The sequence below is a fragment of the Momordica charantia genome (assembly GCF_013281855.1).
Source record: "Momordica charantia cultivar OHB3-1 chromosome 11 unlocalized genomic scaffold, Mcharantia_2.0 BLBB01000011.1, whole genome shotgun sequence".
NCBI classification, from domain to species: Eukaryota; Viridiplantae; Streptophyta; class Magnoliopsida; order Cucurbitales; family Cucurbitaceae; genus Momordica; species Momordica charantia.
This window is the reverse complement of record NW_028275159.1, coordinates 12,367,072-12,432,931: the sequence shown is the minus strand read 5'-3', so window position 1 is coordinate 12,432,931 and position 65,860 is coordinate 12,367,072. Positions and strand designations below refer to the sequence as shown.

Below are 65,860 nucleotides of genomic sequence, written 5' to 3'. Positions count from 1 at the left end.
CTTCACAAAGTGGGCCGAGGCCGAGGCGCTCTCCTACATAACGGAATCCAGAGTCACGTCCTTTGTATGGACAAATATCATATGTCGCTTTGGTATACCGCAGGCCATGGTGACAGACAATGGGAAGCAGTTTGACAACGCCAAGTTCAAAGACTTTTGCAGCAAGCTTGGCATAAGTCACCTTAGCTCGTCCCCCGCACATCCGCAAGCAAATGGGCAGGTGGAGGCAGTCAACAAGATCATCAAGCGAGGCATCAAACTTAGACTGGACTCCAAGAAAGGCAGGTGGGCCGAGGAGCTACCAGAGGTTCTATGGTCGTACCGGACCACCCAAAGAGAATCGACGAGTGAGACCCCGTTCTCCCTGGCCTTCGGCTCCGAAGCTGTAGTCCCGGTTGAGATCGGCATGCCATCTGACAGAGTACAGCATTACGAGCCTACGGCAAATGAGGAAGAGCTGCTCCTTAACCTCGACTTGTTGGAAGCAAGAAGAGCAATGGCCCAGCTACGCCTGGCGGAATATCAGGGCAGAATGGCCAGACATTACAACGCCCGCGTTCGACCTCGGACCTTTCAGGTCGGACATCTGGTCTTAAGGAGGGTCCAAACCCATGTGGGTGCCCTTGATCCGACCTGGGAGGGCCCGTTTGAGGTCAAGGGCATAGTCCGACCTGGGACGTACGTATTGGCCGATCTGAAAGGAGACGTCCTCGCGCACCCGTGGAACGCGGAGCACCTGAAGCGTTATTATCCTTGAAATGCCAAAAGGGTTTTCAATGGATCTGTAAAAACTGTTTCAAAAGAATTATGATCGGAATAAATGTGATGATTTAATTTCCTGATTCCGAGTTTGACCAGAAATTAAATGGGGGTCACGGACTCCCACGCGATCACATTCCAGCAGTCGGTTAAAATTCAATCCTCCAAAACCTAAGGGTACGAGGTGCGATGCCAAAACCACTGATGAACTTACAATTCAAACCTTCAAGGTAAAGGGACGATGTGAAAAGTTCAAAATGATCAAGCCTCTGAACCTGAGGGTACGATGTACGATAGCATGGGCAGCTCGGAGCTGGACCTTGCGTCTGTCTTCTTCCTTCTTCAGCAGCTCGGCCTTGGTCTCCACCTCGGCCTTCAAAATTTCCACCTCAGAGTGAGCCTTCAGCAGCTCATCCTTCATGGTGGAGGAAGCAGCCTCCAAGGCAGCAGAGAACTCCTCTTTCTCCCTCGCTGCCAGAACTTCCCTCCCATCAGCTCGGCCTTCACGGCCAGAGCCGATTGAATGGAAGCAACGAACGCCTGAGAAAAGGTACAAATAAGAAGTTAGACCGAGCTACCTGTTAGGTAAATTGAGCAAAAACACCAATCTTACCTCAGCGGCGTAGTCGATGGTCCTCTGCAGAATGGACCCTGGGTCACTTACAAATTTGGATGCCCTCCTTAGGCAGCGGTCCAAACTTGCAGCCGAGATGCGGGACACCTGGTCCCTCACCCCAGAACTTGACGGCTCAACTTTTAACCGTGCCGTCACATCGGCCGTCCCGCCCATCCTGGCCTCAGGATCGTCCACCCGATCTGCGAAGCTCGCAGGCAAGACCCCACGAGCTCCGACCTCCAAGGGGGAGGTGGTCTTTTTCTTCTTCCTCCTTCGCTTCAGAGGGACTTCCTCCCTCACCTCCTCGCCCAAGGGCGAGTCATCCACCGCCTCGGTCTGATCCCTGGGGCGCTTCTCCCTCGAAGGACCCCCAGAAGACTCCAGCTCGATCACTGGGGCTGGATCTTCCGAGGCTGGCCCTACCACAGCAGGGGTGGCAGGTTTCGAACTCTGGGCGGCCTCAAGAGCATGGGCTCGGCCCTTGGACTTGCGCTTCACGTTGCTTGCAAATCCGCAAACCATGGCTGCAAAATAAAAACAGGGGTCAACACAAGGTTAGAGGAAAAAGGGGGGAAGCAAGCTCGGCATACCAAGCTCGGAGTTCGACCTTGAGGATTTAATGGGACGAACTGCGGGGTTGTAATCTAGCAGCCCGGACTCAAGCAGCAGCTTGTCGGTCACCAAGGTTCCGACCTTCCTACCCCTCGGAAAACGCTCCTTGTAATATTTCAGCGTGTCGAAGGAGGCTTGCGTAAGCTCGGGGACTGGTCGGATTGAAACTGCACAAATACAAAATTTGAGTCAGACCTGAATAACAAGAAAGAAAGTTATCACAAGAAGTAAGAACTACTCCGTACCTAGGTTCCCAAACCTAGTGGGAACGTCAAAGAAGGAATGACGTGACTCGTCCTTTGCAAGCCATTCCCCGGAAGCGTAGAACCACTTCCTCACCCATCCCTTGATGGAGGTCGGCCCCTTAACAATACCGCCTACGCCTTTCCTTGCGCACATATAGAACCGACCAGGCTTCTTAGCTATCCTTTTCGCTTCGAAGCACGCGAGGAGCTGGTCTACGTCTAACAGCTCGGCCTCTTCACTATCCCGAGCTCGTAGCCAAAAAAGGATGGCCAAAGCGAAAATGACACCCCACCCATTGGGGGCCACTTGAGCCGGAGCCAGCCCAGTTCGGAAAAGAAACTCTTGGACGAAAGGGTGAAGGGGAAGTCTGAGGCCGTACTCAAACATTTTGAAGTAGAGAGTGACCCATCCCTCTGGAGGATTGTCAGCTCTCTCCCCCTCCTCCGGAATCCTAAGGAGGATGTTCTCAGGGATAGCGAACCCCCTACGAAGGGATCCGAGGTAGTGCTCAGGTATCCTAGAAGGGTATTCCAAACCCTGACCCGAGGTGGAGGCATCACTATCCTCCCCGTCATCGAAGAACCTAAAGTTTTCTATCTCCTCGAGCTCGGACTCTAACCTACGAGCTAAATCCTCATCGGATCCTAAGTTGCTGCTAAAAGAGGACGACATGGCAACTACGTTCGAAAGAGAAAGTGAGGGAAGAGACCGACCTACCAAGGGTTCGAGCTACCTTCAGATCGAACTCCAAGAATTCAGGGAACGTAAGGTATGACCTGAAGGATTGGGGGTATTTATAGCTCGTCGGAAAAATTTCCCCACCGTACACGTGTAATCAACGAGCGGCTAGGATCCTCCCTAAGATTCGAAGCGTCGGAATATTTGAATATTCCGACGATAAATCTACCGCAACGGTTATATTTTCCCACGAATAGGAAGTCGCCACGCGTCTAAAGCAAGTTGAATGAACTTCTCTGCCAGGTCGAGATCGGACCAGACAGAGAGGGGGCCAATGTTTGGGGAAGAGAATACCCTGGACACGTGGAGGACCCCTATTGGTGCTCCAAGATGACTCATGAGTCATGCCCAGCTCGGACCGCCGAGATCACCACCACTAGCGTTGACAGATGCTAAGTATGAGGGCCGAGGTGAACCTGGCCGAGGTCCGACCTACCGGGAAGCTCGGTAGGGGCCGATGTGAGCTACTGTCAGCGGCGTGATTATCGGGTATAACCGTCGGTCCCGAGATTACCGGGTGTAACCGACGGTCCCGAGATTACCGGGTGTAACCGACGGTCCCGAGATTACCGGGTGTAACCATCGCGAGATTAGCGGGACTACCACCCATAAGTAGAGGACTTCACTCCACGATCAGGTACGATGATTTCTGACCTCGAACTAAACTGGGAATCCGACCTATACTGACTTGATCGTCGGAGTGCTCACCTTTTTGTGCAGGTCCGCCCAAGTATTCAGATCGGTCCGGAGGCCGAGTTCGAGCTGCAATCTGAAATACACTGTTGTGCATATCCTTGCATAAATATAGACAAATATACCTTTTTAACCAATGAGTACATATGCATAATTTTAGGGATTTAGAATTTTTAACAAATACCAAAAATCACGGGTCTTTAATGTTAGGAAATCAAATATATCTAATCAAACAATAAATGAAATTTAAATAATTTACTTAAATCTAATTTAAAATTGATAACGAGATTTTGAAAGTAGATTTTAGAAAAAATTCTGTTAAGGTAGATTTTGAAATTTATTTATCTAAAATTTAAATTTCAAAATAAGTGGGTAAATATGTTTATTGCTAGGTAAATAATAAAATTTAGTCTCACGTTTGAAAAGTTAAACATTTGATATATCTTATATTTAGTATATCAATTACAAATATATTTAGTATATCATAAATTAGAGGTACATTAGATGCATACTAGATATATAATACGTACATCTGATGTATATCAGTAAACATCATATGTAGGTTGGAAGTATATTAGATCTAGATTGGGAGTGTATCAGATGTCATAAGAGTAAAATTGAAATAATAAAAATTTCAAAAAATTAAAATTCAAATATTTTGCCATATTAGCAAAAAACAACAAGAGGTTGACATTTTTGTAAATATGTACAAAAATTTTGCTACCCAATACAATTTTCAAATATATATATATATTAATCATTAAAATATCATGTGGGTGGTTTCCCGAAATTTTTTTAATATTACTAAAAATTAAAAAGTAATTTTTTAAATATTTTAAACTCCAAACTTATTTTAAAATAATACTTTTTGAATCTGCGTCACGTCTTTCAAAGAGAGGCGCTATTTGTTGGGATAAACACACCAATTATCCCCTCTTGTGTGAACCTAATAGGAAATAACAAGTAAAAATAATAATTCAAACAAGTACGGGACACAAGCAATTTCAACGTGAAAAAACCCTCTCAATGTGAAGAGTAAAAAACCACGGACCGAAATCAAAATCTCCACTATAATCAATAATGGGCTACGCCAGGTTCTCCCTAGCAACAACTAGAGGCATACAATAATAATATCTCGAGACAATAAATCATGGCAAACAAATGGAACAAACTGGAGAAGAAAATTAGAAAGATCTCACTCGAAAGTGGCACCAACTACCCACTGTATCTGACTGTAGGCAACTCCAAAAGAAAGCTCCACCATTCAAATTGAAGACCCTCATGTTGTGAACATGTTGTCAAAATTTCACCTCGATCGGACCACGGATCGACCTTCGATCGTGCAAAAAACGCTACTGTACGGAATCCTTTTCTTTTCTAATTATTTTTTGATTTTCTCTCCTCGATTTCTGCGCTGCTCCTTTTTCCTTGTCTCTCTTGTGTAGTTGGCGGCTGCATCTCCCCTTTTAAACAAAACATTAAAAAAAACATAAAACCTAAAACATAAAGATTAATGGCCCATGTTGGGCTTCCACACAATGTAAAAAATACCCAACACTATTGACATGCATTGTATTTTTTATCGTGACGAGAGTTTTGACAGATGCCTCATCTAGGTCCTAGGCCCGAACAATGAACTCTATGGAGAAGTCGGTGAAGATTCTATTGGTGCCGGTCAAGAACATGTTGGTGAACTCGTCGGATTTGTGAACCTTGGAATATCGCCTAAGAACAGAACTACCAGATTGGTGGCCCTTTTTGTGGTACCACCACGTGACCACGCCGAATGGAAATGCGATCGCATCTCCTTCCTTGATTGCAATCACCTTCTATTCTGATTGGTATAAATTGATAAATTCACCATTAATTGTATGATCAAATAAACTAAAAATATCATGCGCAAGGCATGCGTTAAAGACTAGTCAATTAAAAATGTATTAACTAATAGTATACTAATATAATTTTGAATTAAAAAGAAACAATTCTCTTCAGTTTGGTTTCGGAAAGTTAATCCCGATAATAATTTTTAACAATATTTAACTAAAAATTTCCTGTGTTTTGATAGTAATTTTTAACAATTTATTGGATATTAACAAAAATGATAACTCATTAAAATAAAATTACGTTAACTAAAAAAATTGATATATATATATATATATATTGGTTATAAAACCTATTATTCATCAATAGAATAGTATTAAATGTTATGCAAAATTACACTCACGATAAGAAAAAGCATCTTTTGAAACATCTATTTAGCGATAATATGTGATTTTTGTCGCTAAAATTACTCTTCAGCGACACCAAAGTAATAGATTGTCGCTAAAATTATTTTTCAGCGACACGTGTGTCACTGGAAATATATTCAGCGAAGTGAAAATTTGTCGCTAATAATTATTATTTGTGACGCATATAGCTCGTCGCTGAAAATAATATTAGCGACAAGATCGATGAGCCGCTCATAATTCTTAGTGACGCGACACTAATTTTTGTCGCAAAAAGTAAAAACGACGCGGTTTTAACGACGAAAGCGCTCCCGTCGCTGATACTTTTAGTGACGAAATTGGATCTTCAGCGACAATTTTTCTGTGTCTTAAAAGCCTATTTTCTTGTAGTGACTCTTAGTCCTAAGATTTGAGTGTGATTTCGTCCCTAAAGTTTTAAAAACAATATTTTAGTTATTTTAACTTTGCAAAATTATTCTAAATAGAAGTTAAAGTTCGCAATTATGACTAATAAAAATTGACAAGTCGTATTTCTTCTTCTTTCTACAATTTGGACTTTGTTGATGATGTTTTCTAACCGAGCTCGCACGTCAGTAACGAGCTGATGTGGATGATTGGCCAAGGTGCTCACGAATGAAACATGCACAAGGAACAAACACTCCGACGCCCAAGTCAATGCGAGAGAATTGCTTACCTGGTGAATGGGAGGAGTGTTCTTTTTATTGGCAGGCGAGGGGAGACAAGACCATTAGGTTGTTACGACATGCGGTTATGGCTGTCAGGCCCCTCAGGTCGGTGGTCGGACCTGAGGTTGGACTCCTCAGGTCGGCGGCAGTGTTTCGGTCATCTCAACTCGGTGTGGAGAAATTCGTTGAGTTCCGATGGTTTATTTACTATGATTGAGTTGACTCGAGCTGAGAATATGCTTACACGTGTCAATTGTTGACTTTTGACCACCAACATTGGCCCCCTCTCTGGCATAACCGAGCTACGGGTTTGGCAGTGAAGAGAAGAGAAGAGTTGAATAAACTAAAATGAAATAAGTTTTTCCAAAATGACCTGACGCGGTGCGAGTTGAGTTGATTTTCCTAGTTATTCTAACATAATACGAAATGCTGCTCTGACAGTTCACGAGTGCATGAACTTTCTGTGCTTCGAGGCTAGATCTAGGCCACTTGTTGATGCATACATGGATGGCTGAGATCATTTCTTTGTTCCTATATATAGGACACCTTTTGAGATCTTCATTTCTCACGCCTTTCAGAAATTTTGCTCTCGTGCCGAGCTGAGCTGTAGACCACTTCTCGTCTTAGAGGTTAGTGTTCTTCCTTGGTTTTCATTTGTAGTCGTTAGGCATGTCTAGAGTAGATAGCGATAAGCATAGCTTGGGGAGTGGTAGGCATAGTAGCTCATCGTCGAGCTATTCTAGCTTAGACTCGGCAATTATTCCGGAAGGTGAGGAGAAAATTATTAGGAACACTGGTTGTCCATCTAAGCTCGATAGGGGCTGGCAGGACTACATTAAGGTGCAATATGAGATCCCATATTGTATAGGACTTAGGTACCCTAAGTGAAGTGAGACCTTAGAGGAGCCATCTGTTGGGCACGTCGGGTTTCTCCTGAGGATGTTCGAGTTTGGTGTTCGCTTTCCTTTGCCTGCCTTTGCTCAGGAGTTTTTAAATGAAGTAAACTTGGCGTCAGCTCAGCTCGCTCCCAATAGATGGGGTACGCTATATGGCTGCTACTACTTGTGGTGGAAGGATTGTGAACGGCGGGAACATGAGGGCCAGCCATCGAATGAGCTTCTTACTGTCGACCAAATGCTAGGTACTCACCTCATCAAGAGCGTACCCAAGGTAGAGTCTAGGCACTACTTTTGTACCCGACCAAGGACTGGGGTAGTGATCAAGGGTCCGTCCTCAATAAAAAGATTGGAAGGGCTAGTGGTTTTACGGTATGTGAGTGATTGGTAACTGACGAGTATGGTGAACCCTTCCACATGGTGCCATGTAGCTTTGGTAATTTAGGTAAAAGCTCCAACTTGAAGCTCGTGCCTTTGTACTTGAACATGTTTTCTAATTTTTGTCTTCTGGTGCAGTGACTCCCAAGCCACTTCCCAAGGTCACTGACTTGAGGAGGTCACCTGAGGGCCATATAGCAAATCGACATGAATAAGCGTACTACCAAGCTTCTGCTCACAGACGCGGCTCTCATAGAGTGTGCCCTGTACGAGTTTTTTGACGAGTTATCAGACTCTGAAGCTCAATCTGTCCCTCCAAGTAATCTTTTTGCTTTTTCCATTCTTTTTTTTAACACTTAGTTTTTGCAGTGTCCGAGATGCTTCCTCAGATCTTCAACCGTGTAAAAAGAACTGGGGAGAAAGGGTCCAGCTCAGCTCAAGCTGGATCTTTGAAGGTTGCTTTAGCTTAGAAGCCAACCCAAAAAGTGGTTCCTGAAACCATCGCGATCGGTGGGGAGATCGTCGCTCCAGCCGCTCTGAAGGTCCAACCATCTCCTAAAAAGAAGGAGAAGAAAGAAAAGAAGGAGAAAATCAAGAAAATGGGGGGCGAAGTCGTCTCGACGGAGAAGGGTGAGCCTCCTGCCAAAAGAATTCAACTCGAGGCCCACCAGGACTTAAACTTCAAACACAGCGAGCGACGGAATCAAGTCAGTCGTTCAAAAAGTCGCAGAATAGTGCATGGCCAGGGTAGTCCAGAGTCAGCATCTCGCCATGATGCCAGCTGCGGGGAACATTCATCGAGCTATGTACACCGTAGCTGATGTGAGCTCGCGATACTTCTTATAATTCGTAGCTTCATGATCTGGCATGACAATTTCCCTTATTGCAGGCCCTTATGGTGGTGTGCCAAACAACAGCTCAGACTAAGCTTGAGCTGGACTGGCGTGACGAGTTGCTTCGGGGGGGAGAAGAAGTCTTGCAAGACAGCTCTGTTGGACACCAAGGTGAAGAGGGACGAGAACTTAAAGCTGAAGGCTAACTTGCGAGCTGCGAATGACACAATGGCCAAGATGAGCGAGCAGGTGGCCAGTTGTAAGGCCACCATGAAAGAAGTAACTGAGAGGCTCCACAACTATGAAGATATGGAAGCCAAAACTGTTTCCCTCTATAAGGATCTTGACGACATGCATGCTGAAAATAAAGCCTTGCAGAATGAGCTGACTACTTTTCAGGTGAACCTTAAGGATGGTAAATTTGTTGAGGCGTCTTCAAAACCACCTCGACTTACACTACCTTCGTAAAGGACTTCATGGATAGGGACTCAAGTTTGCCCTGAGCGAGCTGATAAGAACACACCCTGAACTGGATCTCTTTGAGGTGAAGAGAGCTTATGTGGAAGAATGGCCTACTCTATCAGACAAGTCTAAGGCTCCGGAGGATGTCATCGCCAAATATATGAAGCAGCTCTTCTTGGATGAAGAAGATGTAGACAATACTGGCACGAGCTCATATGAGAATCAAGATGATCCAGCTCAAGTCTAGGCTTCAACTCCTACTCACTTTTTGTTTTTTGTGTCTTTGTAATTCTGTTTTAATTCTTGTCAAACTGGACCTCGATCCTCTTGTACTTAACCATTTATCAATGATATCTAACTTTTGTTTCCAGCTCGACTGTAGTAGCCATTCATTTATTTTCCTTGTCCTTATCAATTAGATGAGGTCGAACGTAGAGCACTTACCCTCATGGGAGTTTTATGTGCTTTAGTTTTATTTTTACGTCGTATTTTAGCTCACCTCGTTGAATTGTTTAAGATAAGATAACTAACTAAGCTTAACGAGGTCGTTCCTCACATAGTTAGGGTAAGAGCCCATGGCTCAGTAGAACGTAGTTAAGTCGTAGAAAGAAATAGGCAAGTAGAAATGCACCGTGGCCCCTATTTAAGTTCAGCTGAGCTGTAACTGCCCAGTGCTGCTACTTAAATAAGTGATGCTTTTTATTAACGTAGGAATTCATTATTACAAGTACTTCTCATCTCGGGAGGGGGCTTTTGATAATACATCTTCTGGTGCTCGGCATTCCACGGATGGGGGAGGAGTTTCCCATTCAGGTCGGAGAGCATATAACTTCCAGGTCGCACCACCCCATTCACTTGGTATGGTCCTTCCCAAGTCGGCTTGAATGCCCCTACAGCTTTCTGGACTCTGCACAACACCAGGCCGTCCTCCTTAAATTGCCGTGGTTTTACTCATGAGTTGTAATACCGAGCTACTCGATTCTGGTATTCGGTGAGATGAAGTTGAGCGGTGGTGCGCCTCTCCTCCAAGAGATCTAACTTGAGCTAAATTGCTTCATCATTTGTGACTTCGTTGAAGTCTTGCACCCTTGCTGATGGTATACTGACCTCGACCGGAACTACTGCTTCTGACTCGAAAGCTAATGCAAAAGGGGTTTGTATGTGGAGCCTTGAGACGTGGTACGGTATGACCACAAAACTTTGGGTAAATCATCAGCCTATCTACCCTTGCGCTCTTCCGATTTTAGCTTTCTTCCTCGCTTAATGACCTTGTTTATAGCTTCGACCTGACTGTTTGTAGGTGGATGAGTTGGAAAGGAGATGGGATGTTTGATACCGAGCTAGGTGCAAAATCTTTGAACCTAGCGTGGTCGAACTGCTTGCCATTATCAGTAACGATGGCATAGGGTATGCCAAATAGGCATACGATGTTGGTCCACACGAAGTTGGTGATATTCGCCTCCAAGATGGTCACTAGGGGCTCCACTTTAGCCCATTTCATGAAATAATCTACCGCCACCACTACATACTTAGCCTGACCTCGAGATATGGGTAAGGGGCTTATGAGGTCGATCCCCCATTGAGCGAAAGGCTAAAGGCTTGTGACTGGCATCAATAGCTCGGGTGGCTGCCTAGAGATGTTTGCGAACCTCTGACACTTGTCACATTTCTTAGCAAAGTTCTTTGTATCTTGACTTAAGGTTGGCCAATAGTAGCCTTGTCTTATGATTTTCGCTGCCATGGATCGGCCCCCAGAGTGGTTGCCGCACACCCCCTCATGGACTTCGCGCATAACGTAGTCTGCTTCTCGGGAATCAAGACACATGAGAAGAGGTAAAGAGTAACCTCGTTTGTAGAGCTGACCATCTATCAAGATGTAGTGAGCTGCCTGGTGTCTGAGCTTTCGTGCTTCAGCTCGGTTTTGGGGTACCTTACCTTTTAGGTACTCTGTGATGGGATCCATCCAACTCGGTTGTCTTGTTTCGATGCCCATTAGATCTGCCTCTAGTATCGAGGGCTCATTTAAAATTTCAACTGGCATCTACCTAGCGAGGTCAGTCTCGTATGCTGAAGCCAGCTTCGCCAGAGCATTTGCATTTGCATTTTCTGACCTGGGGACCTGACGGATTTCGTTCTTCGTGAACTCGGCCAACAAACTATTGACCTTAGTCATATATCTTTCCATCTCCAGATCCTTGGCTTGATATCTTCAGCGATCTGATACACTACAAGTTGTGAGTCGTTGTAGATAAGTATGTGTTGCACTTTGAGACTCCTTGCCACCCTTTGGCCGACGAGAAGAGCCTCATACTCTGCTTCGTTGTTAGTAGCACGAAAATTAAAACGGATAGCATACTCAAACCTCATCCCCCTTGGAGCTGTTAGTAGCACTCCAAGTTTGCAACCTTTATCGTTTAAGAAGCAATCTATATACATTGTCCAGGGCTCTTGAGTTTCCGGCTCTGAGCTAATGGGTGGTGTTAGCTCGACTATGAAATCCACGAACGTTTGGCCTTTAATCGCTGTCTCGGGCTCGAATGTTATGTTGTACTCGCTAAGCTCAAGTGCCCATTTCATCAACCTGCCCGAGGTTTCTAGCTTCTATAAGACCTGACGAAGTGGAAAGTTGTCAACACTGTGATGGAATGAGCTCGAAAATAGGGGAGGAGCCTCCGAGCAGCCATGACTAAGGCCAAAGCGAGCTTCTCAATGGCTGGATACCTAGTAACTTTGCTTGTATAGTAGATGGGGCTTTGGCACCCTTTCTTTTGTTTGACCAATGCTGAGCTAACAGCCTTTCCTAACACTGCTAGGTAAAGGAGGAGCTGATCTCCTTGAACCGGTTTTGCTAACAAAGGTGTTGAGCTCATATAGGTCTTGAGCTGCTCCAACGTGACCTGGCACTCTGGGATCCAGTCGAACTACCCATTAGCTTTCAGAAGTTTGAATAAGGGTAGGCACTTGTGTTGGGTGTGTTGCCCTAAACTCGTAGTTTGTAATTAATGTAAAAATAAATTTATATTCAATATAGTTTTATTCAATCAATTTGTTGTTGAATTCATAGCATTGCATTGTCTAAATCCAATAAACTAAACATCCAAGGTTATTATCATGTAACCAGGACAATATATATACTGGGTATATATTTGATATAATCTCGATATACAAGTGGATAATGTCCTGGGAATAACCTAAAGGGTCTATAGTATATGGATAAGGCTGGGTACCTTATCCTGACAACATTTTGGATACGACCCACTTTATAAATGTTACAAACGACCCGATCCAGGTAGTTCATGTGGATACATGCAAATAGGGGTATCCTATACAATGAGTTTGTATAAGACCGGACCACGAAATAGCCAATCTTTAGATGTAACGTCGTTGACTAACAGATTGCTATTTCATAGGATGACTAAGCAACTCGTTCTCAATGCTGAGTGAGTTATGGACTTCTGCTCGTGAGGGCTCGTCCTTCTATATAGGTAAGAGTGGCCTGAGTCGCTGGCTCAACATTCCTACCATTTTGGGGATGAGACCAAGTGGAGAGCTGGGAACATAACTTCACGAGATGGAATTCACTCCTCCCCTACTTTCGGGGAGTAGATGAGTGTTTTCTTAAATGCTGACTTCGGGACTTGAACAAGGGACCCCACCCTCTCATTGGCCCGAGAGGGACTTTCAGTTATTGATTGGATCATAACCGGGTTGTTCAATAGAGGAGCAGTGGTATTTAAGGGGTAAGATTGAAATATTCCAAGGAAAAAACGTATCCCATTTTCAGAGACTCTCTTTTCTTTCTTCCTTGCTAGTTGACCGAAACCCTTGGGAAATTGGCACGAATAACCTAAAAAAGTTTTCACTTTGCTCAACTGACCTCAATTAGAAAAATTGACTCAACTGACCCAATTTATTATTTGGAATAGAATATTGAAGGGTTAAATTACTGTTTTAGCCTCAATCTGGAAACCAAATGAGAAGTCGCAAACTAACCAGAGACCACGGGCGTGATCGAATCAACACGACTGTGGTGTTAATTAATATCTCCCATGGCGAGGCTTGACCATGGTTATTGTTAGATGTACCACGACTGTGAAAAAGAGAAATATGCTGGTGAATTAAATGACTATTATACCCCTAAGTTTAAATTCTAACCGTTGGTATCCTCTCATTCCACCTTCCTTTCTTTTCTTGCATTTTTTGTTTTGTTTTCGCCCCTCCGACTTACTCTGCTTTATGTTTCTCTCAGTTTCACACTCTACTGATTTCTTTCAAAGTTTCAATCTGAATCGCACCTATATCTGAAACTTCGAGGTTAGCACATTTTATTTGGTATTTGCGTCGCTTTTAGGGCTAGAGAACGAACTTTTCTCTACTCATTGTTGGGTTTTTTTCGTTATTCGTCCTTTCGTTCCTTTTATGGCTGCCTATTTTATATTTTCCTTAGTTGATGCACTTCTCGGTCTCGAAATCGGCGTATACTAAATGGGTATGTGTTTAGGTGTTGATTAGGGCTTTAGGGTTTTTGTTTTCTACTGTATAAATGGTTGAAATTGTATGATTAGAGCTTTTTTCTACTCATTGTTAAGAGTATTTGTGCGGGTTTTAGGGTTTTTTGCCGACGAAGAATGAAGTTTTTCATTGAACCACGGTCGTTAACGTGATCGTGAATTTCGACAGAATCAAGGTTCATTGAAAAATCACAACTGCACCCTCGACCGTTGTTTTTCAACGAACCATTGGTTCTGTCGAAATTCACGGTCATGTTAATGGCCGTGGTTCAATGAAAAGCTTCGAAAATGAAGAACATTGTTCAAGTTTGCAAGGGAATTGCGTTCTAGAATGTTTCACGGTCACGTTAACGGACGTGGTTTGACTTAGAATTTGGACAGAATCATGGTTTCTTCAGTCTTCTTTTCTTATTTTCATCTGCGTGGTTTGTCATGGAGAAAGAGATATTCCAATCGACATCTGTAAGATCCGGACACAAACGTATATCCACATGTGGTATTTATTTTCATATAACGTTCCCTTAGTAGTACATCGATGTATAGGCTAAAGTGGTTGTTAGACTGTTCACAACGGAAGTGGAGGAGAGGTTCATGGAAAGGGAATTCGACCCACCATCCAGTGATGACTTCGTTGACGAGGAACAAGCAAGCGAACAAGTGCTGCCTGCAATGGACGGTAGTGACGTGCAACATGATGTCACCCATGCCGATCCTGATGTCCCGACCATGGATGCAGATGTGAGAGGTAAGGTGAAGACGAAGAGTGACAAGAAGCATCGGTGCAAATGCAAGTCTGGCTTGAGGATCCTGATTGAGCAGGTGGCTGCCATGGATACGCGGCTTGCCAGTTTGGAACAGGTAGTCACTTATATGGACGATCACGTCGCTGGCATGAAAGGTGATTTGAAAAGCATTTGGAAGTTCTTGCGTCATCTAGTTAAGGTGAGTACTCTATTAATGTTTTCTATATCTCAATTAGATGTACTCTGACATTATACTTGCTGCATATAGGGTCTACCAGTTGATACTTAGGTTATTCCAAAAAACATTGGTGGAGATGGAGATGGCACTAGTGACAGAGATTCTGCAGGACCGGTAGGTGGTAGTAAGAGTCCGACGAAGGACAAGGACAAACAGCGCAACGGTGAAAATGAGGCGAAACAAGATACCGACGCAATGAAAACGGAGCCTACCGACCGAGTAGGTGAGGTTGGAGACATGTTAAATGCACTAGAGGCTACGGAAGTACCTCAAGATGTCGGTGGGACTTTGAAAGAAACAAAAACTATGGAAACGAAGCAGTTCAATGTTTCAAAAACAGAACGTGCATCAATAGTGGACGTTGCGGTATTAGCTGGTGGGGCACATCAAGTTACCGAACATCCCAAGGAGGTACCAATCCCACAGACACCCTAGGTAAGTACGAATTATATTATTTTTATATATTTCATTTACTAACTACGGTTTGACTTAGTGATTATATTATTTTTCAAGACCAAGTCTATGACTTTTCGGACACGGAATCGGATGAGCTCCTCGACGTCCAGTCACAACCCCCAGAGAGCTCATCCGACGTGGCACACGATTATTCAGAGAACGTGCGCTTTCTATCACAACCATTTAATTTCCCTCCACCTCGTCAGGGGGAACGGAAGAGGAAAACACCATGGAAGCTTCGAGGGTCCTTCAAAGTTAAGGTTAGAGGTAAACGAAAGAAGGTCATGGTTTACAATCCCGTCACCGAGATCCCGAAGGAACAAGACTCCAAATTTCAGAAGTGGCTGGATGATGCCAGTAACCCATGATCAACGGGGAAGACATGCTAAGCAAAACGAGGCAAGCAATGGTTTCAGGATATTCTAACACCAAAAAAATAGTGTTCGTGCGAGGTACGACTACTTTCCATACCTTAAATTATTTATATTAATGTTTGTACCTTCACTTCCAACCGAAATTAAATATGTTATTGGTCTTCACAGGTAGATACCAATAATTAAAAATATACAAAGATTGGGTATGGATATTATCTAGAAAAAATAAAATAAAGTAATAACAGAACGATAGAAACTTGCAAGAGACAATAGTTTCGAAGCTGTCAACACAAGAAAGCAGTAGCACAGAAGGCGATAATGAGGAATAACAAATGTGGAAAAGGCATGGGAGATTCAGCATACTGTCACAAGTTATCAACCTACCCTCTAGCGTAGCTAACAATTATTAGTGTCCAGCTCGACTCGGTTTCCTTCCGAGACACCCCAAACATGAGTAAGTACAACTCCCATTGCTAAATACTCAAGCAATAAACCCAAGCTCTAAGCATGATTAGGGAACCCCATTCCTGAGTATCCGTATAGCTATAGAAAAACGCTAATCACAACAAAACAAATCAGCACCCATAAGCCCTTTCGGGTCAGTACAGAAGCTAGCATACATGAAACAGTGGCCAACAGTAACGCGAAGATTAAGAAATAAAATCAGATTTGCTTAAAAATAAATATAGCAGCTAGAGATTCGGTCTCAAGTCAGTTTCAGCATGTAAATCTCCCCCAAAATGGGGTTTAGCTCATAATGGGTAAAGAAAACAAAATGGAAGAAGAAGAAATACAACCCATAGTAGAAAATAGCTAAATGACAGAGAAGAATAAGTAGTAAGCTCGTTCCAGCAAGCGAGCTTCCCCTTTCTAGCGTCAGCTCTCCTCCCGAAAATGGGTATATTTCGTTCCCTTGTCTTTTCAGCTCTCAATTTTTGTCTCTCTTGGGATCTGCGTGTCTGTCTGCTAGGGTAACATACCCTTTAAATATCGAGTCCTGTTTTTAGGGCACCCGGCTGGAGATTGTACGAACATAAGTGAATCCCGTGTTTTTGAATTAACTGTACGGACACTCATGCTTTGGCATTGCAATGCTCCAGCATTTATATGCTCTGTCTTGAAAATGCCTTGACTTCTCTGCTCTAGTTCAGCACTTCTTTCTCTTCTTAGCCTTTCTTTAAAAACTTGTGCAAAAGAACCACAAATACGAGAGTTTATGCTATTTTTGGCCAAAGTTCTCAAGACTAAGAATATTTAGCTAAGAATTTGCATTTGAACACTATTCATGCTAATTATGACCTAAAGCCGACATACTTTGACAATTTAATGCACATTTTCATCCAAATAATTACCGGAATAACTCTCTTTTAGAGAGTTATCAATACCCGACTTTTTTGTTTAATAGTCACACTGGTTACAGAACTTCCTCAGACGAACGGACGGTGTCTATGCTTGCATGCAATCTCATAATGTCATTGCTTGGAGGGTTGCAACAGACTATGATTGGGAGGGAAGAGCGAAGACTGTGCTCAGCTACATCAATGATACTCACTCGGACTACGAGAAGTGTTGGATGGATGTCGATGCCGTATATCTACCGTACAATATCGGTGGAGTGCAATGGGTAATGATTTGCATCGACTTCGAGAAGGGTGAGCTCATCGTGTGGGACTCCTTCGTGTCCATGACACCACTGCTAAAGTTAGAAGAGGAGCTGAAGTCAATGATAAATATTATCCCGACACTTATTTGCAGGGCCGGTGTTTAGATAAATAAGCTGAACATACCACTCACGCCATGGCACATTTGTAGAGTCTCATCAACACCCCAACAGGAGATGGACGGTGATTGTGGTATATTTTGTGTCAATTTTTTTAATATAATGCGACTGACTCTAGCTTTGATACCTTAACACAGTCTAGGATGTCATTTTTTAAGCGCGAATTTGTCGTTCAGCTTTAGGCGAACAAATCTATCATTTGAACCGTACATTTGTAATAGTTCAACAAACTATGTTTTGTATATTTGAACGCTCTTATTATGATCATAGAATCATTTTTTGAATCGTATATAGTTGAATGCAGTTTTGAACTATGTTTTGTGTACTTGATTGCTATTTATATACTGGAATTGGAAGTTGTTACGATAAACATAGGAACAGTTGATGAAAAAAATACTTGAATAAGAAGTTATTGAAAAAAATGCAGGACCCACGGCCGAATTATTCATAATTCACGGCCATGGTGTTAAGAATTAACGGCCTTGATAATGGAATTCACGGCCGTGGTGTTAAGGATTCACGGCCTTGATGAAGGAATTCACAGCCGTGGTGTTAAGGATTCACAGCAGTGGTGTTGAGAATTCACGGCCGTCGGTTATTTGAATCCTAACCACGACTGTGATAGAGAAACAGTCGGCCATGAAATTTTCCAGAACGTTAGTATTCATCCCTAATTATGACCACAGACGTGTTTAGATATATTTTGACCAAGTTAATTTGCATAGTAATGAAAAATATATAAGTTGGTTCGGTCGAATAATAGAAAATGGAATAAGATTACAACGTTTTCCAAAATAAAGTTAATAGTTCAGCTAATGTTTTACATGTCTCCGTCCGTAGTTCTAAGTGGTTGGCAGCATGTTTTTCTATTATGTCCCATGTTGCCACATCGACTGCATTTGTGGACTTGGCGGGTCTCCCCAGCAGATGGAATACGTATAGTTTAATGTCGGCCAACACGCGAAACATATTTGGGCGGCTCCACTTTAAGGTCGACGAAGTCATCAGGTAAAATCTAACCCTCTTCATCATCGAGAGGGTACACAGGTTCAACATATGCGTTAATGAGAGTTTAGAGAGTATATGCAGGTAAGCATAGTGTGTACCTATTCACGTTCTGATAGGTGGCTGGTACAATAGCGTGGGAGTAAGGAAGCTGGAAGTAGTCAAACTCTTTACATCCACATGTCCTTGCATTTAAATTCACATGCACCCTTTTTAGTCCATCACTCACCTGCAACAAGTGGTGGTCAATGGGTGTGATGGAGTGAGTACGGGAGAGGTTCTCTACAGTACGTATCTTATTCTCCTCGTAGTCTGTTAGAATAGTTTCGAGACTGAATGTGTAGGTTTGCCTCTAGTAAAACCAGCGCTGTGAGAGCGCACGAGCATGTTCAAGAAGCGCAGTGATTGGCAAATAACATGCATGGACGAGGACTGCATTCATAGACTCTGCAATATTAGATGTCATTTGGTCATACCTCAAACCCGGTTGAAATGCATGAGTCCATTTTTCAAAACCGATTCCTTCGAAGTATCTTTGGACCTCTGGAAATCTTACTAGTTGGGAAAAATAGTACCTGAACTCTGACTTTCGGCATGCCTTTGCTGCTAATATGAACATTTCTTGCATGACATCGTCCACGAACCTGAAGGAACTTGTCCTTCAGGTTCGTGGACAAGTGCTGCATGCATATTCCGTGAGCCGCTTAAGGAAAGACCTGCCTAACAGATTTCGTAATGGAAACATATCGATCAGATATGAATAATAATCCATCACCCTCTCCAATACACAGCTTGACCATATTCAGAAACCAAGTCCAGGATTGATCATTCTCCTGATCTACAATTCCAAACGCAAGAGGATATATTTGATTGTTGCTATCAACAGAAGAAGCAATAAAAATAACACCTCTATATTTACCCTTGAGATATGCACCATCTATCACGAGAACTGAGCGAATACAACTGGAGAACCCTCTAATACAGCAACTAAGGGCCATGAACGCATACTTAAAATACTTATCTTCCTCCAGCTCCACTTCAAAAATATTGTCTACGCTAATAGCCTTCAATGCTTGACCATACTTGCGTAACAGAGTATATGAATGTGTAGATGACCCCATAAGAAGATTCAAGGCAACATTTCTGGCCCGCCATTCCTTTTCATATCTAATGTTCACCCCATAGTTCTTTCACATGTCGTTAATAATGTCCTTAGGTCTGTATTGACGGTTTGACATCCTCCAGATTGGACTTCAATAACTGACCAACCACCTAACTCCGAGCTTACTTGGGGTCATGGTTCAGTACTTCATGTTTGCACTTGTGAACATCATTAAACTTCGAAATGATGAATGAGTCACCACCTCGGATACTCTTCGCACGCAAACCCCATTTGCAACCTTGTTCGGTACATTTAACGATGTATAATGTCTTTGTCGATTTTTTAACCTTAAATTCGAAATTAAGGTTAATAGCTAACACAGATAGCTGGAAGCGTAGTTCTTCCTTCGAATGGAAAATAACCTTAACAACAATTTCACCTACATATTCGGGAGATTTTTCATTTAATTTTCAAAGTGAGTGTTAATTGAATTTATTTATATTTATCGGGCTCTAAAATCCAATTAAATTAATATTTACCGGATTCCGTGTGGTGGGTCTTGTTTAGGAGGAGGGTAGATTTCTTATGTTTGGGCTTGGACTTATTGGGCCCCCTTTGGGTTATTTTGTTTTTAAAACAAAGGGAAAAAGGAAGAAAACAAAAACAAAACCCTAGCCCATTTATTCATTTCTTCTTCTTTTTTTTCCTCTCTTTTCTTCTTCCCCATTCCTAGCCCTAGCCGACAGCTCCCCCCCCCCAAACTTCTTCTTCTTCTTCTTGAAGCAGTCCAGCCGGCGGCCCCTTCTTCTCTGGCGAAGCGGCACAGCAGCAGCAGCATCTCCACGCCGGTGGCCCGACTAAAGACCCATGAATAGCAGCGCACGAACCGGCGCCATCAGCAACGTTCTCCACGGCGGCGCGGCGTTTTCGCACGACCCACGGCGCGGTGGCTCTCCGACGACCCTCCACGACCGGCCGGCACACTCCACGAACCACGAACGGCGGCGGCACTGAACAGCCACCGAAATCCGACGCCCTGCAGCACTCCCTTCGACGTGAACAGTAGCCTTCCGGTGAAGTTCGACGCTGACTCACACGCAATCGAAGCCCAATCTATTTACCCACTATTTTCGGCATGGGTTCGGCGTTGACCCACCTCTAATTGGACCCAAATCAGCATTACTCATCACTTTTAGACGTCGGGACAACAAGCTTAAGGCCTTTTGAACTCAGATTGGGAGCCCGAACCCCTTCGACGTCAACCCACTCCTAACCCAAGTTGTTTTAGTGTGAGTTAGTAGGTAACGACTCTACCTAAACTCGGTTTCGTTTATAACTAAATGTTTCTAATTGGTTACTAACCTCGAGATCATGCTCTTTTGTAGTAGGAAGTGTTCAACAAGCTTATGAGCTTAGGACAAGTGTTTGTAAGTAGCACGGGGGCGGGTCCGTGCGTTGATGTTTGTTATTTAGTTGCCGATGTGCTCTTTATGATGCTTAATATTGGTTCTGATACGTGGTTGTGTAGTGTAACTCTTGTTTATGTTGTTTTGTATGCCTGGTTAGTGTTGAATGTCCGTCGGTGATAATAGTGGGAATTTTGTATTGTTGAACTGCTGAGATCTGTTGTAGAATGATGTATGATTGTAGGGAATGTTTCGTTAAGGTGAATTTGTTTTGGAAATGTTTGTTGTCTGAATTTGTATGAAGTGTTTGGCGTGTCTCATGAGTTTTATTATATCTAGCAGTGCTTATTGAATATGGACGTTGGATATTAAGTGTTTGGATGAATTGTGTTGGGCTCCAATCGTTTGCAATTTGTTGACTATGCTCTGTTATGACTAAACTCACTGTGGCGCTGTTGTTAAGATTTGGTATGTTGTGAAAGCATGTTTGGTTTATTGTTTTGCTATTAGAATGATGTTTATGTTGTGGAAGCATGCTGAATTGTGTTGGTGAGCTAAGAGATGCATTGAAATCATACTAGTGGTGGTGTTGTTGATGGGCGTTGTGGTGGTTGGTGCTATTAGGGAAGTAATACGGAAATCTTGGTTGGAGGCTAGAAATGTTGTGTGGAATTATGAAAGTTATGAAGTGAATGGGTGAGTGTCAGGGCCTCGGGTATAAATGGTCGGGGGCTGATACGTCACTAATTGGGTATCGAGGCCTCGGGTATAAATGGTAGGGGGTCGATGCGAGGAGTCTTTCGAAAGGAGAACTATTGGGGCCTTGGGTATAAATGGTCAAGGGCCAATAGATTGTAAGACATCGAGGCCTCAGGTATAAATGGTCGAGGGTCGATGCACTAATGTCGGGGCTCTGGGTATAAATGGTCAGGGGCCGACACTACCGATAGAATGGTTTTGAAGAGCTTGAATAGCTGAGGCAAACATAGATGTATTTGAGGTGTTAGGGAGCCAAGTGGACGGTAGTCGTTTTTATATGAGTGTGGTTAGCATCGGGTCTTATAGAGCATGTTTATGGTTGAATGTATAATGTAATAGTAGAGCATGTCTATGGTTATTCGCATATTGTAATGATAGAGCATGACGATGTATGTTCCCTTTATGGTTATGAGCATGATGTTTGTGTGTGCTTGGTGAGGGCTACTTACGGAGTATATTTTATATACTCACCCCTCCCCCCCCCCCTACAATGATTGTTTCAGGTGAAGGACTCGTGGGTGACCATGGTGATGGGACGGAGGAGACATGACGAGCGAGGACCATAGGCTGCTTAGTTACTCCTGTTTAGTTTAAGTCATTGGTTAAGGTCTTATGTTGTGGCCAATAAACGGTTTATTTGTATTTGAATAATTGTGAGATTTTTTTTTCCTTGTGGTTAGTTTTGCTTCGAGATAGGTGTCTGTTTGAGTTTTATTCCATTTATTTAGTTTTATATAGATTGAATAATAAACTTGCCTCGTGATGTAGTTCACGAATGTTGTTGAATGTTATTCCATGAGATTGATTTATCGTTAGATTGATGGGGATTGAAACTTGATTTTATAAGTTTGTGTGCATAGGAAGTTGGCAGGCTGTAGTCGGGGTTAAATTTGATTAGTTGGGTAGTTAATGTGACCTAGAGGTGTGCAGAAAATTCTGGGTCGTTACATTCTGACTCATTGCCAGTCATGATATTCTGCATCGCATGTGAAACGACTCCTTCAACTGTTTCAGAAGGTGCATTCCCACTCACTGTATAGGACTCATGAACATGTTGACCTTCATTCTCATAATGGTCTTCAAGCACATCCTCCTCCCAATTGTCATACCCGTTCCCACCATTATTCTCAACCCCATCCTCGATATGATATTCATCATAATCATACTCATCATCGCTCTGAAACTCGTACTCAACATCATTCTCGTACAATTGACCATAACATGGAGATTCGTTGTCTCCTAGGTTACATGGGACAACGTTATTGGTCAATGGTGTAACCTGTGGGACAAATGAAGGGGGACCGACATCGTCCAGAGGAGAGTGAATAGAAATAGAAGGGCCGAAACATGGATCATTCTGCCCTGGGTAGTATGCGAATGAAGACAATATATGGGTTTCCAAAAAAAATTTCCTTTCTTGTTCCCACTACCATATGATGCTTTAGGTACGACGGTTACGTACAATGGTACTTGTGATGGATCGGGAGGGCCATTAAAATAGAATCTCAAACTAGTATCATCAAATATCAGATAGTTCGGGACTTTGTACTGAAAATAAAATCTGTATACACACTGTACAACAAGATCAAATTGGTCAGGATCAATTCTAGTAAGCATGTGCAAGACACTTACTAAGTTGACATATGTTATCGTTTCATCAACATCAAGCCCACCAATGACGCCACCTTTGTACACCGTACCGGCCTCGTTCCACTTGCCACCGTAGATCACAAATAATCGATGCATCCTGCATGGATAATAATAATCACACACAAGTAATTAGTAATCAAAGTTGCACACCACGGTCGTGATAGTTTAAGACACGCCCGATAATATAAAGGTATACAACCACGGTTGGGGACACCCACAACCACGGCCGAGAGAACGCACTACCACGGCCGTGAATTAAGCAATAAAGAACAGCAGCCGAGAGAACGTACTACCACGGCGTGAATTGAGCAATAAAGGACCACGACTGAGGGAACATACTACCACGGTCGTGAATCGAACAATAAAGGACCACGGCCGTGAGACAATAAAATGATGTCTATGTACAACCACGACCAAGGCAACCTACAACCACGGTCGCGAATCGAACATAACGGACCATGGCTGTGAGGCGATTAAAGGTATCTTCTGTATACAACCACGACCGAAATAACCCAATACCACGGCCGTGAATCAAACAAACATGGACCACGGCCGTTAAACGAAGAAACACGACCGAGTTTCATTGACTTAGGGAACTTTTGACCCACAAAAATACACATAAAAGTTCAGAAGTTCCATTCACTCCAACTACATACATCATATTCTAAACGAATCGAAAACAATATTATGAACAAATCAAAAACTAACCTCGTTCAAGATGCCAAAGATAAAAAATTGACTTCCTTTAAGGTACTCAAGATGTGAAAAATGTTGGAAAAGGTATGAAAGTTCTTGAAAAAACGTGAAAGATGTGCATGAGGACAATAAGGACTGAAACATACTTTTATTCTCTATAATCTATGCGAATGTGTGAGTATATATTAAATGATAGTACAAAAATTTGGTGGAGAACTAATAAGTTGGTGGTACTTTAATAAATTCACGACCATGAATCAAATCGAACTCGTCTATGGTTTTAATTACACCAAGTTACGTGATTCGAACTATTTCCATGCAAGATTGATTGTAGTTTAATTAATTTAGTGATATATTCGTCATTACATCTTCTTTGAAATGTTAGAAAAGTTAAAATTGGGTCAGAAGAATTGAAAACTTTTGTATCTGCCAATTTCCGGATTCCCTTCAATTTCGAGAAGGTGGTGTTATCAGAATTTCTATTATTTAGGTCACAAAATCCAATCCAATAATACATTTATATATTTTTTAAAAACAATTCTTCCAAACACAAATCCACTGAATATCGGACAATTTCAAGGGAAATTTGACAAAATAAACGTTCTGTAGGTGCCTCTCTAAAACACAAGTTTTCTAGTAACTGCTGACATCACATACTTTGTTAAATGACATTTCATGCCCCTCCTTACTTTTTCTTCTCTTCTAGACTCCATCTCTCTTTTCTCTCCCCTCCTCTCTCCTCCATTTCTTAGATTTGCTTGATTTTGTCCATGATTTCTACACAACACACACCAGTTTTTGGCGTCTCCGCTAGGAATTCAACGAGTGGAGGTCCCGATCGGTTGCCGTCCGCTGCTTCCATCCCGAGCTCTTGCGCCTCCCTGGTGGCCTCTCCGGCGACATTGTTGAACAAGAATAATTTGCATATGAAATAAGATAAAAATTTCCTTATTATTTTTCCCAACTCTTTCACCTCCTCTTCTAAAATCAAATTTTCAAGATTTCAAAAACTTTCCTTCTATATCTCTTGCACGTCCCTCCTGTCCGGACTATCTTCTTCTCCATGAAACCAAATGCGTCGAGGAGGGAAGGGAGAAGAGAGAGGAGAGAAGAGAGAGGGACAAAGCGAGAGCGACGTCATCGATAGAGTGAGATCGAGAAGGACAGAGCGAGATCGAGAAAGACCAAAGCGAGATCGAGAAAGACGAGAGCGAGATCGAGAGAGCGGTGAAGAAGTGGTGATAATAACGAAAAAAATGGGATGGTTAGGAAAAAAAGGGATTGTTTTCTTTTGCGAGATCGAGAGAGCGAGATCTAGAGAGCGAGATCTAGAGAGCGGTGAAGAAGTGGTGATAATAACGAAAAAAATGGGATGGTTAGGAAAAAAAGGGATTTTTTTTTCTTTACTCCACCAAATTGAGTTAAATTAAATTTTAAATTTATGATTAAAGGAGCAGATTTATATTATGAGGAAGAGATTAAGGAAAAAACAAGATTTTTTTTTTATACTTCCACCTAATTAGATAAAATTTTAAATTTATTATTAAAGGAGGACTACCTAATTAAATTATAAATTTGAATTCTAATCCTAATCAAAATTAGGGGAGATATTAAAGGAGATATTTATGTTAATTTTTCAAATGATTAGTTCAAATAATTAAATAGGAAAAAAACAATTAAGAAAACAAATCTAAATTAAATTTCAAATTTGAATATACTAAAATTAATGCGATTTTATAATTTTAAATTTTAGTTAAAAAAATCTTCAATGCTTAGTATTTAAATTTGAGATTTCGTTTCTCCATTTCAATTTTTAAAATCGTTTCTCGCTCAATCTCGCTTTCGCGCTCAATTCTCTCTCTCATTTTTCTCTTATTCAACTCTCTCTCTATATCTCCTTCCCCATCCCATCGTAACTTTCTTCCTCTCCTGAGCCTCTTTCTTTGACGAACGACCTCCCTCGTCGGCTTTGATGCATCTGTCGTCGGCGATTGTTGAAGGTCATGGGAATTATGGAGGCTGCTATTTAAAAAATGGTTAAAGATTTAGGTTTTTTTTTATGGTTTAATAAACAAGAAAAAACTCATGCTTGCGGAAGACATGGAAAAGAGAAAGAAAGAAGAAAAAAATCTGGAAAAGGAGGAAGATGGAGGTAGGGAGAAGAAATAAAGAAAAAGAGAAATAAGGGAGGAAAATGACGAAAACTAAAAACTTTTGACAGTAGAGGGGCATGAGAGGTACCAGGATTGACATCCACGATTAAAAAACTTAAAAGTACGTCACAGGAAGCTTATTTTGTCAATTTAAGTTATTGCGCTTTGAATCAGGATTGGCATCGACGAATCCCTCCGTTGCAAATTAAGTGATCTGAAGAAAGAAGAGAATCAGTTCCCAGATTTTCGCCGCGTTTCTGAATTTTCCGATCGACAAAATCTCTGCAAGTTTCCAATGGGCAGTGGGAGAAAGAAGTGGCGTACCGATGACTCCGAGCCTTCTTCATCGTCTCCATCCTCCGACGACGATTCAGACACCTCCGCTTCGCGGTCGCGCCGCCATCACCGTGGCGGCGGTTCAAGAAGGGAGAAGGACAAGAAGCGAGAGTCGAGGAAGAGAAAGGACAGGATGAGGGAGAGAGATAGAAAGAGGAGAAAGAAGAAATCGAGAAGGGAGGGCAAGAGAAAGAGGGATTATTTTTCCGAAAGCGATGATGGGTCCTCTGGCGAGTCTGAGCTAGAGAAGGTGAGGATTGAGCCTGAAGTGGTTGTGCGCCAGCTGCTGAAGGAATTTCCTGATGTTGGGGATGACTTAGAACAGGTATTTTCCTCGAACTTTGTGGTACTTGTTGGTTTCATTTTGTTCTGATAATGTTAAACGTTCTCTATTGTTTTGCATATGGGTAGGGGAAGTGTAGTTTTGTTTGAGTTGGATGGCTTGTTTCAAGTAGATAGGGAAATTTTCTTTAATTTTGTTAGGAAACTCAGCAACCAATTCAAAAAAGGACCAATGGGTCACAAAAATATGCATAAGCTTGTAGTTACAAAAATCTTTATAGAAAGAAACTCTTGTAGGTAGGGAGGTTGTTGCTGTGGATCAAGTGATGCATCTCTGTTGAAACAGACTTGTTGTTTAGAGCAAACTTGCCTTCCTTCAACCTCTCAAGCTTAGGTGATACATTGTTGGATGGTATGGACTTGAAACTGGTGACTATCCCAAAAAGGAACAGAAAAAGTCATTTGAGAGGAAGGGGAATTTTAGCTGGGAGTTGAAGGAACCTAATTTCGTTTTTGATTTTTAGTGTTTAACCAAGTGGATTTGACAATTCTACATATGGGTTGACATTTGCTGGAAGAAGGTTAATTTTGAGGAAATATGACAGTGGGTCATGGTTCTCTACCTGAAAAAGTGAAATTACATTAGCTTGAGTAATCTTGGATTTTGCATTAGACAAATGGATGTTCTTTTCAATCTTTGCTCTGAGAACTGAGATTTAGTTCAGAAGTGTAGATTCTACTAGGTTTTAGTTTGTCAAGTTGCTTTAAGGGCACTGGTGTTAGAATACTTTCCTCTTTTTGCAAACCACCCTAGACCATCTTTCTCATAAATGCCTTGTTCCATAACTCACTTTGTTTGTTAGGAAGCCTTTATAACCATTTTCTAATCTAAGCTTCACTCTGCTTCCTTAATTTGCAACCCTAGAATTCCCCATTTTTCTGGGTGATGACATAATTTTCCAGTTGACTATATGGTTTTAGTTTCCATTCATTTTACCATTCCATAAGGAATTTCTTATTTTTCTTCTAAGAATTAGGGTGGTTCCTTTTTTTTTTTTTTTTTTTTTGCTTTTGAGAAATGGATAAGTACGTAGGTAGATAGATATAACAGTACTGCTTGATACAGCAGCATGAGTGGACCGTTTTTGACAAGCAATACTTCTTCCATTTTCCTAGTCCCAAAATTCTTTCCTCAACAGGCTTCTAGAATGCCTATTTTTTCGAGTTAGTTCAAAAGGCATTGGCGACCAAGCATGTCATTGATAATTTACCTAAGGAGCATCGAAGCTGCTGTTGTCTTCAAACTTTGTTCATTTCCTACATTTATACCCTAAATATGAATTAAATTTTGCTCTGGACGCCAATTCTCTTTGTAGTGTAAATAGGTCCTCTGGTCTTCTGAGGAGTAAAGTGTCATTGTCAAATTGACAATGTTGCTTAATGTTTAAATAACTAATTTAACTTTGATTACGTTATTTTATTTTTATTTTCATTGTAATTTAACAAGATCAATTTGAAGATTTTTGAATTTTAGTGCATAAACAATTTATTTAATTAGATTGTCATCTGTAATTGAGAAATAAAAGGAAGTATTTTGAGAAAAAAATTCAATTTACAAACACAGAAAATTCACGATTATTTATTTTTATTTTCATGGAATTTTTTGTTCAAAAAAGTTATCCGGTCTTTGAGAACCAAAGATATTAATGATTGTTAGGTTTATAGGGGATAAAATCAATATTTTGATGTGATGAATTAAATATTTTGTATTGCTATTTATTTTTTTGATACTTGATAGTTTATTTATTGTACACTCTTGATACCAGCATATATTTTCTGTATATGTTTACTACCATATTTCACTGTTTTATGGTTGATATATTTTTTTCCCTTGATCTTCTTTATAAACAACAGCTTCTTAAAATGACTGATAATGGACAAGCCATTGGAAACTAAAACATTTTTGCCGTTTATTTTTACTACCACTTGACATAAAATTTAATAATTGTTTTTACTTTTCCTTAATCTCATTTGTAAACAGCTTCTCAAAATGATTGATGATGGACAAGCTGTTGACATCAGCGGAATTTCTGAAAGGTCTTTGACCAAGCGTTTAAAGAAGCTGTTCCGCTCGTTAAACCTTGAAGAGACTCAAGATAGGGTATTCTTATTACCTTCCAATGGTCGTTCTACTTTGGAACTTATTGGACCAATTATTCAGTTTCACATGGAACAAAAGAGGAACCAGTTTGACCATTCTGTTACTTTGGATAATAAGTCGTCACCCCCTTCGAATATGGAAACCACACAAGCAAGAGAGGACAATATGTCAGAATTGGCATGCCCAGATGGTGAAGCCAGTGGTCCTAAAAGAAGGTAATTGTGCTTATTTCCCCTATTAGTTATTGATGTACCTTATGCAGTACGTGTTTATTGTTATTTATTCTCTCTCTTTTTCACAAAAGATGTTTATTACTAGTTTGTATGCACTTAATAACAAATATTTGATAATTCTTTCCCTCGGTTGCTAAACTTAATGGAGTTGTGCATCATATCCATTCAATAACTTATCTCAACCTAAAATTGCTTCGTCAATAGTCTGGACAATAGAGATGATACAATTGTTTGAGGGTTGGGTAGAATGACAATGAGAGGTAGGAGTCACAGGTTGCCATCGGTAAGGAAGAAACGTCCTAACATTCATATTCTTTAATGTAGTTCTCGCCCTAAATCGTCATTTTGGGCAAAAAGGTTGGTTTTCCAAAACAAAAAAAAAGAGTCAGCCAAGGGACATAAAATTTGGGACCAAGTGGATAAAAAAGTGCATACGTTTTGTTCGAGATTAAGGAAAATGTGCTTTGATGCTTTAGGAACTAACTTTATGAATATATGTGAATAACAGAGTGTAGGTTGCAGGCCAACAAGTTTTGGTGAGATCATATAGAACAATTTGATAGTTGAGAACCATGATTAATAATGGATTAAATTCCAGAAAAACTTCTTTAATTTTATTAAACAACACCAGAGTATATATTACAAGAGGGACAGCGAAACGTGGTTTACAGAACCAACCCACCACGAAGCCACAACACACGATTAAGGAGAAAAAACTGAAAAAATACAGCAATCACTAACTCTAGATAAAAAAGGATAGAATGGTGCCGTTACACTAAACTGTAAATAAAAGAAAATAAAATACAAGAAGTCAAACGAGCTGAAGATTCATAACTGACATCTTTTAACAACTGGTTTATCAAAGAGGCGGCTTTTCTCCAAAATTTCTTTAGGAGCATAAGTGATAAACACCAATGATCCAAGAGCCTTGAGGTTTCTAACTTTATATTTCTCCTTTGGACAACCCCAAGTAAAGATTACTTGATAATCAGTTCCCAAGATTTGTGAAGGAACTCTCCTGTTAGTTATTAGTTCTCTGTTTGTTCATATGGATTCCAAATTGGTTTCAATCATCTTTTGGAAATAACTTAATAGCCAAGTAATAACAATGCAATGTTGGATTGGATCCTTGAGACATGGAAGTAGAATAGGCATATATAGTGCCACTCGTTGTTAAGGTATTGCTGGATAATTTCAATCTTACATGTCCTTTTTTCATATTTTGGTACAGGATGCTTGGCCCTGAAATGCCATCGGCTGAGCTTCTTGCTGCTGCAGCAAAACTAACCGAAGCGCAAACTGAGCTTAGGTATTTCATGAAATGTTATACGTACTTATTAGATCATGTGATATTTTAATTTAGATAGATATTTTTTAACAGATAATGGTGTAGGTAAAGTTAAATAAACTTATTTCCATCTTGTCTACATTTCCAGGGAAGCTGAGTTGGAGGAAGACAATGAGTTATTTGTTGGGCCTCCACCACCTGCTATGGTTGCAGAAGCTGAAACAGCTAATGAGGCAGAGCGATTTGAAGAGGTATGTTTTACTTATACGCGATGTAATATGCTGAAATAAGAATGGTGTGGTAAAATATCCAATAAGCAATAAATCTCTCGAGTCTAAATCTTTTGATGTTATATCAAATTTCAAGATTATTGGAAAAGGAGGATATGCTATTTGTTAACAGTCAACCCTCTCCTTGGGATAGTTCAAGTTTTCACTTTTTCGTAGTAAGTATATTTTATTTTAATTGCTACAAGATAGATAAGTTGAGACGAGACTTGTTCAACCAAAGGATCCCATATGGAGTTAAAAACCTATTTTTAATGGAACAAAGATCCTATAGTGTTAGCATATCGGATAATGCACAAGCATTCCATGAAAAAAATGTTATATTTCAACTAATTACATTGTCATCTCAGGTTTCAAGAATTATGGATGTGGAGGGAGATAGCCCATATGACATTTTAGGATTGAACCGAAACCTCTCCATTGAAAACATTAAGAAGAGGTATGATTCTGAGTTATTAAAATACTACAACTTCCTTGTATCCAGAAATATTGCTACTTCTTAGCTTTTTATGATAAACTATCCCGTTTATATATGTATCTTTTATTGCTATCTTAAAGGGAATTTGGTTATAATCATGATTTTTTTCTCCAATACCCATGTAAAGATTATCAACTAACATAGCTTGGGTCATTGACTTGAAATTTGTATTTTCAAAAGCAAGCTAATAGGTTAGGGTAAATTTAATTTTTTTCAATATATTCTTTTTATCGTGTAGTAACTTGCGGTGCATTTTTCATTTTTCTTCAGGTATTGGAAGATGTCACTTTTGGTGCATCCAGACAAGTGTTCTCATCCTCAAGCCAACCAAGCTTTTATTAGATTGAATAATGCTTTCAAAGAATTACAAGATCCTGATAAGGTAATTTCTTCTCAAGTTGAGGTGAATTTGGTTGTGATATTGAGAATTTATTGAATTGCCCGACTCGATATCTTCTCTTGGTTGAAGCCTTATTTTGGTGTTTCTAACCATCCACTCATTTTTGTCGATCGGCAGTGTTAAGGTCCACCTAGTGTATCAAATTGTTTTGAAATGATAGAAAAATGATATCTTTGTTCACAACAGAAAAACTTTTATTATGTTGAATTAGATAATCTTCTCTTTGTTTCTCGAGCCTACAGTGAGTTATAGACAGAATTCTGTATTTAGTTTGTTTTTACACACTATAATGCTTGTTATGATGTTAATTCTATAGAGATATAGAATTTTATACATAAAAGATAAATTGTATTTTTCAAAGATGCAACATTGTCCAACATAGCTTACAAAAGAAAAAAAGCTCAAGTATCTTGCTGTAATAGCGTACAATTGAAGTTTCTAGCTTCATTTTATTGGTAGTGTTGTGGAATTTTAGTTGGGAAGTGGGAACTTGATTGGGCTAATTTGATGCATATCTACAATAGTAGTCATTTAGAGTCCTAGGTCGAGGCCTAGGGGCGAGCATGGGTGTCCCTAGGTATAGGGTAGCAAAATTTCAACTCTTGGTTACTGAAAAAAAGGTAGTCATTTAGTGAAACAAATATACTTGTACGAGAAAAGTATCCACTGTCATAGCACCAACATCGATTGACACAATATTCATGCATCTATGATTTTTGTGCACCTGAACTGCGTTATGGTCAATTGGAGTCTCTCTCTTGCTATTCTTTTTAAATTTTTGTAATGTATTTTTTCTTGGATTTTGATGATAAATAGTATACTTTAGCTTGTGGTTTTGAACTATTTTAGAAATTTGATATTTAAGACCAATGACAATATATGTTCTTTAGATGAATCTTAGTGTTAAACGATCTTTCAAAATATCTTGTTATCTAAATGCACAATTGATATGTTCTTTCTAGAAGAGAAAAAAAAAGCCCCATTGATATCGAAGGGCTGTAAAATGTGACAAATGAAAAATGCATCATGAGATGAATGAGGAACATCATTGTTAATTCTAATTTCTACCCCTCAATTCAAAGGAACTTCATTGATAATCTGAATCAGCCCTGCTCGAAAAAGGAGACTAGTTTCCTAAATACAATGTTCAATTTTGCAGCGGAAGGCATTGGATGACAAAATTAAACTCAAGGAGGAACAGGAGCAATTTAAAGTATGCATTCTGCTTCAAGCTCTACATACGGGTACGAGGGAAATTGTCAATTTTGAATTAATGTTTTCTACTTATGTAGGTTGAATTAAGAGGTATGCGTGAGGCTGCAAAATGGAGACAGTCACAAGGTTAGATCATCTATGTCCATTCATGAGTTCAATGATCTCTTTTTAGTATATTAAAAAAGTAACCAATGGATACTATAATGACGAATATCACATTCCATTGAGAAAATGTTCAATATAATAGTTAGTTGCCAATTTTTGCAGCTATTCATGAATAAGTTACTGTCATGTGAATTAGTGGACGAGTTGTGTTTGCTTTTAGTTTTTGCACTTTTGCTGTGGAAGCTGCTATATATAAATTTTGCCATTAGGAATTTGTGCTCTTTTTGGGGGCTGCAATTGTGGAACCATGTGTTTATTTTCTCTGGTTGCTGAAACTTCTATGTCTTCAGGGATATCAATGGATGGTGATGAAGAACTCCTTGCCAACACGGAAGATGATGTCAAAGTAGAACCGAAAAGAGACGAATGGATGACGACCCTACCTCCTGAAAGAAAGGTTAGGCACTTTTTTCCTTTTTCTTTATTAAAATTCTGTCTCCTACTTTACCGTTTCAAATAATCTACATCTTTTCCCAAGTTGTATCTCACCGTTCGAACAAGTTGGTGCAAACTCTTCTGATTTGGTAACTGATTGTGGTACAGTTTATAATACTCTAGGATAATAATGATTTCTTATTAGATGTTTTAAATTTCTGAAAAGGCAGCAGAGCTGTTCCATTTCATTCAAGCATATCCTTTTTAAATATTAAGTACTGATCTTCAGTAAAATGGGAAATAAAATTAATTGTCAATTAGAGTTCTTGTCTTAGTCAATTGAGGAAATTTACCTGATTGATATCTTATTCATTTTGCAACCATTAGTGGTATTAATTAGTGAGAGTCGATAATTAATTGGATATTTCTTACGATATCTTGTAATTTTCACACTATAAATCCTGCAGGCTGCTCTATCTTACTTGATGTTAAGTCTGAACAGTGAACACTGTTTAATTATGGTTATTAGCGAGGTTGCCTCTTGAACCTTTTGCCTTCCCTTTCAGCCTGGCATCACCATGCAATCTTCTAGATTTAGCAAGAGCTCCAAGGAAGGTCGTGGCGATACAAGTGTTTGGACGGACACACCATTGGACAGAGCTCAGAAAGCAAAGACGAGGTGCACATTTGTTACCTTGAATGGTCGAAATTAGTTTAAATCCCAATTCCCGTAGTAACAAAATACTAAACATTGATTTAATCTCCATTTATCAGTTACTTGGAAGCATACAACGAAGCCACTGCGCTTGCTTCAAACGAAGAAGCAAAGAAACATAGTTCAGAGTCAGCTTTGGTGGACAAATACAATAAAGAAAAGCGCTCTAAATCGTTGATAGAGAAGCATCGGGAAGAGACACGAAGCCGTGCAAAGAAGAAATCGAAGCAGGTGGCGGAGAAAGGCGATGATTGGGTGGGGAAACATCCATGGAAGCCTTGGGACCGCGAGAAGGATCTAACTGCTGGGAGGAAGACCGTAAATTTTGATCCCGAGAACATGGCTCAAGGCTTAGGCTCCAGGTTTTCCTCAGGAAGTTACCAAAGAAATTTTCTTTAGAATCATTTGTATTTGTATATGAAATACTGCGAGGATGGTGGAAACCTGCTTGCAACTCTGCCTCCAATGTAGCATTTGATTTTGTAATGTGAATTTAATTCAGTTCTAACCTAAGTTTTCTCGGAGGATAGGAATTCGAATTCATCACCTTTAAATCGAAATATAGTCTTAACCGGTTGTTGAGTTATGTCAGGTTGACTTAAAAATAATAATAACATAAAATAGAAGGAACTTTGATGGCGAGTCAATCGTTCTCATTTCTAGAAAATGAAATGGAACATGATTGACTACAAGTTTTGAAATATCACATAACAATAGATTATAAATGTAGAGTAGATTCGAATCAACGATCTATGAAAATAAGTATTAAGTATTGGTACTCAATCGCTTGAACACCCCAATTCAATTCTCCACAAATAATGATGATATTACTTCTCACATGATCCCAAGATTCAGACTTCAATGGTGTAATTTCTTTTAATCATCCAATTCAAAAAGAAGAAAATATCAACAATACACTGACTACATTTTTTTAATAGATGTAAATTCACACTATCCAAATGCCGAAGTTCAACTAAGATATCATAAAATTATGAAAACTAATAGCCATTTTTGTTTTTTTGGTCATGGTACACTCTAAAATTGTGTTGGTAGAGTGTGCTTTGTTGCATGGTGCATTTTGATTCTAAAAGCACACACAACCAAGAGCAATGAATGAGCTTTGAGAAAAGAAAAAAAAATGATACAACCAACCAAAATTTTGGAGTTTGAGAATCCATCTTAAGTCTTGCCATCCAAACGTCCGAGTAAACTTAAGGCCAGTCTGTTAATTGATATTCTGCCAAGTTTGATCAAGAAGTTTCTAAAGGCCATTAGATTAAGTATCTTGTCAAACTTGCTCAAGAAATTTCTTTGAAGAGTTGAAGTCACTAGAAGTTATTAGAGTGCAAGATGTAGCAAAATTGTAACCACAAGATCATCACCTTAACTAAGGCTAAGATGTGGCAAATTTATAGCCACTAGATCATCACCCTATCCAAGGCAAATATGTGACAAATTGATGGTTATATGATTTTACTTGACGAGCAAGTATCTTGAGCTATAAATAGGTGGGCACCCATCCTAAAAACTCAAATTCAAGTGAGCTAAAGTGCGAAACTCGTTGAGATAAAGATAGGGGGAGTTTCTTTTTAGGAGAGATTTGTTCTCTATAAGAGAGAAAATTTGCAACTCCTATTTTTATGGAAAATACTTGGCTCTTCACTAGTAATGAGCAACTTTGTCATTACCACTATTAAATATTTTGTAACTCATCATTTTTTAAAAATTTTTTGTGGAAATTATTCTATTATTGCCCGTGATTTTTACTCTAGTTTGTTTAAGGATTTTCTACGTAAAATTACTGTGTCTTTATTCTTCCCCTTCTTCTTCCTTACTTCTTCTCAATCTATTATCGTAGTTGTGATCCTACTCTACGACTGTCGAGGAGTTTCTATTTATGCTTGTACCTATAAGAACACATTCAAAATCTTCGACACGATAAAGTTAAGACAATATTTCCAGAGGAAAATATCATTTATAAGCTATAATGCATTTCTAGTCCTTTATGACTTAGGGTGAGTTTGACACATCTTTTTAGTATAAACATTTATTTTCACTTTTGGTTAGTAATCATTTCTAAATTGCTTAAAATCAGCATCAATCACTTTAGTCTATTTTTGGATAATCATCTTACAAGTGTTTCGCCGCGCAATCCGATTTTTAAAAATGCTTTTTACCTTGTTAACAGACGCTGTAGATCTTCTAAAAAGCAGTTTTAGTCCTCTAAAATAACCTGGATTTCTGTAATAAACACATTTTGAATTAGTAATTCTTCCAAAAACGTCGGTAGAAAATTTGTTTTTGCTTTGTACCTTGACTTGCTTCTAAAAAATGATTAGAGTAATCTAAACTTTACTTTCCAACTTGCTAGATAAGATGCCAAAATTATCAATTTGATCTTCAAATTTATCTATAATGTTTTGAAAATACTCCATTAGGCCCAAAAATTGTTAAAAGAGTTGATGTATTATTAAAAAATTATCTTATCTATGGATGCATGCCACTCAAATTCCAAGTTCCACACATGATACCCAACTTGTCTATAAAACAAATCTAGTTCTTGTCAGCTGCATGCCGCTACTCCAAATATGTAATAAAACAATAATTTAATGACATATCAACTTTCGGTAAATAAATTTTAACTTATTTTTTTTACTGAATGACCAAATTGAAAATTACCTCAAAAGATTAGGTACCATTTGATATAGTTAGCCTTTTATCTCCTTGCTTCGTTCCTTAATATATAATTTTAATATTTCAAGATCACAAATTGCACCGCAATAATAAACTAGATCTGTTCGTAGCGAAATAATAATGGTAAATAGTAAATTAATAAATTAATTATCAACAATAATTTATATGGAATCTAAAAAATTGGAATACAAAACAAAACTTAAATTTCTTTAATATTTTTAATTATAATATGAAATTATATCCATATAAATGAAAAAGTTTACATATAACAAAATGGTAGCCTGAATTTTTTATTTTTTATTTTTTAGAATTTTTAATAAAGGAGCAAAATATTTTTAGAAAGACAATATGTCCAAATTAGGTAAATAACATTTTCTAAATAAAAGTATTAAAAAATTATATATTTAAAAAGTGGCATGAAATAATGAAATTTAAATATACCTATAGAGATTAAACGATTAAATTAGTAAAATAATTTTATCTCAAATTAAAAAAATCAATATATAACCAAATGTTAGCTGGAAAAATCGTTAGAATTTTTAATAAACAAACAAAATGTTTTAAAAAAAATTTATGAACTCAGATCAGATAAAATGATATTTTAAAAATAAAAAATATTAAAATACTTACATCTTTTTTAATTAATATATGAAAAATACTGAAAGGTAAAAAAGAAAAAAATGAGTGGTATAGATAAGTAATTTACGATATTTCATTATTTTTATTTTAAGTATATTTTATTAATAATAATTATTAGTTTTTGTAATCTTATGTTTTTCTATGTTTCGGGGGTTGCAACTAACGGTGCTTATCCTTAATTGTCGCCTCGCTCAGCATGGGTTAGTCTAGGGTGTGGTTTGGGTCTGTCGACCCTTGTTAGTCGGCCTATGTTGGGCCAGGGTGGTTGGGCCCAAGGTTGATTGACCTTAGTTGGTCTTCTTAAGGTGATCATGCCCATGTCTCAGATTGGTCGGCCGTTCGGGTGTAGCAAAAATTGCTTACAATTTACAAGAAGGTAAATCTAGTGGCTACATCAATCCCTGCAAAAAAAAATTAGTTCATAATGAAACTAGAAAAGATAAAAGGGAAAAGATAGAAACTAAATATGTCTTCATAATTGATCATTCCCAACTCAATCTCACCATCACAAGCATTCAAAACAGTCTCCTCACCCTCCAAGGTTGAGTCTCGTCCTTTTGTGCACAAAACCCTTAATTTATAAAAGGATATCGTTACAGCGTCATGACGCCCATTAGTGAGCGCCATGGCGGTGTCCTTAAATCATGACGGACGAGTGAAGTTCATAGTGCCATGGCACTATATGATAGCACAATGACGCTGTAATCACGGATTAAGTCTCAATTTTCGTCTACAGGCACCATGACGCTATGTGGTGGCGCTATGACATTGTTTCTTCAGAATTTTGCTCCCTTTTGGTTCTTTGACTATGATTTTCCTCTCAATTAAGATCACTTTATGTTCCATTTCTTCTTGATTATTCATTCTTGCAAAATCTACATTATGTACGTAAATCTACAGGAACAAACAAAAATTAACAGATAATCCCCACCTAAATGTCATGAAATGTAGCTCATAAAGTATGTTATTCAACTAGTCGACTAGAGTTGGTTGGCTTGTGCTGGTCGGCTTTGGCTGATTGATCCAGGGTGGTTGGTCGTGGGACGATTAGGCCTGTGTTGGTCAAGCCAGGTATGTCGTTTGGGGGTGGTCGAGCTTTGGATGGTCTGGCTTGGCCTGGTCGTCCTTCGGTGTTAGCCTAGACTGGTCGACCAGGGTTGGTCAACCTATGATAGTCGGCTCGGGCTAGTCAGCCTAGGTTGGTCAACACGTATTAGTCAATCGTGCTGGTCGAACTGAGTTTGTCAACCTCAATTAGCCAACTTGGGTGGTTGGTCTGGCTGGCCTCGGTGGTCGACCAAGATTGGTTCGCCAATGCTGGTGCCTAGGATGGTCGTCCTTGGGTCGTTGGGCCTGTGCTTGTCACTTGTCGGCTCGTTAATCTAGCTTGGTGACAGCTTGAGCTGATTGGCCTTGGTTGTTTCACTTGTGCTGGTCCGCATGGAATGGTCAGTTCAAGTTGGTCCGCCTAGTTTAGTCGACCCGTAAAACATCTTATAGCTCCTTAGGAAAAAAAGAAGAGAACCATGTAAGTGAGCATAGAGAAAGCGGAGAACAACCAGGGAAATCTTAGCATTGAAAGTAATGGTTTATTTCAGGGGTGATTCGCACCTCAACTAAAATCACTACCAACTAATACTCCAAAAATCACTTTAAAATTATTTTTATTTTTAAAAAATCAATTTTATCCCTTAACAAACATGATAATTTAAAAGAAAGTGATTTTACCCATTGCAAAATAATTTTAGTCATGCAAAAATTACTTCCAAACACACTGTAAACAGCATGTTTTGGAGTGATTTTGGTATCGCTGGAATCAATTCACTAATGCCAAAATCACTTCTAAAATTATACTAAGGTGATGTTTAGGAATGATTTTAAAATTAGCGATTTTAGCAAAAGAAATTTAATGATAATTGATTTTGTGAAAGTGATTTTTATATAATTATTTTAACGTTTTGTTACATTTTTTCAAGTGATTTTTATAAAATTAAAAGTGATTTTTGAATGATTAATATTTGAAGTTAAAAAAGAGAGAATTTGACAAAGTTGTAAAGAGAGAAAAGTTAGAGGAACAAAATTCGTAGAGAGAAATTTTAAAGAATAGAGAGAAACATTTTAGAACCATAAATAAACTGAGATGGAGCTGAAAATTTTGATGGAGATTACAAAAATTTAGAGAAAAAAATTAGTGAGAATAAACAAAATTAAAGATAAATAAAGTAAGAGATAACAAAAAATTTTAGAAATAAACAAAATAAAAATTTCTCAAATTTTAAAGTTAAAGTGCGTGAAATAGAAAGACAATTTTAAAATTTAAAACAATGACCATTTTAAAAACTAATTTCTTAATAATTTTTTGACCAAAAATGATTCGGGAATCCCTCCCAAGTAATTGACAAGTGATTTTTTGGCTTGATAATTATTGTCAAACATGTTATTTTAAAATCCTAGTGATTTTGACATTTGTGAAATTGATTCAACCATGTTAAAGTCAAATGATTTTTGTAAAAAAAAAAAAGGATTTAATTTTTAAAATGATTATTGTTTTAAATTTCAAATTTATTTTTCTATGAATTTTTTTCTTAAATTTTTTTTTTGTCTCTCTAACTTTATTTAGTTTGTTCTTTATTTTTTTCTTTCTAAAACTATTGTAATCTTTCTAAATTTTTAGTCCCATTATCTTTCTATGTTTATTTCCCCTTCTAAAATTATTAAGATCGATTATTTAGTTATATATATCATTTTGTATCATAATTACTTAATTTTTAAAATATATATTATTAATTTGGTTATATGTACCATGTTTTTTTAAATCATAATCAAATAAATTTTAAAATATACATTTTTTGATAAATTAAAATACACATTATTAAAGAGTGATCATAGATTGAAATCAAACCTTAAACATTCAAAGTCAATTTTTTTTAGGTATATTTTCAAAATAAATTTTAGTTAAAAATTGTTTAACCAAACCTTCAAACAATTATATAAACGAATGATTATTTTTACCAGATCACTTGTTACTAAACATCACTGTCAAACATGTCTTAGACATATTCTGAATTAGTAATTCTTTTTGAGGTTGCTGCTAAAAGAAAATAGTTTTATTTAAAAATTATTTTTTCATCAGAGTCATCCCAAACAAATTATAAGATGGAAAAGTATTTTCAAAAGGGCTGCCACTGCCCTTTTCCAACTTCTGCTATTTCAAAGACTTTGTTTTTGAAGCAAATAAATCTACAAAAATTTTCCTCACTTTGGGGCCTTCCGAGAAGGAGAATCTCTTCAGTTGGACGAAAATGGCAGGCGCTAGAACTTGGACTTCGACAAATAAAGGTATTCTAATTTCATCACATTATTGCTTCCAAGAATTATTTCTCTCTTTTTTAACATCCTGTACGAGTGTTAGAATTGGTGGGTACAGTCTCAGAATCTGATACACAATCATTGTTAGCCGTCGTATTTATTATGCTAAAAAGTAGTAACTAACAAAAGGATTTAGGAGAAAAAGCCACAGCAGTTGCAGATGAAGTGTTTGTAAAAATGACAAAGAGAAGAGACCAGGAATGAGATGTGTAAAACTAAGGATTTGAAATTATACATAACTAAATATTCATGAGGTTACGTCTCAAAATCAATTGGTAATGAGAGAGGTAACATATGTATTACTATAAATCTGTTTCTTGATCTTTTTGACGCGAGATCCTTGACAATTACTCTAGTTTGTGTAGGACGACATGAGCTCCATGTTGGGGCTGGATTGTTATACTGGAGGTCGGAGCGTGAGTGTATGATGAAGAAAGCTCAAATGAGAAGCGTTGTAGGATTATTGCCAATGCCGTTTTGGCCTCAATCATGGCGAAGTTTTGTCCAATGCATATTCGAGGTCCCCAACCAAATGGAATGAAAGCAGTTTGGTTATTTTTTGTTGCTTTAGAAACTCCCTCAGAAAATCTCTGTGGTTTGAATTCTTGAGCATCTTCGCCCCATAGTTCACGATCATGTTGGATGAGAATTGTTGGTAACCCCAACATCACCCCGGCCGGTAAAGTCAACTGTCCAAACCTTGTTTCCTTTTGAACAAGACGACTCACCATACCCACTGGTGGATACAACCGGAGAACCTCGTTCAAAATCATAGTTACCTGTGTCATTGCAAAATATCAGTGCTTAGCTTACACAACTATAAATTTAATAGCACTCCTGGCTCCAAATACAGACTTTGGAACTTCAAGTTGAATAATAACAGTTCCTGTCCAAAAACGCTCCCTAGAAGTTTCATGTGGATTATTTTTACTCTTAATGGAAGATTAGTATTTAAGTTTATTTGCACGAGAAAGTAAAGTAGAAAGCAAAGATAGGAAAATCAAACTTACAACTTTTAGACGACTTAAACCATCAAAGTCTGGCTCCCTATTGCCAAAGACTTGTAAAACTTCTGCTCTCGCTCGTTCTTGCCATTCTGAGTGTGAACTCAACAAAATCATAGTCCAAATTAGTAATGTAGCTGTAGTTTCTTGGCCAGCAAGATAGAAAAGTTTGCATTCTTCGATAACATCTTCTATGCTCATTCCAACATCTTTGTTGTTTCCATGTTGTCGAATTTCGTTGAGATTAGATTCCATGAGAATGCCTAATAGATCATTGTGTATAGCTTCACCGGCCTCCATAGCCTTTTGCCTTTCATTTATAATACCCAATATCAAACCTTTTATCTCTTTATCCATCCTTTTCATTTTAGTGTTTGACTTGGTGGGTAAAAACCTGCAGATAATACATTGACTTTAGAGATGGTAACAGGTAACTTATCAATTGACATGAAATTAAGGTACTATATGGTTACATAATTTGTTGAAGCAATGGAATAATAATGAAAAATCTTTACGAAGTGAAAGCTAAATTTGCTATTTATTGGTGCTTGTCTAAGCCTAAAACCTTCAAAATTTAAAGAAAAAAACCACTTTATTAGAAACTTTTAGTTAGAAGAGTTTGTTTTTACCTCGATCCTGGAATATAAATTCTTAAGGTAGATTTAATCGCCAGAACACCTAGTTCTTTCTGAAGTTCGAAGATCCTTTTTCCTTTTTCGTAGCTACTCCCAAATGCTGTTCGAGAAATAATATCTGCAGTCATACTTTGCAGATAAGGCATCACATCTAACTCGCACAGTCCCTCGTTAGAGACCATTCTTTCCCATTTGTCAACCATCTCGTTACAACTGTGAGAGAATGCTGGTACCATATCCTATAAGCCAATTTAAGGATATGTATGAGTAATTAACTGGTTTCAATCAGTTTTATTCAATGTATGATCCAATAAACAAGTGTTTTTCTCCCCCATTTTGGTTAGAATCCATTGTAATGAAACCCTTTAAAAATTTAAGGACCCTATTTGATAACCATTTTATATTTCGTCCCTTAGCATTTTTTTTTTTTGCATTTCTTAAAAACACATCTGAATTTTAAGCCATCTTTTTATTAAACAAAATTTTAAACTCTATATATATTTTTTTAGTTTTCAAAATTTGATTTAGATTTAGATTTTTTTTTTTAAAGTAAATAGCAAAACAATAAACAAATACATCGGGTAAAACTTTCAAAAACATAAAACTAAAGACAAAATGGTTATCAAACATTCGAGTGTGAACGGACAAGAAAGAAAGGGATACCTTCAACTTCTCCAAATGAAATGCAGGGTTGATTATTTTTCTGTGTTTAACCCATTTTGCTCCTTCATGGTTTACAAGTCCATCAGCAAGCAATTTAACAAGAGGGTTTATACTTGGCTTTTGGATATCATTGATTAGCATATATGCTGTTTTAACCTGTTCTGCCTCCATGATGTGCACTCTTGGAATGGGGCCAATCCACATAAATGAATTTTTACCTGCACTTCCCAACCATTTGCATATTTTACAACAAAACTTTTCGGGTTAGAGATCGAAGCATTAAATTTTAAGATAGTAATAGATGTTTTAACTGGTGAACTATATACTCGAATTGACTATTTTAGAACAAAGTCCATAATATTTAAGATGATAATAAGTATCTTTATCTACTGAGCTACCTTCTTGAATTGACTAGTTTAGAAAATACATTAGAAATAGTGTAGGTTAATAGCTTTGATTGTTTTTATTGTCTTTTGAAATAAGTAAATAATTATGTTAGCATTAGAGATGTCGAACCAACGGATGATGTGTGTAGAAACATACATGATAACCTGAGTATAACTCAACAGTTAAAAATTAAATAACCACGTATTCATATACTCGTTAGAGGTGCAAATATGTGATGTGTGTGTTTGTTACCGTAAATTTGGATGGTTTGATGAACAGAAGGAACGACACGTGGAGCAATATGATTGGAGAAGTTCATGGGCTTCGAGTTGGCCCGATCATTCGCCGCGGATCTGTACTTGAGGTCTCCGTGGAGAATCTGGTAAGAATTTCCGGCGAAACCTTGATTTCTCAAGTAGTTCTCTAATTTCTTCGGCCTCAACCAAATCCAGTCCACGACTCTCCATGCCCCTACCACTAAGCATACTGCAATTGTTATCCAAACTGAAATCGTAGCTCCGACCCACGTTTCCATTAGAGAGAGGGAGATAGAGATGGAATGGTGGAGGAGAAGCGGAAATTATCTCTACTATTTATAACCAAAGGAAAATATTGCAACTATTCTCCTCATGCTTCTTTCTTTCATACTTTTCCTCTTTTCTAATTTTGTCAAAATTTTGAATTTACTCTATAAATTTGATTTTCTTGAACTTTAAAAAGTTTCAAATTACGGATAAAAGTTTTTATCGAGGAGCAAGATTGGAAGATGAAATTAATTAATTATTATTATTTTTTTAAGTTCAATGATCGTGGGAAATATAATTGGTACCTTATCCACAACCTAGGTTCCAAATGACTTACATCGTAGAACTTTTAATAAGTAACAAAATTACTTAAAAAAAGGTTGTTTATTTTTCGGAGATGTAGATCTATAGATGCCTCTAATTTTATATGTCTAGAATTTTAGATGTCCATCATATCATATTTAAATAATCACGTTTGTTTTATATGAAAATTTAGAAGGATAGCCACATATGTTTTACATATTTATTATTGGGAATGTGTTAAATTTATAAAATGATGTTCCAAAAATACCCTTACTATTCCTATAAATGAAAAATTCATTTAATATAATAGATTTATTTGAATTAATTTAATATTTTATTTTTTTATATGTTATTTTGTAGAATAAATTGATTCATATTAATTTAATATAAATTCCATTTTAAACTTTAATATTTCTCAAAAAGACAATGGTATATAATTATATCGTATTGGGTGAAATTTATTTATCTCATCATCATATTATTTTTTTTAAGATGAAAAATATCACGGGTGTGCTGGTCGTAAAAAAAATGTTACTTTAGAATTATATATTTACAATAATAACTATTATTAATAATATAATTCCTCCAAAATATTAAAAATAAATGGATATATTATATAGTTTAATTGCAGTTTATTTTTTATGTAAATATAATGTACAAAAATACTTAATTGCATAAAGTTGTTTATTAGACTATAAGTACTTTAATTTATTTAAGTTATAAATTTTAAAATAAAAATAACGATTTTTTTAGAAAAAAATAAAGAAAAAATATAAAAAAAGGATAACAATGTAAATAGTGAATGCCTTCGACATAGAAATTTTGGAAACTAAAAGGGCATCCAAAACTCATGAGATGCCTCCCCGAATGAGCATCCAAGATGTTTGGGTATCTTAGCAAAACAAACGTTAGAATTTAAATGTTTGTCCAATGAGAATCTTGGATTTTCACAAAACGAATGACCATTAAGTAGTTGATGCAAAATGTACTCCCCTGCTCTATCCATCGAATTATTTTACTCTGCTGACATATTGTCTTGTATGTTGTTATGTGCCAAATCGTTTTATTTGTAGTACAACAAACGTGGAGATGAGAGTTGAACTTCCAACATTTAGAGAACGAGATGCTTTAATAGTTAAGCTATATTGTTCATGTAGGCATTGTGTGCGAAATTATTACTTGCTATTTCACATAAATTCAGATTAATATTTAAGTAATGGTTTTAAGACAATGAAACCTATGAAATTCAAAGTCTAAAGTTGGACATACTTGACGTTTTTAAGTTAAGAAATTAATTAGAGGATACAATCATTGATTCATGAAGATTCATGAACAACTAAAAACTTTACTAAAAAAAAAAATATTGTTCTATATTTTAAGATAAAACTTAAAATTTAAAAATATCGTTTTCAATTTTCTTTAACCTTCATTTTAAAAATCTGCTAAAGCAATGCCAGAGCAGGTCTTGGGATTTTGTTCACAATAAGTATTTTTAGTCCAAATGATTTAATTATAATTATTTTGGTAAGAATAATTTAATAACAAATTATTTTAATATGTCAACATGAACAAAACTTACAGTAACTGACATAATGGTTGAAAGTTTGATCTCTCATTGTTATATTAAAAACACATTGATTCAGTTATAGATTTTTAAAAGTGATTCTGATAGGATTAATTTGTAATTTTTGTGTTATAATAATAATATTTTGTTTTATTTTTTTTGTGAAGCCTTGTTATTTACTTTTATAAATACAAAATAAATAAAATACATAATTAAGTATAAGACATGAATATTAGCAAATAAAAAATTGAAAGGTCAATATACCAAATGTGTCAAGAATCTCACGTTGATAAAAGAATGGACCTTACATAGATTTATAATAAATATGGACTAATTATCTCATTGCCAATTGATTTAGAGCTAGAACCCCATGAATATTAATATGGTATCAGAGCTCAAAAGCTCAAACGAGCATCCTGTCTAGAAAATGAGATTTGGTTAAGATCAATGAGCTAAAAAGATCCACGATCTTGAAGGGATATGTTTATAATAGACGTAAACTACTCCTCTCGTTACCAATTGATTTTGAGATGAAACCGATAAAGTATTAATAAAATATGCAACGAGTTATCCAATCTATTCCTAAAACGTCTAATACCCTTCCAAAGTCCATAGTTTACATAGAAATTGTTGCAGTAATAGAAATAAAATATTATATATATATATATATATTTTTTTTACTAGGTTGCTTGCAGGACAAGTTGGCAACTTTAGGTTCTTGACTAATTTTGTGGAAAATTCGGAGATGTCTTTCCAAATATATCTTGAGAAAAGTGATTGGATTTCAATTCAACGGAGGCAAACAGTCTAACTATTTCGAGAATATAGTTCGAATCGTTTTATTTGGAAATAAATATCTAGATCAATTGAATTATGTTCAAATTAGTTTCAATATATGTTGATAAATCTTAGAAATTTTATTTTTATATTTACGTAGTTTTTAAATCTTTTTACTTCTGTACAACAATTTGTGGATATAGGGGATCAAACCTCTAACTTCAAAGGAAGAAATATATGTCAATTACTGTTAAACTATGTGCATATTGACATATCTATTTAGTTTTAAAATTATGCGGGTGAAATAGTTTCATTTAATATTTATTTTTCTATCAGCCAATGAGAGAGAGAAACGATGGATCTAATTTTGGATAAAATTATATAAATATTTTTGGTTGTTTTGAAAGAGTTTGGGTCTATCATAAATTAATCTGAATTTGTGTAAACATTTATATATTTAGCTTTTGTTTTCGATTATTCTATTTATGACATCATTAATTTTATTGGGGAAGAGAACAAAGAAAGAAAGCGAGAGGAAGAAGAAAAAGAAGTTTGCGTAAAGTATTTTGCCTCTCTCAAATAAATGTGGATGTGATTGGTTCTTGTAAATTTCAAGATGGATAAAGCAAAAAATAAGATCTTTATTTTATTTTTTCAATTATTTTTCTTAATATGTGTGTTTTTTCGAAGAAAATGGCAGAAAACCCCACAACTTGAAAAATTGAATGTGACTTTGGTTGCCCTTTCACATTAGATGATGAGAGATATTTTTGTTAGATTTTTCTCTTTTTAGAAAATATTACATTATAGGAGAGTTTGTCTATGAATTGTCTTAGTTGTTACAAAATAATTTAGTGTTACATTCAGTCCAACTATATTTTTTTTACGAATTAAAATTTATTTTATTTGTGAACTTAGTAGTTCAACGATAATTGACATTTACCCCTTCTCTTGAGGTCGAAAGTTCAAAATCAAATACCTCATTTATTGTACTAAATAAAATATTTTTGAAACTATCGGATTGAATAAATCCCTAAAATATCTATCACAGCCTATTTAAAAATTTTAGCCAAAATTTTTTTGAAAAATAGAACTCAACTTAATTTCATCCATAATTTAAGTTATTTGATTAAATTAAAATTTTAAAATTAAATTTGACTAATTTGATTAAATATAAGATAAAAACGAATTTTGATAAGCCGAGGATTATTACGACAGTTTCAAACAAAAAATAAAAATAAAAAAGAGACAAAGAAAGTGAAGTTTCAACTTGGGCTCTAAGAAATTTAGGGAAATTTTGTTTCATTATTTGGAATTCGAATGTTCGACATAATAATTTTCTTAGTTGAACCTCAAGAGAGATTAATTGAAGACAATTCTTTTACATTTTGATTGACAAATAATTTGGAATATATTTCAACATACGTGAGCACCAAGTATGGGTCCAAGTAACATAAAAAAAAAAAAAAAAAACACAATTGAAGCAAGTATTATGTTGTTCAACCATTGGGATTTTTTTTTAAGTAAAAAAAAATAAAAACTGTTGCATGCATCTTTCTTACTTTCATACGAGAAAATGAATTTAGGGCAGGTTAGAGTGATTTTGGTATGGTTAAGATCACTTTCACTAATGTTAAAATCATTAATGTCTTATCTCTCTAGATTCGATCCTCTTGACGAAACCAATTACAAATGCTAATCCCAAAAACTTTTCGTCTTCTTTGAACAACTAGAGATCGACTACATTTTGTTTACTATCATTCCTGAAGATCAACCTGATTCCCCTATTCCTATCACTCTAATTGTCACGTCTCTAATGGACAAATTCAAGAAAGGCTAACAATGAGGTAAAGGCAGAATTTGACAAAGACAACAAAATTGCCAGGGGTCACTTCCTGAATCGCACGACTAATTTGCTCTTTGACCTTTTTGTCAATAAAGGTATGCGAAGACTATTTGGGGGTAGTCTAGAAAGAAGGTATGGGGGCCAATGAAAAAATACGTTGTGAGAAAATGGTTGCAATTTTAGATGATTGATGGTAAGTTTGTAATGGACAAAGCTCATGAATACGAAAATTTAGTTGTTGATATGGTTAACTAAGACATGAGAATGTGTGATGTTCTACAAGCTAATTTTCTAGAGTTAATTAGTCATAGGAGACCTGAGTGGGCTAATTGAATAAAAGATTAAGTAAAATTCTTTTTCTTCGATTTTTGTTAAAGGAAAATTTAGTTGAATATGATGCTTCTAAAGTTAGGTACAAAAAGAAAGAAATTCTACAAAGCTAGGCAGATAACAAGAAAAATTTTATGCATGGCAGCTATGGTAAAATTCAGAAAAATAAGGACCCGTTTCGTAACTATTTCGTTTTTTAAAAACATGGACGTTTGGTAACAAATTCAATTTTTTGTTTTTTATTTTTCAAAAACCATTTTGAAATTCCATGTAAATTTCAAAAACAGGTTCAAAATCTGATTTTTTTCTTTTAATACTCAACTTTTTTTTTCCTTATCATATTTATATCCACAAAATTTCTGTTATTCTAAAATTCTTTTTCTTTCTCCGTACAAAATTTAGATTTCTCTCTCTAAAATTTTCATATTTGGAATATTTATTATTATTATTTGTCTCTCTCTAAATTTTTTCATCTCTACCTATTTTTTTTCTCTATCAGATTAGTTTCATTTCTCTCCGTAAAAATTTATATTTTTTCCGAATTTTTTTCTCTCTAAAATTTTATTTTTATCTTTTATTTCTCTTCCTTGGGAGACTCGGGTTAGATAGAGATTTCTTATTTTCAAGTTTTTTTTTTCTTGTTGTTTACAAATACAAATAATGGATACTAATTAAATTAATGTCTTAACTCATATGTATTGTTCTACTACTATGGAAGTCAAAATAGATTTAGCCGTCAATCACAGTGGAAACACTTCTTGAAATTGATTTTAGCAGATCTCAATGATAAAATTTAACTAAAAACAAGTGTAAAAAAAAAAAAATCGAATACCTTAGGGCCGTTTGATAACCATTTCTATTTTTAGTTTTTGGTTTTTCTTGTTTTTAGCTTTTAGTTTTTGGTTTTCTATTTTTAAAAAACAAAAATCAAATATGTTTGATAACCATTTTTTGTTTTTTGTTTTTCAAAAATAGAAAACCAAACATGTTTGGTAACCATTTTTAGTTTTTTGATTTTAAAAAGATAGAAAATTGAAAATACATATTAGAGACAAAAAAATTTTCTGTAGTGTAGAGATGACAATTGTGTGGGTGCGAGTGAGGGTGCTTTCCTCCATTCTCGTGCTCGTGAAAATTTTTAATCCCCGACCCCAGCTCGTTCTTCGGTCTGATAGATGTTCGAGAAAAATTATCGGTTTTATAATTGTTTTTAATTATTTTTAGAATTTAAAAAATAAAAAAACTTAATAAATATATATTAATTATTTAAAAAATGGAATCAGGGATGGGGTCGGGACATGTATTTCCTATTTTTGGTGTCTGGCTCAATGGAAAAGAAAACTTATAGTGGAAAAAATTTAGAGATAAAAACAAGATTAAAAATATAATTTTTTGAGAACACAAATAAATAAAACTTACAATTGAAAATTGAAGAACAAAAGAAAGATGGAAAAATAGATTAGGAAGAGAAAGAAAAGTTATAAAAGACGACATTTTTTAGAGAGAAAAAAGTTCGAAAAAATATTAAATTTTTAGAGAGAGAAATGAAACTGATATGTTAGAAAAAGAATAAAAAATAAAAATACATAGAGATGAAAAATTTGGAGAGAGAGACAATAATAAAATATTCAAAGTACGGAAAATTTAGAAAGAGAAAAATAAATTTTGTAGAGAGAAATTTAGAAATAAAAAAAATTTTGAGCGAGAAAGAAAATTTTCAGAGATAAATAGGAGAAATAAAAAAAAATTGAGTGTCAGAGGAAAAGAAATGTTCTCAAATAACTTTGTTTTTAAAAAACTAAAAACGAAATAGTTATCAAACGGACCTTTATTGTTAGGTACGAAAGATCATGTCCGCGGGATCTTATAAACTATCATCAACTTATAACAAATCTATGTGCGGAACCTATTGAAAGAAAGGAGGAAAAACACCTTTCTTGGTGGCTACTATAGAGATGAGATGGAAAGTTACCTTACCATCCCTATTGCTATAAGTGTCTTTTGAGAAAAAATCTAATGGACTAGTTAATTCTCTAATTAATTATGAAAATTAAAAAATATATTTTTAATTTTCTTAATTAACGTATTGACTCTTATCTCATGGGTTTCGGTCTATGGATTCTTCTATGAGACCAAACAAATCATATTCCATTAAATTAATAATAAATCAAATTGATATTATTTAATTTTCTTTAATTTATGGTTCGCTGGAGAGGTCAACAAGTTAGTAGGTCTGAAGAGGTCAACAAACTAATATAGGACCTCTTGCAACCTACAGTTGCGCTCTCATGCATTAAATATGAGTTAAATTTACGGATATTATTATAACCAGGGTATTAAAAGTCGATCCACACGTCGACATGTGAACGTGTTGAAGGGGTCAACATCAACAAAGGGGAAAAAAATCCTTTCTCACATGTCGACGCCATGTCGATGGGTATTTTTTTTCGTTTTTTTCTCCATCAACAATTCCTCCTCCTCCTCCATGGCCCTCACCGAATTCTGGAAAGAGGACCAAGCCATGAACATATGTTTATGGCGACACAAGCGCTCGCCTTTTGCTCATGAAGTAGAAGAATAGGAGAAAAAGGAAGAGGGTGGTCATGAAAAAGAAAAAATGGAGGAGAAAGAAAAGGCACTCATGAAGAAGAAAATATTTTAAAAAGCTTTTTAGGCTTACGCCTCGAGGCTCGCCTCGAGGCAAGGCTCTAACTTTTACCTTCGAGACTTACGCCTCTTTGAAGACGTACTGAGGCTTAAAGTCCTTACGTCTCGTGTAATGATTAGAACAATATTAGTAATTTGTCCAATTCTTACAAAATATAAAGGTTTCTTTGCAACGTGAGTGTGGCGATGATTCAACCTATCACTACTTTTACTACCTAGACTTTAAAAACATTGGAGACAAATTTTATAGAATAAGTCAATCCTATTAGTGATAATAGTACTAGTCATAATAGTAGTGATATGGAGGATCTTCTTGTAGGATTTTTATTTAAGTGGCAATTAACGGGTGATCTTTTTATACTTTTATATAACTATTATGTTTAGCAATACTTGATCATACATATTTTATATTTGTACGATTCTTTTAATTAAAATTGAGGCTTACGCCTTGCCTCCTCAAGAGGAAAAACCTCGAGGCTGCCTTTAACCTTTTAAAACATTGGAAGAAGAATAGGAGGAGAAGGAAGAGTTGGAAGAAGATGAAGGGGAGGGCGAGTCAAAAGAAGAATATGAAGAGTTATAAGAGAGAAAAAAGAAAGAGAGGTGTGTTAGAAGCAGATGAATTGGAAGAAGAAGAAGGGTCAGAAAGAAAAAAAAAGTGTAAAGACATATTATTAAATAAAGTTACATTTTCTAGAAAAGCACTAATTAAGTTACATTTGCCCTTCACAAGTGGTTGTGTTTATATTACGGTCGGTTGAATATGTAATATTGTTTGTCTTTTTGGGTTTAGAGCACTAAACAAAGCATATTCTTTGGTCACGGCACTACTTTTTTTACCATATTTTAAAAATAAGTTTTGACTTTTTTTTCCCTTTTTCTAATCCCATTATCTCTATTTTTTTTTGTTAATTATTTAGATTTAAATGGTTATGTCTATATTATCACAATTAAGTATATTTTTTTTTATCTATTATTATTATAAATAATATTTATTTATTAATTTATTAAGTGCGCCTTTCTTAGGGATGCAAAAAAAAAACCCCCGCGGGACTCGATCCCACTAGTACCCGACCCGATTCGGTCGGGAAATCCTCAGTTTGACTGAGGACGAGGTCAAACTGAGGATCCTAATCGGGGTCTCTGGCAAGGTTAGGGCAGAGATGGGGGAGGTCTCCCACTCCGTCCCCGCTCGGTTTAATATTTTATTAATTTTTCTAGTTTTTATATAATAGTATTAATATATATATATATATATATATATATATTTATAACGAGTAGAACCCGTCCCTGATCGAAGAATTCCCGCCCGGTCCTTAGGGACGGGAACGGGGATGAGTTTGTATAAGACCAGACCACAAAATAATTAATCTTTAGCTGTAACACCATTAGCTAATAGATTAATATTTCAATAGGATGACCATGTAACTCGATCTCAATCGTGAGCGAGTTATGGATTCCTACCTGTTAGGGCTCGTCCTTTGATTTGTATGGGTGGGTGTGGCTCGAGTTGCTGACTCAACATTCCTACCATTGTGGGGATGAGACCAAGCCGGGAGCTGGAAACATAACTTCACAATTCGGTAAAGGAGTGATTGACTACCCTTCGGTGGCTATCATTCTAAATCACTGAAATATCATTGGAAAATTTGATAATTGTTAGGGTTCGTTATCTCATTTTTTTGCTAAAAATGGATTGGTTTTAAGAAGATTTTTGCAAAGTTCTAATTTAGATAATTTTGTTTATTTTCAACAATGTCTACTTCATTAATTTCGTTGCTTGCCACCGACAAATTGACTGGGAATAACTATCCAACTTGGAAACCAACTTAAATGCCATCCTTATCGTGGAAGACCTGTATTTTGTCTTAACCGAGGCCTGTCTTGAGGCTCCTAGACTCGACGCCTCACGAATTGTTCGTGGCACGTATGATAAATGGATAAAGACTAATTCAAAGGCCCGAGTCTATATCTTGGCAAGCATATCTGATGTCTTGGCCAAGAAACACGAGACCATGATAACTGCATGCGAGATCATGGATTCATTGCATGAGATGTTTGGGCAACGGTCCTCATAACTCAGGCATGAAGCTTTCTCAAGTAAATCTTCAACACACGAATGAAGGAAGAAACTTCTGTCCGGGAACATGATCTTGGTATGATGGTCCATTTCAACGTGGCAAAGATGAATGGTGCTGTCATAAACGAGTCCAGTCAGGTTAGTTTTATTCTGAAATCTCTTCAAAGAATTTCCTTCAACATCGCCGCAATCCTGTGATGAATAAAATTGAATACAACCCGACCACCCTCCTGAATGAACTCCAAACTTTCTAGTCTCTAATGAATAACAAGAGACAGAAAAGAGAGACAAATGTTGTCGCCTCCAACATAAACTTCCACAGAGGTTCAAACTCTAAGACAAAGTCTAGACCCTCTTCTTCGGGTTCAAAGAACTTTAAGAAGAATAAGAGTGGAAAAGGGGAATAAAACTGACCTCGTTGCTGCCCAAAAGGGTAAGAAAGCCAAGGTTGCAGACAAAGAAAAGCGTTTCTATTACAACGTTGACGGGCATTAAAAGACGAACTGTCCGAAGTATTTGGTTGAGAAGAAGAAAGCCAAGAAGGTAAATTCGATTTACTCGTTCTGAAAACTTGTGTAACGCCCCGCATTACTCAGGTAAGATTAACCTCTAGCCACGAGTTTTTAGTCGAAAATTTATTTTGAAGTATTTAAATTGTATTACCTTATTGTAATTGGTATGGTGGTGGTGGTGAGTTTTATCCCTTAGTTAACGAAGTAATTGTTTTTGGTTTTTTTGTTTTTTTCTTCTAGGCCGTTGGGCTTGTACGTTAATTTCGTTATGGGAAGACAATTAAACGAGTATCGCTAGGGAAAAAAAAGATAGAAATTTCAATTCTTTTACCCATGGGCTCTATTTGTCAAAGGGTGGGTAAATGAGCTTTTTCTTTTTAGAGGTAAAAAAAAAAAAGAAAAAAAAAAGAAAGAAAAAAAAAGACAAGTGAATCCTAGGACCCATTTCCTCTCCAATTGTGAGCCACCGCCTACGCTCCTCCTTCCTCCTGTCGCCCAGCCACGAGCTCTCCTACCCGACGATCGGAGCGACCCCTTTTCCGGCGACAACAGCAGACGCGTGCGACGTGGTTCGTGGCAGCGGCGGCAACGTTTCGCTGCGGTAGCGGCGACGCGGGGTGCTTTCCGGCGGCGCAAGATCCTTGTTCGGCGTTCGTGGAGGTCGGCGACCTCGGGTGCAGCTTCTACACGCCTCACAGCCGCGTCAATATCAGTAGGTGTGTTCTCATTATTGCAAAAATGCTTGCAGCATTAGCACCTACCCTTGACGTTTGAAATCCAATTGAGGCAAATCCACACCCACTCGAACCTAACCCAAGTTACCCACATCTAAACGAGGTCGATTTTGCGGTAACAGATTTCCTATTTCCGCTTTTAACCATTTTCGATGGCTGGAGATTCGTTTTGATGTCTGGTTTTTGGTCTTTTGTTACATAGGTGTTGAGCCGACGCGAGGTTAGGAGCATAGCAGTGTGTAAGTAGTACCGGGGGCATGTGCGTGCGTTGATGTGTGCTGATAGATATTATTCCCTCTGCCTTCTTTGTTATAAATGTGTTCTCTTGCTATTTTAATTGTTGGACACAGTTGTGAGGACGGTGCTGCCACGGGATCTTGCCGTCCTTATTTTTTTTTGTGTTTATTTGAGATATGTATATGACTTGTATCCATGACTGCTGTTTGTAACCATGGGAAATTGCTGATTATGGTTGGAAGTATTTAAGTTGAGTTAAATACAGTTTATTCGGAACCTTCGATGCATGTACTCGCCTGCGCTGATAATTATTGAGTTAGGAGACGTGTACGAATTAGTTGAGAATTGTGAGTTACTTTCCTTTTGTATACTGAAAAATATGTTGGAAGACAATTTAGGTTGTGAATGAAAGTGAATCGCCCGTTCGATGAGTTGAAGATGTTGGTTGTGAATTGTCTGAAGTGGGAAAACATGTAATTATTCTGTTTTTGTGAACCGTCTAAATGTGGTAGAGCAGGCTAGTTGTTATGTTTGTGTGTCTTGTTTGAAATGATGGACTTGTTAGTTGTTTCATTTTTATGTAAATCACCTGAAGCGATAGAACATGTTGGTGGTTCTGTTTGTGGTGTATAGCATATTGGACTGTTATGAGATTAATGATGCAGGAGGCATGGCGTAGTAGCAAACAGGACTCTTGTGAGAGTTTCGAGATATAATGAGTGAGTGGATAAGTAACTGGGCTAGAGAGATGGCACGCCACTAGTTGGGTATCGAGGCTCCAGGTAGAAAGGTCGGAGATCGATACCCCAACTTTGGTAAAGATGAGTGTCGAGGCTCTGGGTATAAAGGTCGGGGGTCGGCACGATGATTCTATTGATGAGTAGTGTTGGGTCTTGATGTGGTGGCGGTCAAAGACCAAAATGCCTAGTAGACGTTGAGGTCTTGGGGATAAATGCCAAGGATCGATGCACAGTTCGAGGCCTCAGAATTAAAGGTCAAATTCGAACGCCAAGCTTCTATGGAGGAGTGTCGGGCCCTTTGGTACAAAGGGCAAGGGCTTATACGATTCGAAGAATTAGACTTGGAGGACTAACATGATAGCACGAGTTAGATGTATTTTAGAGGGGCCAGAGTCCAGAGGGCTTCGTGGTCGAAGTTTCGTGTGTTGTTTGTTACTTGAGATGCATGTGAGGGTGTTGTTACACATTATTTCCTAATGATGTCGATCTCTATTTTTTTTTCTTTTTTTTGTTTTCTTGTGATGTTGTTGTGACTTTGAGCATACTGTTTGTATATAGTTAGTGAGGGCTACTTACAGAGTATTTTATATACTCACCCCCCTACCATTATTTGTTTTCAGGTGCAGACCGAGTCCTTGGCCATGGTGATAACATGGGGAGGCTTGACCGTGGAAGGAACACCTAGGCTATGTCATTCAAGTCTAGGATAGTTGAGGGTGATTCGATTGTCGGGATGTATGGGAATTGGTTGATGGCCGTAGACTAGTCTTCGTCTTCTTTTGTCCGTTATTTATTATTACTATTGTTGTTGCAAAAGGGATTACTTTGTTTCCGTTCAAGGTGGACTATTGATATTACTTATTGAGATTATTCGTTGTTTTGGTTATTGGACGAACAACAGGTTTTTCTTAACATATGGATCTGTTAGCCCACTGAGAGCAGACCCTTTGTTTTGGAAATGAGTTAGAAGTACGAATCGTTCCATTTAATTCTTGTATTTGTTGCGTTACGTTTCTTTACTAGGAAGAAGGCTGAATTGGGAGTTTAACAACGTTACCCCATGAGTGTTGTGAAATTCGGGGGCGTTACAACTTGTTTAGTGGAGAATGGTGATTCTGCCTGGATAATTGATTCGAGAGCCACTAATCACATTTGTTCTTCTTTGTAGAGAATTGGTTCTTGGAGGCAGTTGGAGGCCGGAGAGATGACTTTTTGAGTTAGAATCGGAGAGGTCGTCTCTGCTGTTGCGGTTGACAGCATCAAGCTATATTTTAGAAATAGATACATGTGATTAGATCATGTGTATATAGTTCATAAAATTAAAAGGAACTTGATTTCTATAACTTGTTTGCTCGAACAATCTTATTTGGTTTCTTTCAATATTTATGAAGTTTTTATTTCAAGAAATGGTGTCGAGATTTGTTCAGCTAAATTAGAAAATAGTTTGTATGTATTAAGGCCTACTTTAACTAAAACAATTCTAAACTCTGAGTTGTTTAAAACTACAACAACACAGGCTAAAAGACAAAAACTTTCTCCTAAAGAAAATGCCCATCTTTGGCACCTTAGGTTGAGTCACATTAATCTTGATAGGATTGAGAAATTTGTTAAGAATGGCCATCTAAGCGAGTTAGAAGATAATTCTTTACCAGTATTTGAGTCTTGCCTTGAGATAAAAATAACTAAAAGACCTTTTATATCAAAGGGTCTTAGAGCAATAAAACCCTTAGAACTTGTGCATTAAGACCTTTGTGGTCCGATGAACGTCCAAGCTAGAGGAGGGTATGAATATTTCATTTCGTTCATGGATGATTATTAAAGATTTGGGTACCTTTACCTAATGCAACGTAAATCTGAAGCTTTTGGAATTAGACTGAAGTTGAAAATTTATTAGGTAAAATAATTAAAGCACTTCGATCAAGATCGTGGTGGAGAGTACATGGATTTGAGATTTCAGGACTATAAGATAGAACATGGAATTTTCAACTCACAGCACCTGGTACACCTCAGCAAAATGGTGTATCGGAGAGGAGAAATAGAACCTTGTTACACATGGTTCGGTCAATGATGAGCTATGCTCAGTTACATGACTTGTTTTGGGGTTATGCAGTAGAGTCTGCAGTTTATATCCTGAACAATGTTTAGTCAAAAAGTGTTTCTAAAACACCTATTGAACTTTGGAAAGATCATAAACCTAGTTTAAGACACTTCAGAGTTTGAGGATGTCTAGCACGTGTGCTTATGACAAATCCAAAGAAACTGGAACCACGCTCGAGGGTATGCCTATTTGTAGGTTATCCTAAACAAACGAAAGGTGGTTACTTCTTCGACCCCAAAGAAAATCATTATTTGTATCGACAAATGCCACTTTCTTAAAAGAAGAGCATATCAGGGATCATAAACCACGAAGTAAAATGGTATTAAATGAAGCTACGAGTACGACAGTAACAGTTTTTTACACTGTTGGTCCATCAACAAGGGTTGTTGACGAAGCCAATACATCGGGTCAACATTATTTTTCTCAAGACCAGAGAGGGTCTCGACATAGTGGGAGGGTTGTGAGCCAACCTCACCGTTACGTGGGATTAACAGAGTCCCAAGTCGTCATACCCAGTGATGGCATTGATGATCCATTGTCTTATAAACGTGCAATGAAGGATGTTGACAAAGATGAATCGGTCAAAGTTATAGATCAGGAAATAGAGTCTATATACTCTAATTCCGTCTGGGAGCTTGTGGATCAACCCGATGGGGTAAAACCTGTAGGTTGTAAATGGATCTACAAGCGAAAGTGAGATGCTAATGGGAAGGTACAGACCTTCAAGGCTAGACTGGTGGCAAATGGTTATGCCCAGCAAGAGGGAGTTGATTATGAAGAGACTTTCTCCTCTGTTGCCATGCTGAAGTCTATCCGTATTCTTTTGTCCATTGGCACATTTTATGACTTTGAAACGTGGGAGATGGACGTCAAGACTGCTTTTCTGAATGACTATCTTGATGAGAGCATCTATATGACTCAACTTGAATGATTCATATAACAAAGTCAAGAGCAAAAGTTCGCAAGCTTAAAAGATCCATTTATTGGTTGAAACAAGCTTCTAGATCTTGGAACATAAGATTTAGCACCGCGGTCAAATCTGATGGTTTTGATCAAAATATTTACCAACCTTGTGTATATAAGAAGATCATCAGTAGTACTGTAGCATTCTTGGTGTTATATGTGGATGTTATCCTACTCAATAGGAATGATGTAGGTTTTCTGACTGACGTTAAAAAATGGCTAGCAACTCAATTCCAAATGAAAGATTTGGGAGAAGCTCAATTTGTTCTTGGGATTCAAATTTTCAGGAATCACAAGAACAAAATGCTAACCTTGTCTCAAGCATCGTATATTGACAAAATATCGATCAGATATTTGATGCAAAACTCCAAGAAGGGACTTTTACCTTTCAAGTATGGAGTTGCTTTGTCTAAGCAACAATGTCTTCGAACACCTTAATAAGTTGAGGACATGAGACGTATTCCCTATGCTTCAGCTGTGGGCAGCCTTATGTATGTCATGATGTGTACTAGGCCTGACATACGCTACGCAGTTGGAATTGTCAGACGATAGCAGTCCAATCCAGGACTTGGTCAGTGGATTGCAGTCAAAACAATCCTCAAGTATCTTTGGAGAACGAGGGACTACATGCTTGTGTATGATGCTAAGGATTTGATCCTTACAGGATACACTAACTCTGATTTTCAGACTGACAAGGATTCAAGGAAATCCACGTCAAGATCAGTGTTCACTCTCAATGGAGTGGCTGTAGTTTGGCAGAACATTAAGTAAGGGTGCATTGTGGACTCCACGATGGAAGTTAAGTACATAGTAGCTTGCAAAGCTACTAAATAAGCTATTTGGCTTAGAAAGTTCCTAACAGACTTGGAAATAGTTCCAAATATGTCCCTGCCTATTACACTCTATTGTGATAAAAGTGGTGCAGTGGTAAATTCGAAGGAACCTCGAAGCCGTAAGACAGGCAAGCACATAGAGAGGAAGTATCACCTGATAAGGGAGATTGTACAATGAGGAGATGTGATTGTCCCAAAGATTGCTTCAGAGCACAATATTGTTGATCCGTTTACAAAGGCTGTCACGGCTAAAATGTTTGAGGGACATCTAGAGAGTCTAGGTCTACGAGACATGTGCCATTTAGTCTAGGGCAAGTGGGAGATGTTATTGGGTATATAGTATGCCCTAGTTTATTGTAACACTTGTACATCCCGCTCGCTTTAGGACAAGTGGGAAATTGTTGGATTTTGTGCCCTTAGCTCGTGTTTTTGTAATTGTAATTAATGAATAAAATTATTTATTCAATAAAGGGTTATTTTATTTTTATTTTGCATTACTCGTATTCCAATAAACTAAGATCCAAGTTTATTTAATGTAACTGGAGCAATATACACTTGATATACTGTATATATATTTAATATACATTGTATTATATTTGATATATACAGTGTATATTCGATATACAAGTGAATAATGTTCTAGTAATAACCTAAATGGTCTATACTACATGGATAAGGTTAGGTACCTTTTCCTAGTAACACTATGGATACGACCCACTTTGTAATAGTTATAAATGACTTGATCCAGGTCGTTCGTATGAAAACATGTGAGTGGGGGTATCCTATACAATGAGTTTGTATAAGACCGGACTGCGAAGTAATTAATCTTTAGCTGTAACGCCGTTAGCTAATAGATTAATATTTCAATAGGATGACCATGAAAATTGATCTCAATCCTGAGTGAGTTATGGACTCCTGCCTGTTAGGGCTCGTCCTTTGATTTGTATGAGTGAGAGTGGCCCGAGTCGCTGACTCAAAATTCCTACCATTTTGGGGATGAGACTGAGTAGGGAGCTGAGAACATAACTTCACAAGATGAAATTCACTTCTCCTCGACTTTAGGGGAGTATATGAGTGTTTCTTTTAATGCTGATTTCGGGACTTAAAAAGGGGTTCCACCTTCTCACTGGCCCGAGAGGGACTTTCAGTTATTGGTCGGACCATAACCGGGTTATTCATTAGAGGATCAGCGGTACTTAAGGTATATGATGTAATACAGGGTAAAACGGTAATTTGACCCAGCTGCGGTTACGAACACTAGTGAAGGATTGACTTGCCGTTAATGGTCGATGTCTATGGACACAAAAATATTCTATGTGAGAAGAGTGCAACTATGGGTCTTTACTGGAGTGACACACAATTAACGAATGTTAATTAATATGGTTAATGGGTTTAATCAATTAATTTCGTATTGTTGGAGCTTCTGATCTGTAGGTCCATCAGGTCCCTTTGCTAGCTCACAACTGGTAAAACGAGAATCAATAATTATGAAATAAATTGAAATGTTCAAATTATAAATAGGGAATGTATATAATACATTATATAAATTAATTTTGGATAAAGATTCAAACTTAATATTATATATTATGAGAGAAATATTTGAACAAGAATCAAATAATAATTAATATGAATTGGATTCATATTAAAACTATACGTTAAAATTAATGCGCATAAGATATACATTAAATTTATAGGTTATACAAGGGAGATGCATTTGAATATGATTCAAATATATGGTTTTGATTAAATATGTGATGTTTAATTAAAGATTAAATAATTAGCTATTAATTATCTATTTAATTAATATTATATATAATTAATTAATTATTGATTAGATTAATCATTATTGATTAATTTTATTAATAATTAAATTTATTTATTAATTATTAATTAGATTAATTAATTATTATTATTAATTAAAAACTCCCCTGCAAAATAGCAAGGGAGTGTGAAGTTGCTCTGACGTGAGAAGTTACCCTATGTCACTTTTGGTTAAAGTGCACAAAGTTGTTCTATATTGTTCTTCCTCTTCCCAGCACAACAAAAACAAAGACCAAGAGGTCTCTCTCAAATTTGCTCTCCCTTTCAATTCCCTGTTATTGGTTCCCACAAGTCGGATCTTCACTAGAGACATAGCAAGGAAGATCGTTTGACATTCTCTATTTGGTTTTACGAAAAGAAAAGAATTCAAAGGTAAACTACAATCTTCCTCTATTATTCTGTTTCTATGTTTTATTAATTTCAAAAGGAAAAATCGAACCAAGCGATAAGTCGCTTTCGCTGGGGATTCAATCACATCAATTGGTATCAGAGTCAAGTTTACGTTATGAATTTTTTCCTTTTGAAATTACACAGATTTATGGTGGGTTTCTGCATTTTGAATGTATGGGTTTTGCTTAATTGGATGTTATTGAATTTTGGCATTGTAGTAGCAATTTTACTTGATTTGATCATGTAAGAGCCCATTGTTTTGGGCATTTAATGTTGCTATTGAGTCTCTAAGTCAGTGTCGATCGAATGTTGTTCGTGGGAGCGGATTTGGGTAACTTTTGTGCAGAAAATCGAAGAAGATGTTGTAGACCCAAGGTGGAACGTTGAGACGCTGAGGAGCAGCGTATTAATGTTGTTCATATGTTATGGAAAAAGGCGTTGGGGCGTCGTAGCGTTGAGATGCTGTCAATGGTGTGTTTCAATGTTGTCCCTAGCGCGTGCGCGTGCATCAAGTGACGTAGCGTTGAGACGCTGTCACGAGCGTCTCAACGTTGTCCTAGTGCTCCCTTGAAGGTCTTGGGTTCAAGCCTTTGCAAATGCAGTTTTTTTTCCTGTAATTTTTTAATTAAATTAATATAAATTACTTTATATTAATTTAATTGTTTTATAGGATCCCAAATTCGGTCCAATTTTGCATTTTTTAATGTATTTTTAATTAAATATATATGTTGCATAAAGTATGCCATATAGATTAAAATCCCACCATAGGTTAAAGCATGATCATGCATTTTATTAATATAAATGTTATATTATATGAAGCATGACATATTTTTCTTTTGTAATTAATGTAAGTGTTATGTTAATTAAATTGATAAATAAGTTGCATTGAGCATGACATTTCTTTAAGAAATATAATAGTAATATTTATGAATGTCATTTGATGCATGCCTATAAGTTTTAATTACGTGTATATCATGGTTATATAGTATTGCATGCATAGGGTAATTAATTTGTTTTAAAAGGGGTTTTAAAATTAATTAATTAATCTTTACGTTAAGTTTTTTTTCCCTAATAAGATTCGATTTTTTCTTTAAAAAAAAACTTAATTTTAAAATATTGCCTATAAGGGAACCCTGTCTTATAAAGGTTCTGTTTAGGCTGAGGTATTTAAGCTGACCATAAGGTAACATCTCTACCTGAGAATCGACCTGGGAGATGAATTAGTCAATATTTTATAAAGTATGCAATAATGTATTAAGTTTGTTAAACCGTTTAATGAACTAAAAACATTATGGTAAAACTAACCAATATAAAACGTTATTTGAACCTAACTTCATAAATTGGTTTGTCTATAATGAATACTCGTTCAACAAATTCCTAACTAGGTACCTTCCTATCAATTGAACATGTGTAAAGGAAATTGTGATTTGAATCAAGCATATCCACAACAATTAAATTGTGAGGGTGGTGTTTGGGATAAAGTAAAATATTAAGATTAACTCGTGCGCTCTAACGAGCATGGTATTCAGAAATCATAAGATATATTTAGGTCAAGAATAAGAACAAATTTCTGACTAAGTACCATTCTTTCAATTCAACATATGTATGAGGAACACTAATTTGAACTAGGTATAACCACAAAAATTATATCACCTTCTTCATTCCTATAGAAACATAACAAACATAATGCATAACTAATTTTAGGGGGTGGTGATTGAGACAATATATGATAGAGATATAATGTCCACAACGAATAAGTCCACTCTGACCAGCATGCTTTTCAAGATAATGGGATATGTTTCAACTCAATAATATAGTCAATAACATAAGGCATGACCAGTGATAAAGAACCATACCTCAATAGACCATTACAATAGTTGTAGTTGATAACAAGGGTATTGCGCAAAAGTGTTCAATCAAATCTTCCACGCAACAAAAATTTCAATCTCCTATATGCGATGACCAACAAAATGCTAGATTGTGTGAATAGGGAAGCCAAAAAACAACGTATCACATATATTATGAAAAATATGTGTAGGAGTATGAACTCTACCAACTTTTTTCGAATAACATCCAGCTGCTCTTGTGTGTAAGCTTGTGGTGTTCCTTTCATCTATACATATTGATATCAAAGTCAAAGCAATGCATCATGCGAATATATATTAGTATTCCAATGCGTACACTATGCTATATACGTTTGCAATATGAGATTTTCGTGTTACAAGGGTAGACTATGTCACACATAAACCGCATGACATAATATCTGTATTCCACCGCATTTGGTTGTCTCAAGCACTATGAATACAACATATAAATAATAGTATTCAATAAGAAAATTACACATACATCCAAATAAATGTTTGAACTCGTTAAATGCTTTACCGGTACACGCATCAGAGCAAAGGGTTTTTTCTGCAAATTTCTTACAACCCTACAGCAAATGACTCACATAAGAAATTCTCTCATTATATATACTAAGTAGTCTTGAATACTAAATGACTATGCATGAACTAAACTTACATGGTGATGATACTAAGAATATCGTCTGTCAGACGATTTCTCAATGAATCAAGAATGAATATCATGTTCCTTGCGGGAGCCATTACTATCGATGTCCAAGGCTTTGTACAAAATCAAGTTAATATTGACTTATTTGCACATAAACAATAATTATCTGCAACCAAGCAAAACTTACCTGGAATGATATGGAAACATCAGCTGTTGGATCAACTCCAATTCCGACAGTTGTTTAGTCAATACTTGACGCAGTTTTCTTTCGACCAATTCGTTATGGGAGTGGCCCTAGCATCTAAAAGCTTGTACGAATTTGATATATTTTCATTGCCTAAAGATCCATATAAGAACTTTCGCAAAGACATTAAAAGTTGAATATTTAATAAATAAATATATTGATCAACACAACATGCTCTACCACCAAGAAAAAAACTCGAAAGCAATTAGCTTACGTTGTGTACGCATCAATGCAAGGAGTAGTTGTTGGCTCCATATGAAACAACCTATGTACATCCTCGACCATGATAGAGCACTTGTGTTCATGTCAGAACACATTATTCAATATCCTCATTTGAATTGCCTTTCCAATGTAGTTCATTTCATAAATTAAACCTACTAGACTAACAGGCGCTATTTATTTCGAAATTTTACAAGTTATCAAATTCAATAGTTCCCTTGGTTGTTTTGTTTCCTTTATTATAGAATAAGATGGTTGTTAATAATAAACTTTTGAAATCTTACAATCAATTAAGAGATGTTACCTTATCTATATCAGCTATGACTAGTTCTTGTGGCCATAAGATATGTGAACCTATTTCTTGTGAGAGTATATCATTCTTTGCATGTGATGGAATTGGAAGTCGAGAGTCATCATCGACAACCACGTCATTGACACTTTCACATTTTCATTATTTCTCCTTGATTCAAATGTAGTGCCCATTGCGACAACATCGTCGATAGACCCAAGTGCTAGACAACAATGAGTTCCCTCCTATTTCGAATACAAGAAATATAAGCAGTTAACGAAGTATAATTTCTTAGTTCCCTAAACTAAGTATTAGTGAACACTTACCTTAAACGCCAAGTTTTCTTCTTTCATCAAGATCATGAAGTGAATAAAGAAATTAAGATTAGTTAACTATTGGTAATTGCGTTCATTACGTTTCTTATAAGTAAATATTAAACATAAACATTTACATTCTCTATTTTCGGCTTCTCTACAACCTTTGCATCATCTTCATGTTTGGATAGAGTACCACGCTTCGATTGAGGAGATTTTTTTGGAGTGGTTTTAGATGGTGTGGTACGCTTTGGTTTAGGAGATTTTTTAGGAGTTTTCTTAGACAGTGTGCCATATTTCGATAGATCATTTTTCACGATTCTTCAATTTCTCTTCAAGTTTTTTGACGCGAGTTGCCATTCTATCATATTCTTTGATGTCCACCTTTTTCTCTCCTACTGTGGATACTGAGAGTTTTGTTGGAATATAAAAGTATTGACTCTTTGTGATACCCTGACCTACTACTCTAATAAGTCCGGGTTGATCCTGGCTGCCTAGTGCGATGGATAACAAATTGGTACCTG

The 65,860-nt window shown here is 37.1% G+C and overlaps 2 protein-coding genes across 2 annotated transcripts; one reads left to right on the top strand and one right to left on the bottom strand.

The window, feature by feature from the left end:
• Positions 1–26,025: 26,025 nt before the first annotated feature.
• Positions 26,026–34,460, top strand: LOC111023459 (DNAJ heat shock N-terminal domain-containing protein). The gene is made up of 11 exons (XM_022300889.2): positions 26,026–26,678; positions 28,677–29,011; positions 30,261–30,338; positions 30,466–30,568; positions 30,955–31,043; positions 31,353–31,464; positions 32,642–32,695; positions 32,775–32,823; positions 33,153–33,259; positions 33,804–33,916; positions 34,012–34,460. The coding sequence occupies exons 1-11, from the start codon at positions 26,313–26,315 to the stop codon at positions 34,349–34,351; spliced, it is 1,746 nt and encodes a 581-aa protein (XP_022156581.1). The 5' UTR covers positions 26,026–26,312; the 3' UTR covers positions 34,352–34,460.
• Positions 34,461–40,846: 6,386 nt separating this feature from the next.
• On the bottom strand, positions 40,847–43,929 carry LOC111023453 (cytochrome P450 CYP72A219). The gene is made up of 5 exons (XM_022300884.2): positions 43,596–43,929; positions 42,957–43,174; positions 42,288–42,532; positions 41,665–42,052; positions 40,847–41,433 (listed from the first exon to the last, which is right to left on the bottom strand). Exons 1-5 carry the CDS (start codon positions 43,876–43,878, stop codon positions 41,002–41,004), a joined length of 1,566 nt encoding a protein of 521 aa, XP_022156576.1. The 5' UTR covers positions 43,879–43,929; the 3' UTR covers positions 40,847–41,001.
• Positions 43,930–65,860: the final 21,931 nt, after the last annotated feature.

What these genes read in the sequence shown, in the direction of transcription:
- LOC111023459 (XM_022300889.2), top strand. Translation starts at nt 26,313, where the DNA reads ATGGGCAGTGGGAGAAAGAAGTGGCGTACCGATGACTCCGAGCCTTCT. An exon ending in TTGGGGATGACTTAGAACAG is followed by an intron (nt 26,679 to 28,676) that starts GTATTTTCCTCG and finishes ATTTGTAAACAG; the next exon opens with CTTCTCAAAATGATTGATGA. An exon ending in GCTCAGAAAGCAAAGACGAG is followed by an intron (nt 33,917 to 34,011) that starts GTGCACATTTGT and finishes TCCATTTATCAG; the next exon opens with TTACTTGGAAGCATACAACG.
- LOC111023453 (XM_022300884.2), bottom strand. Translation starts at nt 43,878, where the DNA reads ATGGAAACGTGGGTCGGAGCTACGATTTCAGTTTGGATAACAATTGCA. An exon ending in TCAAACCATCCAAATTTACG is followed by an intron (nt 43,175 to 43,595) that starts GTAACAAACACA and finishes TGGGAAGTGCAG; the next exon opens with GTAAAAATTCATTTATGTGG. An exon ending in TTCATTTGGAGAAGTTGAAG is followed by an intron (nt 42,533 to 42,956) that starts GTATCCCTTTCT and finishes ATTGGCTTATAG; the next exon opens with GATATGGTACCAGCATTCTC.